General features: G+C 42.7%; 2 protein-coding genes across 3 annotated transcripts in view; both read right to left on the reverse strand.

Moving 5' to 3' along the window:
- Positions 1 to 16,962: 16,962 nt before the first annotated feature.
- Positions 16,963 to 49,785, reverse strand: PUM3 (pumilio RNA binding family member 3). 2 transcript variants are annotated; one of them, XM_015426008.1, is made up of 18 exons: positions 49,625 to 49,641; positions 45,349 to 45,448; positions 43,345 to 43,524; positions 38,986 to 39,121; positions 37,521 to 37,596; positions 36,532 to 36,625; positions 36,382 to 36,448; positions 33,249 to 33,423; positions 31,971 to 32,074; positions 31,343 to 31,421; positions 30,509 to 30,607; positions 29,410 to 29,463; positions 28,649 to 28,729; positions 25,583 to 25,725; positions 23,599 to 23,821; positions 21,835 to 21,922; positions 20,312 to 20,402; positions 16,963 to 17,198 (listed from the first exon to the last, which is right to left on the reverse strand). In XM_015426008.1, exons 2-18 carry the CDS (start codon positions 45,428 to 45,430, stop codon positions 17,066 to 17,068), a joined length of 1,905 nt encoding a protein of 634 aa, XP_015281494.1. In that variant the 5' UTR covers positions 45,431 to 45,448; positions 49,625 to 49,641; the 3' UTR covers positions 16,963 to 17,065. The 2 variants fall into 2 exon arrangements, with proteins under 2 accessions (XP_015281494.1, XP_015281486.1); XM_015426000.1 differs by having other exon boundaries at positions 16,964 to 17,198; positions 49,632 to 49,785.
- A 16,720-nt stretch (positions 49,786 to 66,505) lies between these two features.
- Positions 66,506 to 72,089, reverse strand: part of LOC107122836 (histone-arginine methyltransferase CARM1-like) — a 99,688-nt gene continuing 94,104 nt past the window's right edge. Inside the window, exons 11-12 of the mRNA XM_015425979.1 lie at positions 71,072 to 71,209; positions 66,506 to 66,599 (exon numbers count right to left, since the gene is read on the reverse strand). Of these exons, the coding sequence (XP_015281465.1) occupies positions 66,506 to 66,599; positions 71,072 to 71,209 (232 nt within the window). The remainder of the gene's footprint in view (positions 66,600 to 71,071; positions 71,210 to 72,089) is intronic.

Consider the following 72,089-nt stretch of genomic DNA (forward strand, 5'->3'; position numbering starts at 1 on the left):
CTACCCATTGCTTTTCATGGCCTTTGAAATCTGTTTACAAGACTTTTAAAAATATCACCGCATATATAACATCCCTGCTAACTGAAGATGATGCTTCACGCACCTGGACAAAGAGGCTGCAGCTCACAAAACCTTATGCCACATTACATCTGTTAGCTCTGGTGCCACAAGACTCCTTGCTGCTTTTGCAAGGGAAATTACGATGACAGGATGGAAACTGGTCCTGTCGCTCCCCCCAAACTGCCTCTATAGCAACTGAACAACAGTAGTATGGATTACTGATGTCACTTTCAGCATGTGTACATTTTACACTATACTGCACATACTGCAAATCTGGTACCCTCCTCTTTTCTACAGAGAGAAATGTTTGTACACTTTAATTGAATATACAGACAACTGTATGAAGTCACTTGAGAATCTGATGACTGAGAGCGGTTTAAGGAGACCTGGTTTATTAGGGCTGCCATATTCACATCCCCCAAAGCCAGGAAGTCTAATCTGAATATTTATGCAAATCTTTGCTAATTATGCAAATCGAGCATATTGTGTTACTTTGTATCTCCTGTTAACTATCAGCAAAAAGTTGGAAGAGGATAACAGCAAACACCTGTTTACCTGACTCTTAGCATATGCCAGGATCTTTTCAGGCTCTTAAGAAATGGTTCCCAGCCAGCCAGGCAACTGAGGGGGATATGGGGAGTGGTGCCAGCAACAGTGTGATGTCACTTCCAGGGAAAGCTCTAGGGATTGCTGGATTCCTAGAGAGGACTGACATCATTTCCAGGTTTTTCGACCTGATGGCCATTTTAAAAACAAAATCTGGCTAACACTCAGAGTGGTGGCAGAAAGAAAAGCTGACAACCCTACCCTTGAGACAGCAGCAAAACTTGTAAGGGAGAAAGAAAGGTGGAGCAATGCACCATGATCTCTGCTCTTCATGCACCAGTAGTACTTGGCTCTGTATCTGTTTGATTAATACACAAATTCCCACACAGAAGGTTCTTGTTGGTTTAGACTCAAGACTTGAACCCTTGACGGTTAGAAATATTGAAGGCGAAAACACCCCTTAGCTTGCAGCATTTAGCCTTCGTCAGTAGTAATGGAAAGTTCTTACAGTCACCTGCTGTTCTGTGCACACCTACCTCCTATTGATTGCGCTTCATTGGCTTCCATGAAATCAACTGCCACTGAAGTGTAAATAGCACCATAAGCTTAAAAGTCTAATTCTAATTTAGTCAGAAATAAATCTTATCCATTTAAATGTGACTAATTACCAAACAAGTGTGCCTCGTATTGCAGCCCTAAACATTTTAACTGTCTCCCAGCCAATACTATATTAAAGATAATAAAGCCAGCTGACTGTTTCGACCCCAAACAACTTGTGAACAGATTATATGAGAAAGTTGTAACACACCACAGGCTGGTCTAAACCACTCTGAGAAGATTGCTCTGTGGCAGGTGCTGGGGAATTCACAATATGTTGCTACCTAGTGAAAATAGCTGGCGAAAATGATAGCAATGTGGCTACTATGCAACCATGCATGGAACACGAAGTAAAAAGCTAGAAGCATCTTTGGAAAAGTACAAATACATTCTCTATACATAACATGTGTCCAGATGCAATTGGAGAGTCAACAGATACATACACCAATTAACAATTCACATGATGTGCTCCCAGATATTTGTATGGCGGAGTCACTCAGTAAGTGGCCTCCGCATGTTCTCTTAATGGGTGCACATACAATGTAATGTTATCACTTTCATATCCCTTCTGAGGAATTTAGGGCTACTTTGATGGGAATGTCTCATTTCATTCTTGTGACTTCCAGGTTAAAGCAGGAGGTCTGAACCTGAGGTCCCTGCATCCACCTGACCGTGGCTGCAATCCTAAGAACACTAACAAAGGCAGTAAATGCTACTGAGCTCAGTGGGACTTATCTCTGAGTAAACATTCTTAGGACTGTGTTGTAAAACAGCTAATTAGTATTCACAGTCACAAAATGATCAGAACTTACGGGTGACCAAATTTGCTCTCATTTGGTTAGCTTGGAAAAGTTATTTTAAAGACATGAAATTCTGTCTACCCTTTTTTGCTGTATGTGGGGCAGGCATAGGGCTGCCAGCTCTGAGTAGGGAAATACCTGGAGATTTGGGGGTTGGAGCCCGGGGAGGGAACTCAGCAAGGTACAATGCCAGAGAGTCCACCCTTTAAAGCTGCCATTTTCTCCAGGAGAAGTGATCTCTGTCGTCTCTGGAGATCAACTGTAACAGCAGGGGATCTCTGACCCTCACCTGGAGGTTGGCAACCCTAGGCAGACACCATTTGTGAGAAAGCTTGCTGATTAAATGTGAACATTCTTCCCTTTAAATACCAGGTCTCCCCATTGCTTCATACACACAGAGACCCCTGCCATTTGAAAAAGTGGTCCCGTGGTTAGGAATGTAGGCAAGGCAGATGGATGCTCTCCAGCTGACTGGGGAATGGCAGCAAGCAGCACGTTAACGAGCAGGCCAATGCGAGTGGGTGGAGGGTTTTCCTTGAGTCATCGTCTGGCTTAAGCAGCACTGGCTGTAATGGGAGAAGGCAGAGGTAAAAGTCTCCGAAGTGCTCCCCCATTGGTACCTCCCTAAAGTTTAGTCCTAAATACACACAGTAGGAAATACGACCCTTTGGATTCAGTAGGACTCATTTTGCAGCAAATGTTTCAAATTGTACTGCTTGGCTATAGTTTATGGAGAAACAAGCAGAAAAGACATTCTATAATATGAACGTAATGTGTTCTTATGCTACATATTACCAGATTAAAAATGTCAAAATATCCACTATCAAATGCTACAGGAGGACAAGCTTCATAGATCCCTTGGCAAAGAATCACATTGGGGAGGTGGAAAAAGAACACTAGGAATGCAAGTTAGCAAAACAATTGGGCCAGTAGTGATGCTGTTCTGTTATACAATAGCCAGCGTTGGTGTAGTGGTTAAGAGTTGCAGACTGTAATTTAGAGAACCTGGTTTAATTCCCCACTCCTCCTCCACATGAAGCCTGCTGGGTGGCCTTGGGCCAGTCACAGTTCTTTCAGCCCCACCTACCTCACAAGGTGACTGTGGAGGGAAAAGGAAGGGAAGGTGATTGTAAGCCGCTTTGAGACTTCTTACAGCGGAGAAAAGTGGGGTATAAAAACCAATAATTCTTCTTAATTTTCACTTGATTCTTGATCCATGCAGCCAGCTTTTTTTAAAGTCCTTAATGCTAATCATGCCCACATGTACATTCATTATATGTTGCTTACTTGAGAGCTGTCCACTCTGATGGATCTTCCATCACTGGTCACTGCTGGAGAAACATCCTCTGAATCATTTACAGAAAAGATCCAAGATCCTTCTACTGTGCAAATAAGGAAAATGTGTGCCATACCAGAATCTTGTTTGCACTATTCAATGGGAAAGAAATAATGTGGTAGCATGGAAATTTTCCCCATTAGCAGCTAAGATTTAATAAAATACCCAGGCTCTACAGAGATGGGAACATTTTTGCCACAGGATAGTTTTTACCATCTGTTGATCAGGCATCAAATCACTGCTAAATGGCAGTAGGGCATACAAAACCATCCTTTTGCTAATCCCTGCCCTCCCACCGATTGGCCTTGTACTGTAATAACCAGATCACTTGGAGGTAGGGCTGAGTCAAAATGACCTCTTCAACAATCTTTTCAAGGGTAACACTGAGATGCGGCAAAAGCATTCTACTCACCACTGCTCTGGCACTTAATTGACTTCATGTGTCAAATGTTACCATGTGCCAAATCAGACTGATTAGTGTTGTGACATCACTACACTTTTTAGTTCTATGAAAGAAGGAAAAGTCCTAAAAACAGTGTTACTTTAGTAGCTGAATAGAGAAGGTGGCCGTTCATAGCCATGAAAAGGTGCATCTAAGAGTCTGAGGAAACATTTTAGCCCCTTTGAAAGGGATTTTCAGCCCCAGCATCAAAATGAGTAAAAATTTGGCACATATACTGAATAATACCCTATAGTTTTTTTATTTTTTTTGGGGGGGAATGCACTACATTCACTTCCTTCTGTTCTTCCACAAACCCTCTAAAAAGAAATAAAAATACTTTGCCCAATAAACAGGGCCCTCAAACTACAATGCGTTGAAAGCTAAACTGCAACAGACTCAAGTGGCCATGGGCCATTCACCTCCCCCTCTCAAAATTACTGTTTTTATAAGGGGGAGGACAACAGTAGCAGTACTGAAGTGCATATCTGGCACTAAACCAATCTGTGGTACATTTATTTTAGAAGTCTGTCACCTCCTGACTTGGATGTCTTCAGTTGAGCCTCTAGGGATGGGATGGTGACATAGGAAGATGTTAAGAAAAATAAGTCTTGGGGCTGCCAATCTACACAAAGGACCTATGCCCAGGGACTGGGTCTGATGGTGGAAAATGTCAACTGTGTCCTTCTGGATCCATCAGGTAGAGCTAGCACCTCACAGAGCTTGACTAGGACTCTCATGCATACTAAACATGTGCCCACAGCACTATGCCTTTTCCCAGCAGCATTCCTGCCCTCTCTATATATAATAACACTGTTTTGGTCATGGACTCTCCCAAACATTCCACACGCTCCCAAATCAGTTGGCTCCTTGATCTGTCACTCAGAAGCTGTTCCAATCCACTGGCTGCATTGCCTGAATCTCACCTCCAACATTCTAAACAGTTTGCTGTTTCTTTCCCCCAATAGCCAGTCGGAACACAGAGGTCATTTGCATATGCGGCCTGATTGGGACTCTAATATTCTAAAGAGTTTGCTTTTGCTGTTGGGAGTCATTCAATGTGTCCTGAGGTAAAATACATATTCCAATCTTCTCTTAAACAGTCACTGGAGTTGCCAAAATATATATCCCAATCTTCCCTTAAATGGTCACTGGAGTTACCAATCTCCTTGTGGGGCCTGGAGATCTCCCATAAATCACCGGATTCCCCAGCCACAGCACATCATTTCCCCTACAGAAAATTTCCCAGCTATTACAATGGCTGCTTTGGGCAGTGGACTTTATGGCATTATACCCTGCTGAAATCCCTCTGCACCCTAAACCCTGTCCTCCCCAGGCTCTACCCCCCCAAATGTACAGGTCTAGCCCTCCCCTTACTATTGCCAGCCTCCAGGCAGCATCTGGAGAGCTCCAAGATCAGTTCTCCTGGAGAAAATGGCTGCTTTGAGCAATGGACTCTATGGCATTATACCCTCCTGAGGTCCCTCCGCACCCCAAACCCTGCCCTCCCCAGGCTCTACCCCTCAAATCTACAGGTATTTCCCAACCCAGAGTTGGCAAACCTGTAACTGGCTATGGAACTGCTTTCCAGACCCTTGGAACCCAGAAGACATGGCATAGGAGGAGGTGCTTTTTTACCTTAGCTGCCACTGCATAACCCCAAATCAACATAAGTTAGGGGTGGAGGGAACCATACATGTTACCATGAGGCTGTCCTCCCATACTACCCACTTGGGACAGCAAAATGACTTGAGACAGCCCTGCTTATAGCTAAGCAGAAGGAAATAAACATGGCTTGCCTCCTCTATTTTCCCCTTCCCTCTGCCGCCCCACCAGCCGCAGCCAGGACACTCATCTGGAGCTTCCTTCTGGAACTCATTGTATTTCTTCCCACAACGGGCCTTACGCCTAATCTATATACATGTAAGAAAGTCCCCTCACCGTAAAATCAACACCCAGGCCAAATCGTTGGACCTAGAAACACCAAATTCGGGGAGAGAGCTCCTACCATGGCGTAGATGCTCACTAAGAAGGGATTTTTAAAAATTCAACCTCTAAGGGGGTCAAAAGGGGTAAAATGTGCTTCCCCCATTGATTCCTATGTGGCTGCCAGGCTGCTGCCTCCTTGCACCCCCCCCCACTCTCTGATTGGTCAGCTACAGAGCTCAGTGTTCTGAGGTTAAAAAAACCAGTTGGACAAGCAGCTGCCTGTCAAGTGTAGGAGAGGAGGTGGGATGCTTACAGCTGCCCGGGGAGGTTTGCTCAGCAGGATTGCCTTAGCCCTGCTGCTGGCTCAGCCTCCCTGATGCCTTTAAACATAATCCCCCCCAACACCAGACGGGTGTCTGTCAGGTGTAGGAGCAGGACCAGGGTACTTTAATCCATCAGGGATGTTGCCCCAGCAGGATCACCTTAGCGATGCTGCTGGCCCAGCCTCTCTGATGGCTTCCAACACACTCCCCCCACCTTCTACACCTAACAGGCGGTTGTCTGTCAGGTGCAGCAGTGGTTGCAGGGTGCTTAAAGCCATGAGGGAGCCCGCCCCAGCAGTCTCCAGAGAGGTCCTTCAGTAGAGGGGGGAAATGTACATATGTCTCATTTCATTTCTTACGCTACAATCTTCTCCATTAGAATTCCTACAACAAATGTCACATTTCAAATTTCACATCATCAGTATTATAACTGGATTTATGGAAGTTAAATACCGTAACGAAGCACGAGTATCAGGCTAGTAGCATATAAAAGCCTGGCTTTGACACTAGGGCCAATGAAGGGTTTCAAATGCACCATGATGTGCCTCCCTCCAATGTATATAGTTAGAGGAATGCTCAGCAGCACATGAAGTGTGGATTCTAGTGTGCTGCATCTTACTATGAGGGAAGGTTGGAAAGAGGAACAATGCTGGAAATGAGCAGTGGACAGAGCTTTGCCTATGGCTGGAAAAGAGCAAGAGTGCTACACTCCTAAACACACTTCTATTAGAGAAAGTCTATTGAACCAAACAAAACTTATGAGTAAGGCCTTGGGCTCATACCCATAGATGCAGATATTGGGGAGTTGTTTTGGGAATACAGTGCTATATTAAGTCCTGAGTGGAACTCTATGAAAGGAATCCTTCTGCAATGGACACTTGGGTAGAAAAGACCCGAGATTAAAGACAGATAGAGGGGCACACTGTATCTCACTATGAAATGGTTGAGAACTTCCTCCAAAGCTCTCACAAGATGCTTAAATCTAAGTTAGCAACACTTCACAGGGGTGACAGAGAATATCTGAAATTTCTGTTGTCAAACAACAAACCTTAAGTCACAAAGGGTATTACTTACACATATACACAGCTTTACAATGATTTTTTGAGAGACCTGAAGAAAACAAAGGAGGTTTAATGTAGAAATGCAGCATAGATCTGCTATATAAGACCTTCTGAGTGAACATCAGTCTAAAGTGTCTGTAGGTCACCTAAGTTGCACTATGGAAAGGATACAGAATCATAACAGACAGCAACTTTATTTAATTTCTATATGCCTTCGAATTAAATAAAGGGTAGGCATTAGAGATGCACATATAAGTCATATGTTAAATGTAAGTCGGCATCTAAAACAACGAAAAGAATCAGGAAATCTTCTAGAGAACAAAGTCCCTTGCTAAACATTAATGAAACAAGAGTGCATACAAACTGACAGTTCATTCCACAATGCAGGAATGAAGCAAAGCCCTACTTTGTCCGGTTACAAAATCATAAAAGCACAGAACATTCAATTATATTCCTAGATCTCCTGGTTCCCCCAGTGGTGTCTGTAAACCTTCTCTGGGTAAAAACAAAGTTCACGCATAGATACACATACAGTGCTTTACTAGGTCAAAAGGAAACAATTACAACAGAAAACAGAGACAAGTTTTCTAAAAGCACAATAGCACTCATGATAAACCAGGAAAAGTTTATCTAGAATCTACTGAAAAGTCAGCAGGAGTCAGTCCTGGCCATTGCTTCTAATACTGACATATGAACTGCATTTCCAACCATGTCAAAATCCGGAGCTGAACAGGCCCACCTGGATAATTCCAGTTACAGGAGCTACAGGATGGAGTTTTAGCTACTCATGTAAGTTAAGAAAGTCAAGTAACAAGTATCCTTGCCAAGTTCACAACTGAAGTTCAGTTCTATAGACAGATCCATTTAGCTTATGAATATAGCTGTCATAGTGATGTTGACCAATCTTTGGATACTAAAATCCAGTGACTGTAGCTGTGAACAGGCAAGACAGATCTTTCTACAAATTCAAAAAGGGCCCTAGGTTTGCAGCAAAATGGGAAATCTGAAAAAAAAATACATTAGGGAGTTCAAAAATCCTAAAATGACAAAAGCAGCACCTGTAGCTTTAAGCAACAGATTCCCTCAGTGGCTGTTGCTGGGCAACCACAGCATTCCGGGATTCGTTTTGTCAGTAAAAGGTAGGTGGAGGGGACAGGGCCCTTTCCAGGCCTATTCTGGCTTTTGAAGGAGGACTCATCAGGGCAAGCCACCTGGAAGCAACCTCTGGTGAGTTTATATCACCTGACTTGCATGACTCAACTACACCTGGCTACCTGCTACAGTTCAACAGCAGCCACCCTATGAAAACCAGTGTGGTGTAGTAGTTAGCACTTCAGAGTAGGGTCTGAGAGACCCTGGTTCAAATTCCCATATCGCTTTGGAAGCTGGGTGGGTGGGTTTGGACCAGTCACATACTTTCAGCCTAACCTACCTCAGATTGTTGTACAGATAAAAATGAAAAGAGAAAATGTAAGCTGCTTTGGTCCCCACTGTGGAGAAAGGTGGGGTATAAATGAAGTAAATAATAAATATAGCTGAAGATGGGAGGCAGATAAAAGGTAGGTTGGTCAATGGCTGAGGAGAGAATGAGGCAGGGAAAGGTCAGAGGATACGGGGATTGCCTGTGGGGAGGGAAAGAAAAATAGTGTGTGGAGGGAGGTACAGGGGAAAGTGAAGTGCTACCCCACAAGTCCTTGCAAGTGGCCCTGGCCCTGTGGCCCACCACACAATTGGGACACAGTTTTCGTAGGTAGAGGCTGCCAGAGGAGGAAGCTTAAGAAACTGGGGCAGATAAAGATAGGGTTGCCAACTCCAGGTTAGGGAATTCATAGAGATTTGGGGCTGGAGACTAGGGAGTGTGGGGTTTGAGGAGAGAAGGGACCTCAAAGGGGTATAATGCCAAAACAGCCAATTCCTCCATGGGAAGCAGGGTTGCCAGCATCCAGGTGGGGCCGGGGGATCACCCAGAATTACTCCTCCTCTCCAGATAGCAGTACTCAGTTCTCCTGGAGAAAACTGCTGCTTTGAAGAGTGGGCTCAGTGGCATTATAGCCTGCTAAGGTAGCTTCTCTCCCCAAACCTCACCCTCCCAAGGCCCCCCCCCAAATCTTCAAGAATTTCCCAACCTGGAACTAGCAACCCTAATGGGGAACTGATCTCTAGAGTTGGGTGATCTGTTGTGATTCCATAATGTCTCCAGGTCCTACCTGGAGATTGGCAATATCAGAAGGTGATAAGGAAGCAGGCAAAGGGGAGAGGCTATGGGGGCTTTCAGGAAAAGGAAAGCAATAGTGGGGAAGAGGAAAATGAGATGCCTCCCACAAGTCCTTGCAGGTTCCCACTCGTCACCCTCATAATCATAAAATTATGATCTCACATTGATCAGTACAGCAGCAGTACAAGAAGACTCATCAATGGGAGGGGAGGGGGAGAGGAACTGAGAAGGGCAGGAAAACTCTCAATAACACAGGAAAATATGGAATTTTGTTTTTAAAAAACTGGGTTTAGTTAATTGGGACTAAAGGAAAAGCACATCATCAGTTCTTTCAGGGGACAGAATACATAACTTTTAAAGGATCCACAAAAGAAGCAAAGGAATATCCCTGAATCTAGTTACCACAAGAACTCTGCTACACAGTGCAGGGAAGGGAAGACAAACACAGCCCACACTGAGTGCTGTCCTTCTCCAGGTGTGACGACAGGTTAGTCACTCCATCCTAAAATCCTTTATTCCCCCAATTTGCCTGTGTCACCAAAATCCCAGGGTATCACCCAACTGACTCCACAGGGAGACAATCACATCCAAGGAAAGAGACAGAGATGCCCCCAAGTCTGACAGGTCTACTGGTACACAACCAGGGCAGAGGTACTTGTGAATGGCTTTCCCCTCAATTGGCCCATGAATTCCCCACCAGATTAGGTGAGCGTGTGAGAGATTAAGTGAATGGGATGGCATGGTGCCAGGTTTCAAATAATCCATAACAAGACCACCAGCCATCAGGCTTTGTCCCATCTGATTGTATTCAGTTTTCCTGTGCCCTTCTGATCCATCCATGCTGGTGGAAAAGAGAGGAAGAACAGAATAAGAGATTGGATTTAAACCCCGCCCTTCACTACCCAAAGGAGTCTCAGAGCGGCTTACTAACTCCTTTCCCTTCCCCTCCCCACAACAGACACCCTGTGAGGTAGGTGGGGCTGAGAGACCTCTTGACAGAAACTGCTCTTTTTCAAGAACAGCTGTGCCAGAACTACAGCTTGCCCAAGGTCATCCAGCAGGTGCAAGTGGAGGAGTGGGGAATCAAACCCGGTTCTCCCAGGTTAGAGTCTGCGCACTTAACCACTACACCAAACTCGTCTCTAAGGGCAGGCACTGCTATGAGATATTTAGGCTGTTAGGAAACAGGCCCTAGCTAGCTAGTTGATGTGTTTATTTTTGTTTCCTTTTTTTACCTTTTGTAAAAAAAAACTTTAAATTTTATTTTCCAAAAAAGAAAATAGGAAGGGGAAAACTATAAACTATGGGAGAAAGTAAAGATTACTACTAAAACCCCAAAAGGTGGTGGTCATATAATGCTTACATTAACATAGTTTAGATTTTTTTAAAAAGAGATATTTGGTTACATTAAAGGTGATCATTAACATCGCTTAAATGTTTCAAGTCCAGATATTCTGACTTATTAAAGAACACTACTGATACACGGTTATATATTAAAGGGGGGAAAAACGAGCTTCAGAAAAAGTTAGCATCTCATTTTTTGTTTCTTCTTTCCCTCAAACGATATCCTTGCTTGGGGGCTGCCGCCCCACAGTCCACACTGCTACCGCAAGAACTCACTGGCTTTCATAACAGAGTCAATTTTTTCCCTTTTGTCTTTAGATTTGAAAACTATGTCTTCAGGTATAATCCATTTGTAAGGGATGCTATTCTTTTATAGAAACAAAGCCAAGTCTCTGTATTTTTTCCTTTTCTTTCTTTTTTCAAATGGAATATCTTTCAAAACTCTTATCTCCTTGCCGTCAATTTTAAGGGTAGTTCCATTTGTTGCCTTTAATATCTGGTCCCTCGTCTTCTGGAGAATCTAATCACCACCTCGCCGGGCAGATTATTTTTCTTTATGTACTCTGAATATGACCTATAGATCACATCCATCTCACCTTGTACAAAATCCGCTTTTAAATCTGCAACCGGTCCCAAAGCATCAATCATGATCTGTTTCAGATTTTCCCCTTCAGACAGGAACTCCTAGGAATCTCAGAGTAAAGCTTGCCTTTTCCATTTGGAGCTGTAAAAGCTGGGCTTCATCCGTGTTTCTCTTCTTTTCCATCTCCTGCATTTGTTTTTTAAGCTTTTTAGTGCTGGCATCCACTTCTTTGAGATTCTCAGCTGTTTGCTCTGTTTTTTTAATATTCTCACTTAGTTGCTGTTGCTGTGTAGCAAAATTTTCGTTAAGCGTCTTCATTTGCTCCAGCAGGGGTTGCAAAGTGTCTGTTAACATCTTAGAGAAGTCTATGGTTACATCCAGTCGTGTGACTGCACTCGCTGGGCTGGCACTTTCTGAAGAAGACTTAGATTTTGGATGCTTATCTTTCTCCGTCTTCTTCAGCGACATCTTTGAGGATGTTTACTTTTAGAGTAAAATTGCCAAAAGTCTCTAAAGCCTGCAAATTGCCTGGAAGTCTCTTGTAAGTTCCTTAATATAGTTTCTTTTCACTTTTAGTTCCGCCCCCTTTCCTGCTTTAAGTCTGTTTTAATTTTCATGGGGGGGGGGCTCCTGCCCCCCCTCACTACCTTTAAGGGGGACTTTCAGCCAGTTCTCTGGTGTTCGCTTCAACCAAACTCACTTGTAATGTAGATTGCATAGATCTCGCCATCAATCGTGTACAGCGCTCGACCTCCACACGCTTGTCCCAGTGTGCGTATCTGGATCCAATACTGGAACACAGCGGTGAGACTGTCGGGGCATTGGAGTGCCTCAATCCACTGGCAGCGCGCTGGGGGAGAGGCAATCCTTAACACCCCATGGCCGAGAACCCTTCGCAAGGGCTCCGGGGGGGCGTACAATTGCGCCCCCTCTCAATCTGCTGGTTCACGTATCGCGCCCTTGGGAGCTTCCGAGCGGCGCGTCTGCCATTTAGATTGCCAAAACCAGAAGACCTTTTGTAAATTCTGTCTGAGTTCTTTTAAGTGTTCCTAATTAGATCTGTACTAATTCCAAATCCTCTCTGTCTTTGTATCAAAATAAACTTCTTTGCTTTTACTTGGATTAAGCCTTTGGTACTCTTGCTGAGCTAAAATGCACAACAAGCTTGAATGTATGTAGGAGAGCCTGAAAATCAGGATTGTTTTTCTGTGTTGCAGGCTACAACTCCTGTCTCCTCTTGAAACAATATTTCAATTTCTTTGTCACAACTACATTTTACTTTCTCACAAATGTTACTTTACATTTCCAAGCCAGTTGCTATATAGGACAAGACAGACTTTGGAGCCATTCTTGCTCGCCTTTAAATTCCTTATCTGATGCTAATCCAAGTTATCAGTTTCACTGTCACTAAAGTAAATCCTGTTAGTGCAAGCAATGAACTGCAATGGCCTGTCCAAGACCCTGCTTGAAATGGATGGGTGTTCACCAATGCAAACACCTTTTGTCACTGCCAGTTAGGTTTGTTTGAGATTAACCTTTAAGTGTTATATAGGTCAATAAAGCTTAAGTGGATTGTAGAAAGACTGAGCCAGAACCACACTGCCCCATCAGTAGACAGATTGCTCTCTCAGTGGCCAAAGTCCTTTTGGCTATGTTAACACATATGTGCCAAGTTTAATAAGCATATTTGCCTCGTAACAACTCTAAGCTTGTTCTGTGCAAACAGAACTCTGGCAAATCACAGTTTGCAGTAGGGATTTCACCCTCAGCATTAAGAGCCACCTGCTTAGTCCATTTTCAAAATCAAAATCAAATATAAAAAGCAGGGCACGAATTTATTTACAACATGCCAACCAAATCTGTGAAATGAAGTTACATTGTTAATTCTGAAGCTAATTTGTAAACATCTGATATTTTTCAGATACTGAATTTATTTGCTTGAACTATCAGGGTTACAGGGTGTAGTCAATGGTATGCCTTGAGCAAACACTGGCAAAGCAATTGGTACTTTGTACATGTTGCCCTCTTCTGCGTTACACCTTTTCCTTCATATTGCATGTGTGAAAATAACTGAGCAGCATATAGCCTAAAATGAAAAAAAATCTGAACAAGTTTGGGCATTTATGCCACACAGCTAATGTTTTTAGGAATCGACCACCTGTGAGCCACACTGTTCAAAAGAGGATATTTCCATGGAAACAGCTGCATTCTTCTATACAGAAAGAAAATACTTATTTTGCCCAAAATGTCAAGGTAGAATAGGAGAGCACATTTACACATGAAATACTTCCAAGGAGAGGTGAATCCTGCCCACTTTGGTGTTGGCCCAGGACAGATGTCACTCAGTCTGCAACTGGGACTGGGCTCACATGGATTTGAATCTCTGATTTAAGAGCAATGTATGGTTAAGGGAGCAGTGGCGCAGGGGATTTTTCCCTGCTTAACAATAACATCTGAACTGCCATGCTTAGCGATTCGAAAGCTTCGGCGAGTAGATAAATTGGGGACCACCCGTAACGGGATGGGGGCACACCCCTCCCTTCGGGAAGGTGTTAGCTGCCAAGGCAACTTCTGAGGCGCGGCGACCGGAAAAACGAAAGAACTGTGTCGGCTTCCCTGCAGTGAAGCGAGTCGGCCAGGCGGTGGCAGTGTGTGGCTGCACAACATCAAGAAGCCAGACGTCATCAGCCAGCCGACGAGATGCCGTAGGAACACGACTGACCCAGCCCGCAGATGAAGCCTGGCTAGCTGCAATGTGTGTGTAATTAATGCTGTATGTTTGTCTTCCCTATCCCCACAAATATCAATAAATTGAAAGCATCATCAGCATCATTATTATTAACAGTAAATATGGTTATGCCACTGCAAACATCACAGTAAACTACAGCCAGCATACCATCTTGCAGGGATTTCTACTACAAGGCTTATCGGGATACAGTCATTATATGCACTTTTGTTTTCCCGTCACACATTTTTGTGTGTGGAAAAAGCGGAATTCTTCATCATGTGCTAAGTCCTTCCCCAATTTCTCACATGGCTGAAAGGCTATCTGTACTAGTACCCCGTGACTACTGATACTGAATGGGAAGCATACACCTCCAATGTAATGAATTAGTTTGAGTCTCTTTGAAAGAAATATTTGCCTTGCCTGCCTTTTCTCCCTTCTGCTAAGTGTCCAGGTATTGTGAAAGATTTAAATCAGGGGTCCCCAACAGAGTGCCCCTGGTGCCTCCCTTTCTGGGTGCCCACCAAGTCTTTTTAGAAAGTGGATGGGGATAGACAGGGCTTTTGCCTGGCAGGGCTACTGAGTAGCCACTGGAGAGCTGACGGGATGTGCAGATGTTTTTAAAATGCTTAGGCAGCAGCTGCAACCATCCCACAAGGAACTTCACTGTGGTAACTGAAGGCAAACTCTATGCAAAAAACTTTTAAAACAATATATTTATTTTTAAAAGCACCATGTTAAACAGAGCTTCTGAGTGAAATGTTGAGGAGTTACTGTTGGAGCTATGCCTAACCTCCTTCCCTGACACTTTGTGGTTGGCTCTGTCACTAACCAAAACAGTAGCAGACTGCAGTGGAAGGCAAAAGGTACCAAGCAAGCAAACCATTATTTGGAGATTTCAGAGCACACTGCCTTAACCAACTCGATACCTCTTCTGCCAACAGGCTTCTCTAGGTTCACTTGCATTAGAATTGACTTAGAGATTTCTACTTTGTGTCACTAGGGCCAGGAGTGCACAGTCTGAATGTGGCCCACAACAGGCATGCCCTACGGTCCACCACTGCAACACCCAGACCCTTAAGCCAAACTTCACCACTGTCTTGGGTTTTATGATACCTTTGCTCCTCAAATATGATGGCTCCTGGGACATGACTTTAGTGCAGCCAAGCATATTCTTCAGCTTCCATGCAACTAGAATGTTACAACGGAGTATGTTTAATAATGATAGAGAGAGAAAGGCTTTGAACTAACATTGCGTCCAGCCTCAGAGTTCAGAGGGATACTCTAGGGAGTCTGAATTTACCAGCCAATTGTTCCCAAAATAAGCCACCATATAGTTCCTAAAAGTGCAAAGTATTCAACAAACAGATACACTGAACAGGCTGTAAGCCATGCGGCTATAAAGCCCATTATGTAGTAGCCCACATTAATCTTTAACTTGGTGCATTTCCTCTGCAGAGTTCTGCATGCTTGTCTTTAGGCAGCACACATGGAAAGCTGGATCAGATCCACTGGGGGAACGGGTTGATAGAACAACTGACATCTCATATGATTATTCCATTCAACTGACAGCGTTGCTGTTCTTTGACAGACTTCCTCTCCCCACATGCCACATGGTGCCCCTGCCTCCAGCCTCATGCTCCAGTCAGCCTTTCTTCCAAGCTCACTGAGCCTACACCCAGTGTTCCCTCTAAGCTGAGTTAGTGTGAGCTAGCTCACAGTTTTTTTGCCTCCGGCTCACACATTTTTGTCTTAGCTCAGGAAGGATGGCTCCAGAGCAAACTAATTTATGATGCAGCCAAATTGTTCGCTCACAACTTTAGTGCCAGTAGCTCACAGAGTAGAATTTTTGCTCACAAGACTCCCAGCTTAGAGGGAACACTGCCTACACCCCATGCTATTCAAAGGCCCCGGTCACACGGGCCGGATATTGCGGGGGGGAGGTGTGGCTAATTGCCCCGGCGCAGTTTGATCTGCGATTACGCGATCCGACGCGCCGGCAGCACACCACGGTTCCTTCCCTCAGAGCCAGTAGGTAAATGAGGGTGGCAATCACATGACAATCCTGCAGCGCGGCAAAGAAGCGGCATGGCGCAATCACACAAGCAATGGCTAGGCGCCGCTGTCATGACAAGCGGGGTAATTTTTTTTAATGCCGAAATGGCACTTTCGCTTTCCTCTTTGTGCGCATGCGCTGTTGGGTGCTTGTGCGCATCTTGTGGAGACTTGGGGAAAAAACCCGTTTGCGAAGGGACATGGGCGGGCGCTGGATGCCACCACTGGAAACGCGATCAGACGCCAGCCCTTGCCCCGCGGTTTCCAGAAACTAGTCCCTCGGAGGTTCTAGTTTTTAACTCCGCATCTTCGGTGGGAAGCCTCGGGTTCGCCACGGGAGCTTTACGCTTCCCAGATGTTGCGGTGTGATCGCGCCCGGAAAATCCGCCTATCTTCCGTCTCTGTAGGGTGGCTAATGCTCCGTGTGACCACAGCCAAAGAATGATTTCCACCATCTCCTGCTCACTCTTTTCCACCTCTTCTCTAGAAATGTGTATTGTGAACTCATTCAGAAAGGAAAAGCATGGGAGTGATGGCATCAACCAACAAGAGCAATGGACAGTAAGTTAAAAGAAAGGCAGATTGAACCAATAAATGGGGAGGGAGTGACGGGAAGAGCAGCACTTTGGTAGGGAGTGTTGAGTGCTGACAAGGGATAAAAAGAAGGTTCAAAATAAGCAGATGGGATGAATCCTGGAAAGCGGTTCTGCTGAGGGCCGCTCTCCTGAGTGATGTCAGGAATTTTCACCTGATGGAAGAGAACAGGCTCCTTATCCCATGGGAAGGTATCACCATTAGTGGAACAGAGTTGCGGAATTTAACAGTTCATGTACTCCCAATTACAATCTCATTAAATGATCTTGGTCTCCAGAGATGATTAACCTAATCCCCCAAACCACCAAAAATGATAACCCAATATCTGAAAGAGTTTAATTTATCGAACGTTTTTTTAAAAATTACAGGTTGTTGCAAAAAAGCTAGCCCAATGATTCATTTTTTTGCCATTGAAAAATGAGATATTTGCTTATGTGTCCATTTCGTAACTCTTTAAATTAAGATGATAGTTTCTCTAGCAGTACTTTCACTGCTCCTTTGGCATCTTTAGTCTTTTTCAATTTTGGAATGAGGCTTTTTAGTCCATCTTTGACTTGATTTGCCACTTCTTGGTTGGAGCTCTGAAGAAGGCTGTAAAGGGAGAAAAATGTCAAAAGTCAAATTTTAAAATAAAATGCTGACATGTAGATAAATAATATTTTGAGGATACATCTACCTTTGCCAAATTAGCAAACCGGGGTCCATTGTTATGGGTTAGATCCAGCTGAAGAGTTCTCCCTGAAAGTCCTCTTAGAGAGTCAGGAGAGCCTTGTACACGGCTCTGCATGCATATGGCACTGCACCATTAAGGAGGTATTGAGGGAGTCACTTCCTTCTCCCACTGGCCATGTGCATCGGCAAAGGAGCAAAGAGGAGGCAACTTTACCTTATTCTCCCCTCCTGGCCATTGCGGCATCTAGTACTGTTTGCGTTGTGGTTGAGAGGCTCTCCTGATGTTCAGAAAGGATTTTCAGAGCAAACAGAGGCTGCTGGAAGAAAGGGGGGGGGAGGTCTCCTGGGCCAACTGCTTCTAAGAAATTTTCTGCTGGATTCAACCCAGTGGCTCAGTTCAGACATAACAGGGAATTATGGTTTATGATTTAATTAAACAAACTATGGCTGCTTTTAAATGGAGGTTCTTTCTCTGCCTTGGTTTCCAAACTGAAGTGGGGTGCTTTTTTTGGGGGGGGGCATGGAACATCTATATATCTATTCATTCCCGAAAGAAGAATAGTATCGAAACGATAGAGCATTCCGGAGACTATCGTCAACACATCATTTATTGTCTTGTATATTTATATAATTTTCTGCACACATTTTTGTATAATTTTGTGATTATTATTGAAATATTATCTAGCGCAAATGGACTGTTGCTTATTTGGACAAAGCAACTGGGAGACTTTTCAATATTCAGAGAAGGTTTCTTATTATTAGTGTCACCTTAGGGCCACATTAAACACAAACCTATGTAACGTCCAGTTATGCAACAGTTTCCCCGTTACAGATTACAGAAAAGTATGAGCAGGAACATGAATGAATCACACAAAAATACCAGATGTGAACAAGACCAATGATCAGTAGTACTGCCAACCAAAACCATTAGTTTGACTGATAGTGCACTTGAAATTGTCTGTGTGCCAAAATAATTTTTAAAAGAGATCTACATTTGCAGAAACCAGGAGGCAAGAATGGATCAATATTCATTCCATTTCTCTTTACAGGGGGAAAAAAACCCCAACACTTTGCTGTATTTGCCAGAGCAGCTCTTCCCAAATCTTTACTCAATGTCTGTGTGCATGATTAGGGATTTTAAAAGGAATTAAGCATTCTTGTCAAATGCAAGGGATCTGTTGTGAAAAGTTGTGAAAACAATACAGATCTATATTGGAAAGCTGGCAGATTGGCATTAAAGTCCACGATGACAATCCTTTGAAAGGTTGCTTGATTTAAGCCTAATGTTTTTGTAGTGACCTATACTCAGGGATATTATTTTGCTCTTTGCCAGAAGTACTGGAGATTTAAAGAATTAGAGATGGGATATTAGGAAGTGCAAAAAGACTGACCTATTGCAGACAGAAAATACAGATCCCAAGAAAGTAAAATCTATCAGGTCAGAGTGCCAGGTGACTATTGCTGAGGGAGCAGACCAACTGAAGCTTCAGACTGCTTGAGCTACCCTAGTTTGCTTTCATTAGATGTATTCCTTGCCCTTAAAGCATCTCTTTGCTTGGCCCTGGTCACTGCTTCAAGCGACATGTGTCAGGCTAATAACAGAGAACTGGAGAATTAAGGACCCTGCTTTTGATAGGTGGGAGGGACACTAGAGGACATTTAGATTTCTTCTATCTCTACATTTCCGATTCTCTAACTGTACTCATTGACAGCTCACTTCTCATTTAATAGTACCTGTTACCATAGTGATCCCAAGATTAACAACCAGTCTGCTAATATCCTCAAGGCGGAAACTAAAAATAAACTTTGCCACATCTTTAGGGGTTTCAAAGCAAGGGCTTTAACCATCTACACAATCAGACATTCAAAACTAACACAAAAACATTTTTATTATTCATGTGTAGCATCTAATATAATTAAGTGCTGTTATAAATAAAATAAACAATTGTTACCCAGCACTCATGAGGAATGGGGGCTGCCGTTAATCAAATGTGCTGGATTACTGAGCTTATCACTCTGCCCGACACCCTAGCCAGAGGAATCCACTGCGACCAAACCTCACGCCACTGGGAACACCACATGGTGACAGCACACCAAGCTGTGGGCACGCGGGGCTCTTCCATGAAGCCATCCTAGGCAGCAGACAGACAAGTGGACCAAGTGCCTAGGAGCCCCCCAGCAGAGCTGGCTCCCAACACCTCGAGGCAGGCTGAGGGGGGAAGGTGGCACCTGAGGAGGACATCAGCTGGCGGTGCAAGCAGTCAGAAGCCCAGCAACGGCTGGAGGCATTAAGCTGTCCAGCTGGAGAAGCAGGGAGAGGGGCACGTGTGCACCTGAAGATGCAGGGGCATGGTGCCTGGGAGGGTGGAGCCAGCCCTCTAGGCTGTGCCAGTTAACGGAGCATTCTGGATAACCAAGTACAAGATAACAGAGCTTTTACTGTACTTCAGTTTAAGTTGACTGTTAAATAAGCTATTACCAAGTGTCAGGTACCGTTCCTTTCTAGGCTACTCAGCTCCAGATCTGTGTCAATGACCACAAGAGAACTGCTCCAGAGTAAGAGGCTATACAAAAATGACATCGTTCACAGGGGAATCCTTATGGTGTGGTCAAAGTGAAGTTAATGGGTTACTATAGTACAGAAATAGGAACTGGGTGCTCCTTTAGGCTTTGAAAACCAAACCCGTAGACTGTAAGACATTACCTCCAGTATCACCAGATAATACCTTGAAACACTGCACAATTGGAGAAGAGAATTCCTTGTAAGGCCTTCAGTCAAGTGAAGTGAAAGCAAAATTATTTCAATGGAACACAGCAACATCTCCCTTAGTAACAAACTATGCAAAGCAACAAGGTTACTGGCTGCCTGAAATTAAGAAGCTTTATAATTCAGAGAATGCTTAGAAACAGCATTAGTGACTCAAGGAAGACATAAAAGTACATTACAATAAAGTATTTTGTTATTAAAAAAAAAAGGTAAATGGCACTCAGTGGATATTCTCTAATCAGAGGCAAAAAAGGGTCCTACATACCGACAAAGAACAATTGCACCTCGATTGACATCTGCCCAGTGCTTCAAACGGTCAACACCCACATGCTCCACTAACGTCCTTGCAAAACAACCTGTAAAGGGCAGAAATCAGACTTGATTGCACATACCTATGAAACTCTTTGCAAATGTTTTAAAGACCTCCAACTACTATTTACACAGCCATACTTGCTCTTTATACTATATCATACATCCATATATGTATCACTAATTGCTACTTTGGTTCAACTTTTTAACATTGCTAAACAAAGTCCTGTATGTAAAATTCAGTGGCCAGGACCCAAAGCAGGAACATCAAAATGCCCAAAGCCATTAGCAAAAACTGCTCTGGAAAGTGATATACTGTGTGGATTGCAAAGCTGCTTATCGAGATGCTGAAGTCTGAAGCTGCCTCGGGGATGTAGAATTGAGTTGCAAAGCTCTGTGGATCTCAATTAACAGAAGTACAGCTGACATGACTAGTTTAATGTGGAGGTCCAGAAGTCCAATGACTACTTGTAAAATCACAAAGAGCATCAATATGTTTGGGAAGGTCAGGATAATTCATCTATCTATTCAAATGGAATAAACCCATAGGAAGAACCATGTTTAACTTGGAAATGTGGAATCAGCTATCTGCACCAAAGGCAATCCAGGTTGTATGTTTCGCGTGGTGTTGGTTTGAATTGTTTTGAGTACGCTCGCGCCTTGACTTTGCTCCCGTATTCCAGTACATTTCCCCCATTCCTGAACTCGTTAAAGGATACCTTTTAGATTGCATTGCGTCACAAAAGGGTTTTACAAAACAATCAGTCCTGTAACTTTCTTGCCCACTCTCAAACTTCTGCAGAGTTAGCTCTGCTCAAAACCAAACACATGCAGGCTTGATTTAGACATGCCAACAAACAGTGATTTGCCATTCTGTGAACCAGCCTGGAGGATTCCTGGGTTGGCCAGCTAATTCAAAATTTCAATTTTTACAGCAAGTTAAAGCTTATTGTTACACCTGGCCACTCAGACTACGGTTTGCACTTCTCTTACAAACCATTACTCCAAACTGTGACTTAACTCTGGTATGGACACCTGCTTTGTACGGCAAGCACAAGCCACAGCTCAACAGGTTGGACATAACAGCAAACTGATTTGCAGCAGAAGTGGCAACCTCTTATCAGCAAGCCAGGAACAAGGGGAGGGGTGAACACTTGAGTCCCACGATAACCTAGGCTCATTCAACACAGCAGCAAGCCATGGTGTGCAGTTATGTCTGAACCCAGCCCAAATGTCTGATGAGAACTGCTCTTATATCTTGACTGATAAAAACATTAAAACACTGAACACAGTGCAGTTCTGAGGATGGCTGAAGTTCACACAAATAGTTAAGTGGATTAGGGCAAGTGTCCACTGCAAGGTGCTTGAAGTCAAGGATGCAGCCAAGCCCTTAGAAGATGGCCCTTTCCCTCTCTCCACCCCCCATTTAGACACACCTTGGCCTGTGATGCATGGGTGCTCACTGATTTTCCAACGTACCTTCTCTGCCATGTTCTTTCATCTTTTCATCCTGTTCAAGCAGCCACTTCAGAACCAGATGACCTGCTGGATGTTCTGCAATATGAAGCTTTAAAAGAGAACAGTCAAGTCCTCAAAATGCTTTCTACTCCTCATTATACTACACTTTGCACCATTAGAACAAGACGAAGGCCAAACTGTACTGAAAGTGCTCCAGGAACACAGAATATCTGTTGTCCCCTAGTATACATAAATGAGTCACACTACATAATCAGCGATAAGCAAACAGCACATAATTCAGATTAAAGACAAAGATTTGGATACCTGCTCAGCCATCAAATCCAGTGTGGTGGTGGAAAGGGCCATGAAGTCACAGCCAACATGGCAACCCCGTAGGATTTTCAAGGCAAAACACTGAGAGGTGGCTTGCCATGGCCCGCCTCTGTAGAGCGACCATGGACTTCCTGGGTGGTCTCCCATCCAAATACTAACCACGGCTGACCCTGCTTAGCTTCCGAGATCTGACAAGATCAGGCTAGCCTGGACCAACTGCGTCAGGGTAAATCCAATTTAGGCCACTCATTTTCACTTCTTATTAATTAGCATCTTTCTACCATTCTGTATTTTGCATCTCTTGAGTGGGTTTAGAGACGAAGTCACCAGATTTAGGATTTTACTACCACCAGACATGCTTAACATTACCAAAGATGTGAACACTTTTCACTCCTCATAATAGTAACAATCTGCATTGTTAGAACTAGATGAAGGCTAAAGTATATTGAAGGTGCTCCATAAACATCCTTTAGATCTTGGCCCATGGCTTACAGCCTGGGACTTCAACTGAGCCAGCCACTGAATGTCTGATTGTCCCAGAACTGAAATGTAGTTGCATTCTTTGTTTACGGATTTATTTGTGTTGTGTGTTTTCCCTGTTTAAGACCAGAGTGTGAATTATATATATCTTCACATAAAGGAATCTGCTGCTCTTTTCCCAATTAATGATGGACAACCAAGGTATATTTAAAATGCCACTATATCTTTTGGGGCACTGGAGATTGTGGAAACATCCCATTGTACCAACTGCATTTAGCCCCAAAGACATTTTGCACACAATGAAATGCAGGAAGACATTACACCTTTTTTTTTTTTTTGCCGCCACAGGAATAAAATTTATTCCTATCATCCTTCAGAGTTCTATTCTCTCTCTTTTTAAAAAATGTTTATTAGGGTCAAGTATAACTTATAACATGTACAATAACTGCAAAACAGTATACAAAAGTCCTGAGAGTCCAAAATTACAAACCAGCCAGTTAATCACCCAGACATTGCACTTTTGATGTTCTCTAAATACCGTACATGCACACATTCAGCAGCTCTCACACCTACAGAATCACAGACTACAGAAGAGTAGCAAGCTAATTCAAGTACAAGAAGTGCTGTGCCCCAGCTTTCAAGAGATGGATAAAAAAATTACTTCAGGGTCTTCGCACTCCTCTCATCTTCTACTTCACCACATTTACATTAAATATGGAGTTCTTCAAAACATAGTCCTTCAGTTCCCAAGCCTGAGAATCCCTGTGTCTTCCATTCCAAACTGATCTCATCAGCTAGCTCTCACTACTGCATCTAAGAATTTCCCAAAAGACACAAGACACTTTCCATATTAAGCAGGCTCCTAATTTAGCCTGGTCAAACAACAAAACCACAGCAGATCTCACTGAAAGAACAGCTGACGAAAACTGATAATGAGAACTCCACTGCTTGCCCTCTGTCAGTCATAATTACCTGCTCATCTTCACCTCCTGGAATCATCTCTTTTGCAGCCAGACTAGCAATAGTGTTCAAAGCAGGTTGGATGTCCCCGACGGAGGCCTTGAGGATACTAGTCACCATAATGCAGGTAGCTTTGTCCATTGCCATTTCTTCAGCATGTAGGTTCACGTAGTTCAATAAAGATGGGGACACAGCTTCCAAGAGCTCACGACGTCGAACATCTACATCTTTTTTACTAGTGGAATAACATGAAGACAAAAACCAGCATAACTACAGAAAACTGTATAAAATCCAAGCTTGATGGCAGCCTTTCATTTTCTTCCTGGAACCACTTATATTTAAACATTTATATATTTTTTAAGTAACCTGAACAAAATCTGTCATGATATTTTTACACTACAATCATACATAGGCAGTGCAGAGAGGCTGCTCTTTTAAAAGAAGGGGGCAGGTCAACATGCCTAAGGAAAACACCTTCCACTGAAATGGACAAGGAAATCTATGCACATTTGCAAGATCCATGACCTTGTGTGATCTTCCACAATCATAATGAATTGCCAGTTCTGATAATTATCTTTCTACTTGAAGACATAAGAACACCATACTATTGGTCTAGAGCCATCCATGTAAGTGCATTGAGAGAGTCTGTGGGCTTGGGCTTCACCTCCCAACATTGGGAGGAGGGCTACATTTGTAGGTGTTCCTCCACACACACCTTTCTGACCCTGGGTTTCAATTCTAAGTCTACACAGGCCCAAGGGTGTACCGGGGGGGGGGGCTTCTTCGTTAACTAGATCAATATTTATTAGATACGACAGTGGACAGAGAAATGCAAGAAAGAGGCAGGTTTCAAAATGCAACATAAGAAATCAAAAGGCAGTGCAGACAATTTTAAAGCAAATGCAATCTGACAATTCCTAGTAAAAGCAATTGTGTTACCTGGATGCAATCCACCCACAGCTACCTCGCAGGAAAATGCAGTTAAGAAACAGGCAGTCTCACCATAAGCTGCCTTGAAGTCATTGTAATATGGAAAGAGCAGCTTCTAACAGCAAGTATGGCCAAGGTAGTAAACAGAGATAATATACATATATACATATACATACACACACACACACACACACACACAAACCACACTGAAAATGTAAAGCCCTGCTGCTGTCAAAACAAACAGATACATTGTCAGGAGATTTATAGGGAGAAGATTCTGTTTCACTCATCTCTTTAAAAACAATTATGATGCAAAACCACTGAGAGCTTTCTTCAGAGGAAAGTGCCACAGGCCTCATTCACTCAAGTGTGTGAAGGTACCATATACTGAATCAGACCACTGGTCCACAAGAGTCAGCACTGTCTACTCTCATGGGCAGGGGCTCTCCAGGATTTCCGGTTGTAATCTACTACTTGATGCTTTCAAGTGGAGATGCCAGGGATTGAACCCGGGACCTTCTTCATGTGAAGCTTTTTACTTTTATGTGAAAGACATGGATCACATCTTGCTCTCACAACCTCCCTGTTGTCCTCCCTTCCTGTCATGCAAAAAGTGCAGCTGAAGCCTTCCTAATTTGCTGTGATATCTGAAGTCTGCATTCTACAAACTAGCATATAAACTAGGATTTAGCTGTGGTTTAGCATCCTAGTTTGAGGGGAGGAAACGAACTCCAGTTTGTGGAGTTTGCCTGAAGGCTCTGCTCTGTGTGTGTGTGGGGGGGGGGGGGGACAAGCAGGAGACAAGCCGTGTTTGTGCCCATCATATGCAAACAGGACTTTGTTGTGAGGTTTGAATGCAGCCACTGCCTTTTTTGTTTTTAAGCTAATGAACATTTTACCCATACCTGCACAAGAGCAGGGCTATTTTCTCATGTGACTCCTTTTTATCCCAATGGCATTTACAGGGGATGAATTACTCAGGCAAGGAATTAGGAGGCGTGATATGATGCAAGCTTGCCAATGTGAGAGAAACTGCACCTCTGTATTATCTGTAGGCGTTTCCTACCTGTAGGCATTTCCATCACCCTGTTGCAGGATTTTGATTATTGCTGGTGAGAAATACGTAGGATCCCTTGGACTTAACAGATACAGTAGGACCTTTCTTCCATATTTATTTTGTATAATGCTGGCTAAGGAATCACTCATTTCCTGAAAAAGGAAGAAGCAGAGGTAGAGAGATAAACTTTATTAGGAGAGGGAAAATTGCTTAACATTTTCATTTTTAACTAATTGAACACTGGTCGTAAGCAGAGTTAGAAGAAAAATTTACCTGAACAAATTAGCAAAAGCACAATTAATACAAACTTGCAAGTGACTCATAAGAACCCTGCTGGAGCCAGAATGAGTGGCATGCCAGATTACAATGGGAGTTACAATCTCCACCTTTCCATGAAGGACAGATGGTGACCTTAGGTTAGTCACCCATAAGCCACCCCTAATCTCCTTGGAAAAAGGGAAACAAATATTTTTTTGAAAGATCCAATTTTGTCCACAACCTATCTTGTATCCTATTTAGAAGAATTACCTTGCATATATGATGAACATATAACCAGGTATCTAATTTTTAATTCTCTCACACACTTCTCCCATCAATCTTCAGCAGGTTACTAACCATACCTTACATTCTTTTTCTGTGAAACAGGGACTACTAGTCTAAATAATGGGATGTTGAATTAAATGACAAATGATCTTTGTAGAAGTGTTATTACAGAAATAATTAAACCATCAGTGGGTTTACAAGTTTGTGCTAGATGCCAGTTTACCTTCTTGCTTCATGAGGTTACTTTAGGCCAAGTGCTGCTTTGTGCTATTTTTTTAACAAGAAAAATAACTTCACCATGCACTTCTGGCAAAGAGACATGATCTTGTGAACATGCCAAGATGTAACAACATTGCCACCTGCCACAGCAATGGCAAAATCCACTTTGAAAGGCGGGAGGGAAATCCCCAGAGAACACGATCCAGTCATCCTCACAGTCTGCTACCCTCTGTAGCCTCCTCTGCCTTTTGGTGGGGGAGCCTTCAGAGTTTGCAACATGCAGCTAAGAAAGGAAGGGGCAGAATGGGGTAGGATATATTCAGATGTCAAACTCATTCCAGTTGGGTTAGCTACAAAGGTGAACAGGGAGTTCTTATGTTTACATACTCCCCCAAACAGACACCTGCAATGTGGCTTTTTAAGTGTCCAGCTAAGTTATTTGGGACTCTGTCCATGGCTGCTGCTTACACAACTTGGGAAAAAGTGTTCAGAGAAAATTACAATTACCAATATTACAGGCTTCTATGGGAGGGTTTGATATGTCAATACAAAATCATTACAACAATTTCTGTGATACAATACAAAACAGCTACTAAAGGCCTACATGCATAATATAACTATTGTTCAAGCTATCTCCAGGACTGTGCAAAATAACTGCTGATGAAAAACACAGCAAGCACTGTGACACCTTTACCTTAAACTGTCTCGTTGATGGTTGTTAAAGATCTTTTGGGAGATGCCATGATTAAAGGTATTCAAAGAGTTTTATAATTATCAATATTAACATTCTTCCTACATCAGTTATACAAAGGGTTTCTTGGGGGGACTGGGCAGCAATATTTGTTACAGGCCTTTTTTTGCAAGTGACTTGTGAACATCAACTTCTTGAGACTTTTTTATTTATTTCTCTCTTGTAGATAGCTACTGTAGGTTATTTAGGACTGTGAAATACAAGTATTATTAAACAGATTTTTAGGGATTGGGCATTTCAATAGACATTGATAGTTCCTGGAACCTAGCTACATGAAGGTCTTCTGGGACAATGAAAAGAAAGATCAGTAATTATTAAAGAGTGCATGGAGCAAGGGCCACCAAAAATAAACTAGAACCACGAAATGTATGTGAAACGACAGAGTAACTAGTGAAAAGACAGTCAATACAGTGTAGTGAACAGAGTGTCAGACTAAGACCTGGGAGAGCCAGGTTCATATTCTAACCTCTGCGGCAAAGCTTGCTAAGTAATCTTTAGCTAATCACATTTTCCTCCTAAACTGCCTCACAGGGTTGTTGTACAGATAAAATGCAGAAGGGAGAACCAAGGATGCCACCCTGAGCAGCTTGGAAGAAGGGCAGGATGAAAATGTATTAGACAGAACATTAGCAATCTATAACTGAATGGTAAGAATGGCTGCGTACGCATGAATAGACACTGTATACCAAGGATGGCACACAAGCTCAAATAGTGACATTATACATTTAGCATGCATGGCAATGGGGAAAAATGCAATACGCTGCACATATGGCGAAGCAGCTCATACAGTCCTCAAGATTCTACGTTAAATAGCAGCAAAGAAAAATGACAGCAGTTGAAACTGCAGCCTTGAGCAAAACTCAGTATTTGTTCCACTATAAAATATAGTTCTATACTTCTGGGATGACAGCTCTGCACCTTCTTGCTGCCTTGACAGCAACCACTTCATTCCCCCGAATGGGATTATAAGTGAGTACCTTGGCCAATCAAAGGCTGAGGGGGCTGGACTAGGATATGGGATTCCCTGTAAACAGCCGAGAGCACACAGAATGCTTGGGTCACCAAGAGAAAGACAGAGCTTATACCCAGATTCCTCTGCACCTGGAGACTGGCCTCCATCACCTCTGGTACACACTTGATACACATTTACTGATACTACTTGAACAAACTGGATCTTGATTTAAATATATCCTGACACAATATAAACAAAATGCTGCTCTTCAAAGGAAAAGGATCATCTTTCCCCAGCAGAGGTACCAAATATACCTTAATCCAACATATTACCTAGTGGCTAGCTGATCAACTCAGTATAATTACAGAGTCTAGTTTTAGCATGCTGAAGAATGGTGCTATGGATAAAGAAACAGATCTTCACTCAAGTGTTTTAAGTTAAAAAAAAAAATTACAAGGACAACTTAGAAATAAATTGATCTTTTAAAAGCACAGAACTAAACAGCTTCAAAACCAGGCCTGGAAACACTGAAGAGTTTCAACCTGGTTTATATCTTCCTGTTAACTGAACTGCAAGCATCTAAAGGAAAAAAAATTAAGAAGCTACTTACAGATATAATTAGCTGTTTCACAAGCTTGGTATCATCAATGCAGTCAAAAGCCGCCAGCAAAACCAAATGTGAGAATTCACCCTGAAATATGAACCAGAAATGAAGAATGCTGTAATTCACAAACAACCTTGACTGTTCAAATGGGCTGGCTCCCGATGCATATCAGTTCATTTGGTAAGTAACTGCTTATTTCAATCATGAAGGTCCAAATTGTGATTTATTCTCTATGTTTTTTGTTTAAAGTAGACCACATCTCAGTAACATAGAAAACACACAGACAATATTCCTCTAAGGTTCCATGCTACGCACTTTTACCAGGAAACCAACCCCATGGAATGCAGTGTAATTTATATGAGAATAAATACTCTTAGGATTGCTGTTAAACTGTTGCATGGGATGCTGTATTAGAGGAAACTACTTGTCATTTTAAAGTTGGTTATGTAAAACAAATCAATTGCAGATTCAGACTTGCTTTATAAAAGGTTTTATTGATTCTATAGCTTAGCTGGCTATCAAGTATCAACATAACGAAAAGCTATTTTAGGTAACCTATCTCCACAAACATGTTTACACATACCTGAGATGCACAATACTGGCTAGTACCGATGAATATTTCTTAAACTAGGTTATAACCTTTATGTTCAACATTTCTTTTAAACATCTACAATCATGTATTCAATTTGTTTTGCATAGTAGAACCAAAATCATAGCAGCAAAAACATTTCTGATTACTTAGTTCACAGCACTTTTAAAATACTCACAGTAGCTACTTTTTCAACATAGGTCTTCATGGTTTTCACAATGACTTTTCTGTCCTAACAAGATAGACAAAGAAATATCAATGAACCCATCATGCCAATTAGCTTCACTACATTTGACCAAGTTGGGTTTTCTGATTAAGGTATCTGAAGAAGGAAATCAAAACTTTTGGGTCCAAGGATGATAGGAGAAAGACTCATGTGCCCTGCTTCCATGTGAAGGATGGCAAGCAATCCTGTTGAGCATCCTTAAAGCCAGGTCTGCGGTTCTACAAAACATCTTTCCGCCCATCTCACTTCTTTGCATTTTCAAGTGTTCTGTATCCACTAGGAGCTACCAAGAAAGCAGGTCACATAGGAGTAGCAGATTGAAACATTATATCATACATCTAGTAAAATTCAACAACGAAATTGAACAACTCTATGCTGCACACAAAAGCTTATACCCAGATTTAACTTTTGTTGGTCTTAAAAGTGCCACTGGACTCAAACATTGGTCTATTTTGTGTGTGTGTGTGTGTGTGTGTGTGTGTGTGTGTGTGAGAGAGAGAGAGAGAGAGAGAGAGAGAGAGAGAGAGAGAGAGAGAGAGAGAGAGAGAGAGACAGAGAGAAAGAGAGACAGAGACAGAGACAGAGAGAGAGAGAAAGAAAGAGATTTCCTTTACAGAATCAGAGGAATTCCTACAGACAGACATGGGGCAGTCTGCAGTCAGCCTAAGGACATTCTGTCTACAAGCCTGCCAAACAGCAACTAATATAACAAGAAAATAGCTTTGTCTCCCATGAAATCCTGGAGAAATCCCAACACAGACATCCTGGCAGTAATGCAAATCATTTTGTTCTCAGTTCATCACTCTAAAGCAAGATGAAAGTTGCTATCATATTTGCAACTCATCCAGTTTAAAAGCTTCTTCAGTATCCCTTAAATAACAATCTATACCAAAATGGATAGGTCCTTGCCAAAATCAGACATATTTGAATAACTGGTAACCATGTTAGGGGGAAACTCTCTAGTGCAACAGTTTAAACAGTCCTGCACTGCAAGACACATTCATCCAAGGTATGGTGCTCTCACACAAACAAGCCACTTCACACAATATACCTTGGGGGTCCCGTGCCACAGGCAATGCATGGCTACTCTGGCTCCATCATGTGTGTGCGCTAAGTAGATTACAGCTTCTCTGACTGCTTCAGTCATTTCCTAGACACAAAGAACCATAATTTTAATTAATTTGTTTTGCTCTAAGAGATTGACAGATTTTATTCTTTACATTAATTCAGAATCCAGGCATCAAATTTTTAACACCCAAGGCCACTGAAACAATCTATTGCCTTGCCTAAAGCCATTTACATCAGGAAGAGAGTACTGTGTTCACTTTGGTAATGAACACACCGATCGCAGTGTGCCATAAGAATGACTTTTTCAGGTATTCAACTACAACAGACTGCAAATGACACTGTAGACTCAAATACCACTGAAAGCACTGTGAAGCAGACCGATTGCATCCAAAATCTGATGCACACTCAGCTACTGATCTGACCAGTGAAGCCTGTATGGTAGCCCGCTTATGCTCATGTTACTTCCTTAGCCGGGGCATGTTTTTGCACCAATGGCCTAACAAGATGGTAGCAAATACTGGGCTCACAATTCTACAATTTTATTCTATAATATTCTATAATAATGGGTCAGATCGGTGTAACCATTCAGAACCCCAATTTGTGGTAGACCTCATCTGTTGAGGCTGTGGTTAGAAAATAGGAATTATTATTATTGTTGTTTGTATTTTATCTGACGTACTTAATTGTTTTTAACGGTTTGTATATTATGTATGGTGGAACCTGCCCTGAGCCTGCTATGCAGAGAGGGCGGGAGGATACAAATCTAATAAAATAAATAAAGCAGGCAAACAATAATACACAGTATGCTGATACTTACAGATCTCTGTTTAGGGGTGGCGTGAGTGAAAAAGTCCAAAAATACTTTATGTACTAATGAATGTTTTATTACAGCTTCTCTGTAGGACAAGAAGGGAGGGGGGGAGAGAAACAAATCTGTATGTACATCATTGTAGAATAATGCCTAGAGTCAGTAAAGTGCAACTAAGTTATGACTACAGCAGCTAGGAATTCCTATCATATGCACACATGCAGACAGGACTCTTGTGTCTTAACAGCTTCACAGCTCTCCCTAACTACCACTTTAATAGGTGAACATTGTTCCTCTTTAAAAAAAAAAATAGAAGGGAAAGCAGATGGTGGAAAGTGGAACAATTGAGGGTATTTCTGAGCAGTCTTTGGTATTATCTGGAACTTCAGACAAATGCTGCCTATGTATTTGATATATCACCTTTGGTAACATTACTGCACTTCCACCAATTTAAATATCGTTACTTCAAATTCTTACCCTCACACCTGAAAGAGGGATTGGGAACACACATCTGCCAGAGATCTACCATCAAAAATAAAACTGTAAGCCAGCTCTCCTTGTTACACACACACGCACTCGATGTGTCACACCCACTCACAACGTGGCAGATAAATGTGGTGTAAGTTGTCACTCTTACTTCTGAGCCATTGGAGTAAGGATCTGCTTCATTTCATCCATAATGGTCTCCCGCTTTTCAGGATGTGCCTCTAACACTTTGTCAAGGGTTGGGTGTTCCGATGACTAAAACAAAGAACCAGTGTTGTGGTGAAGTTTAAGTAATCAAAATTACAGGAGCCAAAGGACAAGAGAGGGATCTGATCAAACTACAAAGCGAGTTTCCAATCTTAAATCGGTCACCAGGATCTAAGTTCAGTCCACAGTTTCAGAGCCTGTACAGGGGCTCTCATGTGCATACCTAAGGGCTTTCCAATTCAAAGTAACACTGGCAAAAGCTCCATGCGCACATCGTCAGTCACACAAGGGGAGCAGCCCCAGAAATTGCACCGGATGGAGCAATTTCTGCACTAGTGGCCTACAGAGACACACCTGAATGGAGTGGAATTAAACCTATGCCCTTCAGAGCCGGCTTCTATGCAAGTTTATTTAGGATCACAACTGGACTTGCATAAGAAGAGGTGAAGAAGAGCTGTATATAGTCAGTTAACTCAGATACAATTTTTAAAAGGGGGTTCTAGCAATCCTATAAAAATATACATATTAATTGCTACTGTTTCAAAGGAGTACATGGTTTCCAATCAGAGAGCTAAGCAGAAACTCCTTGTTAATTGGTCTCCACCACAGAAAGCCACAAAGAACGCTTTCTACCTCTTGAATATGACATTGCACATAACAAAAATAAAACTTAAGTGATAGCATATTAGTAATCATAAGTTTTATAGCTTTTGGATGAGCTTCACTAAACTTTGACATTATTCTGACCTCTTGTGTTTCACGGCCTGCTTGCAAAACTTTTTTCTCTATACCCATTTATGCACATATGTATCAACTCAATGCATCTCAGTGAACCTGATTTGGTGCAGTGCGGTGTCCCCTCTAAGCTGAGTTAGTGTGAGCTAGCTCACAATTTTTTAGCTTCTGGCTCACATATTTTTGTCTTAGCTCAGGAAGGATGACAGTAGCCAAATCGCTCACTAACGACTTTAATGCCAGTAGCTCACAAAGTAGAATTTTTGCTCACAAGACGCCACAGCTTAGAGGGAGCATTGGTGGGGTGGGTTATGGTGATCATATGCACAGGACACAAGCCAGTCCCTCAGGCCATTAAACTACTAAGCTGTTAAATCTTCTATTAACACTGGTTTTCATAATTTGCTGTATTGTTTTAAGATGTCACTGGGTATTGAAAGCTGCAAAAAAAATCTGCAAAAGAAGGGGAAGTGTGTCAATACATCACCTTGTAGACTTGGAATATATTCCCATAGAGTTCTTGTGTCAACATGTTTCTCTGCTCCAAAATGGCTTTGTCATTATATGCAAACTCCACCACTGCAGATGCCTCAGCATGACGTAGCATCTTTCTCACTTTGCCTTTAAAGCTTTTGATTATTTCTGCAACTTGTGGTTTTGTTCTGTCCCAGAAATACAGATATCAGACAGCAAATAAATATAAAAGGAGGAAATAGACCACTTACGTTTAAGTGATCGAATATTAACTGAATACTCCTGTTCAGAAAAGATGACTATCCAGATCAACAAGTCTAAACTGGGGCTTATCACAGAGTTAGATATTCTGTTCTAGCTAGAAAGTAATGTAACAGTGCAACTCTGTGCAGAGTTAGTCCAATCTAGTCTAGGGCCACCGAAATTCACAGGTTTAGACAAGACTAACTCTGCAAAGAACTGTACCACTAGAGACAGCAAACAGCTTTTGGGCTGTGCCTAGCGGCCAGCCATTTCCTTCAGATACCACTGACCTGACCTAAGCCTCCGGCACCAACACAAAACACTGGGGGAATGGGAGAAAGAGTCAGCCTTTAACACTGTGCTAAGCTTTAGAAGAAGATCGGAACAGTGAAGGCAACAGAGAGCACGCACGTAAATAGAGGCTGTCGGAAACAACTGACAAAAGAGTGTCACACTGAGTTTACTTGCATTATTTTGATACCTAAGAGACAGCCAAACCCCCCCCCCCCCAGAACTACTTTAGAATTATGAAACCAATAGTGTTATCATACATACCTGCATTTTTCAGACTTGGGGCAGACACCTCTAAAGGCCAGACTCCAGTAGGAGATAACCAACCACTGTTACCCATTAGAGAATAAGTCTATGAACAGAAAAGGCTCAGGAGTTCTCCAAAGTGTGGTCACACGTCACTATAACCACTGAAGAGGCCTGATCCATTTCATTTTCTTATGCCACCTTTCCTTCAAGAAGCTAGTTTATATATACAGGGGTTACCTATTCATCTTCTCAATATTCTCGTGACATTGTAGAGCAAAATTTGCCCAAGGCTATTTAATGAGCTTCAGTGGTAGAGCAAGGACTTGAATGCAGGCATTCCAGGTACAAGGCCAGCAATCTACCCATAGTGCAGTGTAACCGCTACTGCAATGCTGGTTATGTCTTCAGCTAGAATTGAAGTAAATACGGATAAAGGGCACAGAAACCAAGGAGAGAAGTGCCAGAGAAACCATGAGCAGAAGCCAGGTAGGTACATCCAGTGAGGTTTCTAGACTTCTGTGAATGGATGGAGCAAGAGGGTAAGATCCGGCAAATTAGAGAGTCAACATGCGGTAGCTATCAGGGTACTGGTTTGAGATCAGGAAAACTCACATTCTAGACTTCACTGAGCCATGAAGCTCACTGGGAGACCTTGAGCCCGGCCCGGTCATTCTCCCTCAGCCTAGTCTATCTTACAAGATGTGAGGATAAAATAAAGATGAAGAACAATGTACATGATCTCAGGTTCCTTAGCCAAAAGGCAGGATAAAAATACAAGAAAATATTGAGAAAGGGGTACAGTTACGTAATTTATTAAAGTACTTTATATCCCACCTTTCTTTGTGGCTCAAGGAGGCTAACAATACTAGTCAAAAACATTTTCCGTTTTAAAAAATAGCAAATCCCAAACCTCTCCCTCCCCTTTAAAAGATGCCTGCCATTCAAACCCCCTAAAAAGCCCTGACAAGCAAGCTGCCCTTGCAGCACGTCCTGAAGATCTCCAAATAGGCCCCTGCATACCTCTTCAGGGAGCCCATTCCAAAGACCTGGAGCCACAATGAAAAAGGCCTAGGTTCTGTTCGATGCCGGATGGGCCACCCTAAGTGGTGGGGACAGCCAACAGATGGCTGCCTGATGACCATAGTTGGTGCCCAGGGACATAGGGAAGAAGATAGTTCCTCAAATAAAGTTTAAGGGACAAAGGGACAGCTTCTATTTATTATCTGATTTATACACACCCTCCCAGCCAGGGCCATCTCACAGAAAGAGTAAAACACACAATAGACAATAATCCTAAATCCATATAAAACATTCTAACAAAAGGTGTTAACATTGATGATACTGATAAATAAGAAAATTTTAAAGATTTTAAAAGATGGCAGCCAACCTTCAGTATACCGTCCTAGTGGTCAGCCCGTAGATCTAACCTTATGCAGCTGGCACAGGCTGTTCTGAAGGCTTCAGGGGACAGAGTTCTCTATCGGGGCGGCTCCTCCTAACTGAAGGCCTGGCAGAAGAGCTCCGTCTTGCAGGCCCTGCAGAACTGCATAAGGTCCCACAGGGCCCTGGTCTCTTCTGGGAGCTCATTCCACCAGAGAGGAGCCGCCACCAAGAAAGCCCTGGCCTTGGTTATTGCTAGCCTAGTGTCCTTGGGTTGGGGGAGGCTCAGTCAGTTTTGGAACCCTGATCGCAGTGCTCTCAGGGGAACATGTGGAGAAAGGCGGTCCCTCAGGTATGTAGATCCCTGACCATAAAGGGCTTTAAAGGTAAGAACCAGCACCTTGAAGCGAATTCGGTATGCTATTGGTAGCCAGTGCAATGCCTTCAGCACAGGCTGGATGTGCTCCTAAGTAGGGAGTTCCCATCAACAGCCTGGCCGCGGCATTTTACACCAGTTACAGCTTCCAAATTTGAGACAAGGGCAGCCCCATGTAGAGAGCATTACAATAGTTCAATCTCGAGGTGACCATCGTGTGGATCACTGTTGCCAAGTCGTTGCATTCAAGGAAGGGAACCAACTGCTTGATCAGCTGAAGATGGTAAAAGGCAGACTTGGCAGTGGCTGCTACCTGGGCCTCCATAGTTAAGGAGGCATCCAAGAGCACTCCCAAACTCCTAACCTCCAGCGCTGGCACCAGCTGAGCCCCATCGAAGGTTGGAAGTGGGATCCCTACCCTCGGTCCACCCCGGCTTAGGCACAAGACCTCCATCTTCGTCGGATTCAATTTCAGTCGACTCAGGCTAAGCCATCCAGCCACAACTTGTAACGCCCGGCCCAGATCTTCTAGTTTGGAGCCAGACCAGCTGCCCAACAACACTCTAGATACACAAGAATGAAGTATACAGATCAGCAATATACCTACCCATACATAAGAAGTTTCTTCACAATATTTCTGGAATACTTAGATTTGCTTAGTTCAGTAAAGCTCTCTGTGGGATAAGAAAACACACTGAGAAGCCATAACAATGAAACATTTACGCACAAAAGGCTGTATATGTATGAAAAAATATACCTTTTAATTCTTCAAATACTTCTTGCCTTTGCTTTTCATTGCCAAACCGAATGTAACACTGGATGACACGAGTAGAGTCATGAGCAAACGCCATCTGGGGAGATAAATGAATTTGTTACTCTAAATCATTTGGGTAGCATTACATTCCTTATATTTATCTTTATAGCCAGCTGTTACAGAGCTGCTCAAAAGAAGGCTATGAGGAAATAACAGGAAAAGAACAGTAGGAGTACTCTGGAGCAGTAAGGTCTTAGGCAAGAAACAAATAAAATGGAAGGAAATGGCTTTTGTTTACAGTCTTCAAGTATCTAGTATTTCATGTACTAGCTACAACCAGTATGAGTAAGGGGAACATCCATTATAAACAGTGCAACGTAGCACTTAAAGTGCTGAAGTAGGACCTGTGAAACCCAGATCTGAATCCCCACTGTGTCACAGAAGTGTGCTGGGTGGCCTTAAGACAGCCACACACTCTCAGCATAGCCTACCTTACGGGACTGTGGTTGTGAGGGTTAAAATAGAAGGGGGAGGATGATGATGTAAGCTCTTTGGGTCTCCACCGGGGAGAAAAGCAGGACATAAATATCTAAATAAATAAACAAATCACATCTTTCCCCCAAATTTCAACATTCAAAATTTTAAATTCTAAAAATATGCCTAAATGCAAAGTTATAAGATCCATTTTATGTTGTAACAGAAGTGACAGAAGTTTAGGTTTGATAGAAGCAAGTACTGTATATATTTCAAGTAAAAATACAGAAAAGAAAGTTCTTTCCATGGCTTCAAAATTTCCAAAAATGTTACACTGTAACTTACAGCCAAGTACAGAACAACACAATATCGTAATGGCAAGGCCGATATCACCACCTGCGTACTACTCACAGACATGGCCCTTTTTGTGAATTGTGAAACTGTGTGTGTTGGGTTGCACTGCTCTTGCCTTTCAGCAGTTTGTCACATTAAAAAAAGGTTTTTGCTATATTTCTTACACTTTTTATTTTCCCATGAAGCAGCTCCTGAAGTTCACTTAACAGTTTCTTGCGCTTCTCAAGGTCACATTTTTTCCTACAAAAGAAGTACAGAATGACTAAACTGTTAATTACTGTTCCTTGAAAGCTAATAAAAATACCATTATAAAAATAAATGGAAAATAATCTAGACAAGTCAGTCAGCATCTAATGCTAGAGATCTAAATTCAAGTTTCTAAACTGCTATCCAGAACGAGTTAAGGTTAGTGGGCTAGATCAGTAGGTTGCAATTTGCCCCAATGTCAGCTAAGGGTTGCAATTTGCCCCAATGTCAGCAATAGAATCGATCCAACCCATTTTTTTCCAATCAATGAAAAAAGCCCCAATTACAGCATTTCATAACGTGCTTATTGTGAACACCTGCATACAAGAGCCATTGGGTCATCACCACAAATGCCAGGACTGAATAACCGAACAGTAGTGAAAGTATGAAACCCTTTACTTTCACTCTAACACTAAAAGCAAAGTGCTCTTGAGATTACAGTGAAGCCCTCGGAGTCACTAATTACAAAAATAGGTCTTGGTTATTGTTAACATTTATCTCTCCTTCCCTAGTGAGTTCAGGGTAGTGAAAACAGGGCTACCATTTTATCCACAGTCACAATGTGAGGTAGGTCAAGTGGACTTTCCCGAAATCATCTAATAAGCTTTAAGACTGAATCTGAAGCCAGGTTTCTTGCAACTCAGCCAAACACCTAGCAGTTCTGTCAGATGATGAATTCAGGAGGGCTCAACCCCGTTGGGAGCTGCGGTGGCTCAAGTGGTTAAGACGCTGAACTGCAGGCTGTGGAAGGTCAGTAGTTCAGCGGTTCAAGACCCGGGTGCCGCAAGACAGGGTGAGCTCCTGTCTCTAGTTCCAGTTCCTGCCAACCTAGCAGTTCGAAAGCAAGAAATTGCAAGTAGATAAATAGGTACCACTTCGGTGGGAAGGTAACAGCGTTCCGTGTGCCTTGGTGTTTAGTCATGCCAGCTACATGACCACGGAAACATCTTCGGACAGCGCTGGCTCTTCTGCTTTGAAACGGAGATGAGCACCGCAACCCTAGAGTCGGATTCGACTGGCTTTCGAGCAAGGGAACCTTTACCTTTACCTTTTACAACCCCATTACCCAAGATTTCTCCTTGCAGAACGCAGCCCTTAAAGAATAGCCAGCACGGATGACATCAGTTATTAACAAAAGGCAAACATTCATAAATCTACATCCTCAAATATATACACCGAACAAAGGAGTAACACAAGTCACATGCATGCCTATGCTGAATAAAGATTTCAGCATAGGATTATCACCTCAAGGCCAAACTAGACATTATGGTGGCCATGGATCAGACCTGTGACCATCGCAATGTCTAGTTTGCCCATCATCTTGTGGGGAAAAACTAAAGCACAGTGTTTTACTAAAGAAAACATAGCCAAAGTTGTCATTACTGTCTCAAAGCTTCCCAAATCTGCTTCGCCTTAAACACTGCATCATAGTTGGATTTGTCATTCAGCTGTCTGCTTTGCCTGAGCTCCTTCTTCTTCTTCTTGAAGTCATCCCACTTAGGCTTCTTTGGCTGCAGTCCTGATAAATATACATAAAGACACACAGTTTTAGGATGGAACACTAAGAGGCAGCACATGATGCTGATAAAATGCAAATTGGTGCAAACTGTGCTGTTCATGGGATCTCTCCAAATACCAAGCCTTGTCTAATCCGCAATAATTCTGACTCTGCTCACAATTCCAAGCGTCACCATTCAGACAAAATTACAGACTCAGGGTCTCATAAAGGCATGGGTACAAACTAGCACATGAAGTGAAATTTGTGCCGAACTCTGGCCAGTCCAGGAAGCACACCCTTCCTAAACACTGCCCAAACTTTGAGGGCAGTTTGGGAAATGGAAAAGCCAGTGTCAATTCCCAGTCAATAGCGGGGGTGGAATTCTCTCCAGTCTTGGAAACACCAATAGGGACCCTCCAAAGCTTGACAGGCACTGCTGGCTACCAATTACAGAGCTCCCATTAGTCTCTATGGGATCTGAAAGCTATATAAAGCCGAAACTGAAGTCCAGCTCTCCTTTGTTGGGTTTTGTAGCGAGTTGGAGAGGATCGGAATAACAGAGATAGGAGGAAGTTCATCAGGTTTGCTGGGTGGGGAATTACCATTTGCACCCAGTCCTTCTGCTCACATTGAGTGGTGGGGCTTTGCAACTGGGTTCCTCTGAAGAAAGCCTACATTTCTACACACACCCCTTTTTTGGTTAACTCTCTGGGCTGGGGTGTGTTTGCTGGGCCAGGGCTCTGTGTGCCAGTGCCACCCAGACTGGAGTTTTGCTTTGCTTCTGGTGTGGGTTTCTATCCTCTACCCACCCCACCCCTCCTTTTTTTGGTTAACTCTCTGAGTTGGTGTGTGTTTGCTGGGCTAATCCTCTGTGCGCCACCCAGCCTGGGGCTTTGATTTGCTTTTGCTGCTGGTTTCTATTCTCTAACCTCAACCCTCTTTTTTTGGCTCTTCTGGCTCTCTGCTGGGGGCTTTGGGTGTTTGTGGGTTCAGCACCATGAGAATAAGAGCAGGTGGAAGGGGTGGTCCTCATGGGGAAAAGAAGCCTTCATCCTCCTGTGTACCAGAGGACCCTGTCCCTGGGCACCAAACACAGCCCCCCCCCCTTGGAGAATGTCCCCAGCATGTCATCAGCATGGGTCTCGGAGCCTCCTTCTGCTCCGTCCATGGGACTCCCACAGGACATGAGTTTTTGGCACAGCCCCAACAGTAAAAGTTCATCATATTGTTTGGAATGGAGGACTCTGACTGCAGTAATTCAGAGTGGGTGGAGGTGAAGCCCCTTCCACATCCCAACTCCCTGCTACTCCTGTCGCCGCTAGTGGTAGGTCTCCCTCCGGCGCTTCCTAGCCCAGAGCCAGAAAGGAGCAGTGCCTCCCACCTGCTCCAACCATGGCCGTGGGGGTCATATTTCCACTCCACCATGTAGAAACACTTCCACACCGTCCTTAGTGACCCCTGTATGGTTGCTGCTTGAGACCTGCTAGTGCCTCGCTCCCCACTTCTCACAAAGCATCAAATCCACACATTTACTTCATGAGAGGCTGATCTGGCACATGGCCACCTGCTGGAAATCCACCTATGCCACGATAGCGTGTTTGGTGGCGCAGAAGAGCCTGGTGCAGGATGTCCTCTCCTCTGCACGGGGAAGGGGAGCTCAGCATCGGTTCACTTTGTCTGAGGCCATTTTAGTTCAGTTCAGGATTTGGTTCATGGGTCCACAATATGTGCCCACTAATTCTTGGATCCCTGTTCATGCCCATCCCTCATATCATGTTGAGGCTTTACCTAGCCACATCAATAAAGAGCCTTTTTCTAAAATGGAGGGATTAGGGATTGAATTTGAGACTTTCCACATATAAAAAGGATACACTTTAGCAATGAGTGAATGGTTCTTGACTTAAAAATGGGTCAAGACACCAGCAGGTACACAGTGAGATTGGAAAGGAGGTCCAATGGCAAACTTGTCTTTGCATAGCATTCAAACTGGACATCAAATACATCTTGCCACTTAATGGGATTACACACACACAAATTCTCAATGGTCTCCTCTGCGTGCGGATACTTATTTCTGCAAATAGAGGGTGCCCTCTCCCCCAACAGGTGTTTCTACAGACTCAGGGGCTCTTTGGGTTGCCAGTGCCAGGCTGGTGTAGTGGTTAAGTGTGCAGACTCTAATCTGGGAGAACCGGGTTTGATTCCCCACTCCTCCACTTGCACCTGCTGATGTGACCTTGGGTGAGTCACAAGCTCTGGCACAGCTGTCCTTGAAAAAGAGCAGTTTGTGTCAGAGTTCTCTCAGCCCCACCCACCTCACAGGGTGTCTGTTGTGGGGAGGGAGGGGAAGGGAAAGGAGTTTGTAAGCCGCTCTGAGACTCCAAGTGAAGGGCGGGGTATAAATCCAATCTCCTCTTCTTCTTCTTCAGGCTGGGGAATTCCTAGAGATTTTGTGGTGGATTCTAAGGAGGACTGAGTTTGGGGAAGGGAGAGGGGTCAGCTGGAAATAATGCCACGGAGTCCAGCCTCCAAAGCAGCCACTTTCTCCAGGGAGACAGATCTATGCTGTCTAGAGTTCAGTTGTAATTCTGGGGGGTCTCCAGGCCCCAATCAGTGGGTGGCAACACTAGGCTTGGCAGCAACTTGACGCCATCTCACTTTCAGTACTCAAGTAGGCCCAGCTGCTTGCTACTGTTCATCAGCAGCCACCCTATGAAAGTCAGTGTGATGTAACAGAGAACCTGCAAGAGCCAGGTTCAAATCCCCATCTTGCAGTGGAAGCTGATTGGTGATTTTGGACCCGTCACATACTTTCAGCCTAACCAACCTCACAGGGTTGTCATGCAGATAAAAAGGAGGAGAGAATAATGTAAGCTGCTTTGGTCCCCCGCTGTGCAGAAAGACTGTAATTTTCCTAGGTAGAGGCTGTGGGGGAGGAGGGTGGAGACGAAAAGCTGAAGACAAGAGAGGAAGATAAAGGTAGGTTGGCTGTTGGGTGGGAAGGAAATAGGGTTGCCAACTCCAGGTTGGGGAATTCCTGGACATTTGAGGGAAGGGTGGGGTTTGAGGAGGGGAGGAACTTCAGACCAGTATAATGCCATGTATCCACCCTCCAAAACAGTAATTTCCTCCATGAGAACTACCACTGCCAGCCTCCAGATGAGGGCTGGAGTTTACCCAGAACTGCAACTATTGTCCAGGTGATAGAGATCAGTTCCCCTGGATAAAATGGCTGCTTTGAGGAGTTGAGTCTATGGCGTTATACCCGGCTGAGGCTGCTTGCCTCCCCAAGCCTCACTGTCCCAAGGCTCCCCACCCAAATCTCCAGGAATTTCCCAACCTGGAGCTGGCAGCCCTAAGGTGAGTTGATCTCTGTAGCTGGGAGATCCATTGTGATTCCCAGAGTGCTGCCACTGCTTCTGTGGGGGGGAGAGGAAGCAGGTGGGTGGCTGGGAGCACCGCCACCGCTGCTGCTGTGTGGGGTGGGGAAGGAAGCAGGCAGGAGGCTGGGAGAGTGATGGGGGCAGAAAGAGAGAGTGATGGGGTGGGGGCAGAAAGAGAGAAAGAGTGATGAGGTGGGAAGGCAGAAAAACAAAGAGAATTATGAGGGAACAAAAAGAGGAAGTAATATGCATGGAGGGGAGAGAGTAAGAAAAGGGGGGGCAGAAGGAAGAAAGAGTGTGAGAGAGGTAGGGGGAGAGGGGAGGAAACAAAGGTGTGAGGAATGGTATAACCATCCTGCAAGTTTCTTGCAGGTCTCCACGTGTGTGTGTGTGTGTGTGTATAGATATAGATATATAATTGAAGTGATATTTCTGTATTTTGTGCTGGAGAGGGAGGAAATAGCATAGATTTACTTTAGAATGTGATCCAGAAAACCACAGTAAGATTAGATACAGTCTAGTAAGTTTAGAAGTGGTTACTGCTTCCCAGCACTTCAAGACTATATGACCTCTTTTTACTAGAATAGCTATTTGAGATAGTTCAGTTATTCCCAGGATTTACCCAAAACCAGTGAATGAACTGAGATCTGAACGTGAGACTCATGATCTATGCTCCTACCACTAAGAAACACTACCCGTTCCCAATGAATAAGTTGTGGATTCAGAAGAATCCATAACTCATAGCATCTTCATGCATCAGATTTTAAATAAATGCATCCCCCCCCAAATCACTGCACATTTACCATAACACAAGGGCATATTTTCATCAATCAACATATTTCAAAGAGAAAAAAACATTCTAACCTTCATTGCCATCTTGGAGTTTTCGTTTCCGCCACAATTTGTCCGGTAATTGTTTGCCCTTGATTTGTTTTACACCAGTTTTACCAGGCTTTGCGTTTCCTTTCTCAAACTTCTTAGATTTAAATTTTGGCTTGCCGTCCTTCCCATCTTTTCTATCAAATTTCTTTGGAAGACCAGCATCTATATACAATGTTAGAAATTGAATAGTTTTTAGAATTGGTTTAAAATTTCTATATACTTTTCCAAAAGGATTGTATTTTGTCACACCTCCACCAAATGTGGAGGTATGATCCTATATTCCTGCCGCATCTCCAGCAAATATTTGATGCTTTCGGGAAGCATTTCACAACTTTAACAGGGGGCCAATGCCACCTGAAAAACATTTTATATATGTTTTCTTTATATGCCGTTGCACTCATACAAAATACAATCCTTTTGGGAAAAGATCTACAAATTTTTTTTAGAGATATTTAAAATTAATATCCCATTAACACCAGAAACGTACTTGCTAAATATGATTCCGGACACAATAAAAGACCACAAACATATAATAGTTTATTTATTAACAGCGGCAAGAATTTTGATAGCTAAGCGTTGGAAGTCGAAAGCCATACCATCTATAAGAGAACTTAAAATCAAAATTCTGAAAATAGCAGAAATGGACAAGCTGAGTATAGCTTTGAGGAACAAACCAGAGGACCTTTTTTTGGGAAAGATGGGAAATAATCTACATCTGGCTGAAACTGAAGAAGACATAACAGAGCTGAGATTATGCTAGTTTAAGATATTAGATGAAAAAAGAAAAGAAAAGAGGAACTTCATATTAACAATTGTATAAGTACTAAATGGATATTTGTATATATTTTTGTGAAATGAAAACTGAAAATAAAATTTTAAAAAATTTCTATATACTTTTTAAAACCAAGATCCTGTATTGTAACGCAAGTTACTTCTCTTACTAATTTTTCTATAAATTAACTAGCCGGTTAAGTACAATACCCAAAAGTACAATAGCCAAAAGCCACATGGAAAATGATACATTGATTTTAACATGAAACCAAAAAAATCTTTACAAGAGACACAATGAATGTAAATTATAACATGTGGTAAATATACACAGTATATATAACCCTACTTGCACATTTACAAGCAATTAATTTTAAGCTGAACAGCATTTGAGCATTAAGTAGTGGGATTAAAGAAACCCCTAATTCCTGCCCTTATTTGGTAATATGAAATAATTGCTAATGTTGCACCAGCCTGGAGCATAGAAAACAGGGCAGGAAAAATATCCTACACTCTCTTCTATCCTACAGGCTGATGCAGTTAAGACACCCATTATATAGCCTATAGTACAGAGACAGACAGCGAGTAGTTTTTTTATCCAACAGTACACTGTTTCTACAACCAAGAACCTAACCTATTATAAATAGACTAGAGATTATTAGATTGAAGACTGACAGTCTTCAAATATGCTAGGTACCATTTAGCAATTGTTATCTACTCTTCAAGCTTTACCTCACCTACATAGAAACAAGTTCCAAATACATCAGGAGTTACTTCCATATAAATGCATTCAGGCGCGTAACATGCCCATGAACTGCAAAGAAAATCTGGCTGTACTTCTACCAGGACAAAGAACAGTAAAGATTCCTCTTTTGGGTGAGGCAGCAGATGTCAAATATCATCTGGCCCCGCCTGTTGCCATCTATATTATGGTCTTCAATTTCTGAGGACACAGAATGATAGCCACCTTGGTCTACCCAAGGTAGGGTATCCATAATCTGGAATTTCTTTTTGGATCCAGTCCTTCTGTTTTTATTATCTAACACCAGGGCACCACTGAAATAGCTGTGATGTAGCTTGTTTGTCATCGTCTAAGAGTTAAGTTTAGAGTTTTATCTGATGTTAATGTTTTATCCTAATGTTGTAATCCGCCTTGATCCCACTTGTGGGAAGGGCAGGATAGAAATTGAATAAAAATAAATAGTACACCAGCCTTACCTCTATTTTGCTTAAACTTCTTTTTTCCAGGTCCTGATTTTCCACCTTTGCCTATGAATTTTCTTTTACCTTTGGCTTCCATAAGGTCAGGTCTGTGAATCTGAGAAATGGAGGGTTACAGATAGGTACCCAATTCAGACAGTTGTAGTTGAGTGGCACAAAGATACTAATATTTCAGTTCTATCAATTGATATATTTTGTTCCCTTCCTTTACCGGTAAGGATCTGGCCTCTTAACTATAAACAGAGAAGTGGGGGGAAACCATGCAATCATCATGTAATACCTTGCACTGATCATCATATAGTACTACAAAGAATCTAAAAATGTCAGTACGATGAAGCAACTAAAGACAGCAAAAGTATTAACTACAAACATAAACTGAAAACTGACACTTCATATATACATACACGCACACATACACACATATATCTCCTAAAGGAGGAGAAAACATTAATGCAAAGGAGGAGTAATATTGTTTGGAAATCATTTTCAAACGATGGACATTTAGTTATTCTGGAATACAATTGCAGGATTAGTTGTTTTGTATAAGTATTCTGACAGATTCATACATAATTGACTGGATCCACCAGCACTCATCTAACAGTGTAACAGCACTTTGATTGGTGGAGGAAGAGATGATTTCACCAATTCCCCTCCCCCTTCCAATGCAGACTGCCACAAAACTGCCCATGCTGAGGGTCCCACAATCCCAAGAACAGAATTTCAGGGGGTGCTGCAGAAGGGGGAAGACAGGAATGTCCCATTAAAAAATATTAATTCTGTTTGTAGCACTAAAATATAGTAGCAATAAAATATACTGTAGTCCCAATATATTCTGTACTTGTATTCTTGTTACATGGTTAGCACATCAGACAATGGACACATCAAATATTGCATTTGCAGCCTGTTTTCCTTTTTCTGATTCAATTAGAGCAGTAAGATCTATAACTACTTGACCTGTGTTGCTGCTGCCTGATACCAGATATAAATTATGGTGTAACACATGGTGGGATAAGGACCCGTGATCCTTTATGACTGAATAAACTGGCTTCTGTATGTGCTTCTACTGAGATTGGGGTGAGTCTTCCTGTGTGTTTATATTATGTATCTATGCAATTTATACATATTGTCTGATTGTTTATCCTCATTTGTGCATGTCTTGAATTTGTATTTAGTCCCACTGTAGCCTATAGGTTTGGAAAAAGAATTATTCAAAATGCGGCAGCGTGCATCCAAACTACGTGCCTCTATGGTTCATGGATTTCAAGATTATATGGATTTTCCAGGAACAATATGAGTCCACTCTATGATGAATGTATGTCAAGTTGGACAATGGAATTACAATACAACAGGAGTGAGACACATTGAAATTTTTGGGACTCTATTTTTCTGTTTTACTGTTGTTTCTTGTAAGAACACCTTGGTTTTATATAGTTATATGACTGTATTACTGAACATGGCATTAAATATTATTTTTATACATTTTTGTTTATTTTTAGCCAGGGTTTTTTTTTTGTGCTTTGTACCATTTCATGTATGCTGGTTCCCCTTCTTTTTTTGTTTTCTTATACTGAAACAGAGCATCAGTCCATCAGGGTCAGTACTGGTTAGAAGAGATTGGATTTATACCCTATCCTTCACTCAGAGTGGTTTACAAACTCCTTTCCCTTCCCCTCCCCACAACAGATACCCTGTGAATTAGGCAGGGCTGAGAGGTCTTTCCAGAACTGTCCTTGAAAGAACAGCTCTGACAGAACTATGGCTTGCCCAAGGTCATCCAGCAGCTGCAAGTGGAGGAGTGGGGAATCAAACCCAGTTCTCCCAGATTAGAGTTCACACACTTAACCACTACACCAAATTGGCTCTCATCCTAGTTACTCAGAATGACATAGGCTCTCAGGTTAAGGTCTTTCATATCATCTACTGTCCGATCCTTTCAACTGAAGATGCCAAGGATTGAACCTTGGACCTTCTGCATGCAAAGCAGAGGCTTTTCTTCTAAGCCACAGCCCCTCCCCAAAACCAGGAAAGTCATTGTGTAGTTGGGAGATTACTTTTCCATTTCATAATGATGAAGTTTATTAGCAAGGGCAAGACAGGGCTGTTTGCCCCATAGTCCTGCAGCAGTTGGGTAAACTGAGCAACCAAGTTTCTGCAGGGATCTCAAATGAGAAAAAACTGGCCTGCTACCTATGTAGAATAGTTGCCTCTAAAACTGACTTTTGTTACTTAAATTATTACTTTGCTTCATTCTGTTTTCATTTCATTTTCTTAAGCTATAGGCTGCTCCTTGAATGTCAGGATATTGAATCATCCTATTTCCTAAATCTCTACTTAATGTTATAATTATTATAACTTTAACATTGCTTTACGTTAACTAACATGCTTTTATAATTACCTTAACTGCACTGTTGCCCAATAATAGTTAAATATCAAATCTGTTGACATTAACTTTATTAGAACATAACATTGATAAACACATTTCACAAATATTTGACAAGTCAATTAAATAAAGTTTGACTGATCAAACAGATCTTCTTGCCTTGTTATTCTGCTGTCTTTTTAAAAACGTGCTATAAATACACACACACACACATCTCACTAATCTGAACAACTCAGTAGCCAACAAAAACAGTCACACTCACCATCCCTCTCTCTTATAAATGGGCTCTTCAGCCTTGCAAATAAACACACAAGACGTTTACAGATTATTCACAGCTTGGACAAAGAACAGAACCAACTTTCTTTAGGAACTAATAAGATAACTGCTGCAAGATTTTATTTACCACTGGCTATCAGGCAAATACTATCTATAAAATTGGGGTACTTGCACTTCAACAGATGACAGTCTGTGCAGCCTCTACAATGCAATCCACTTTGAAACTACATGCCTACCTCACTGTAAAAGGATAAGAGGCTACAAAATACTAACTCACTCCAGCTTTTATAGATAGATATCTAGAAGCACCCCTTCCCTGTCCCCCCAAAACAGGGAGCCCCGGAACACTGTCAGGAAAACTAACTAAAATGTTCAGTACCACAGTATTTACTCCTGCACCTTTATGCAGAGAATCACTTCAGGCTGACTGCAGAGAAAGAAACACAAGATGTAGCTCCATCCATCATTATCACAGCAAAAATAAGACTGGTTTGGTCCGAACTCCTCAATGAAGCAAAAGGCATTTGGGTAGCTCTGTCCCAGAACATTTTGTTGTGAAGTGCAGCAGTGACAAAATACCAGTTTGGTGTAGTGGTTAAGTGTGCGGACTCTAATCTGGGAGAACCGGGTTTGATTCCCCACTCCTCCACTTGCACCTGCTGATGTGACCTTGGGTCAGTCACAAGCTCTGGCACAGCTGTCCTTGAAAAAGAGCAGTTTGTGTCAGAGCTCTCTCAGCCCCACCCACCTCACAGGGTGTCTGTTGTGGGGAGGGGAAGGGAGAGGAGTTTGTAAGCCGCTCTGAGACACCTTTGGGTAGTGAAGGGCGGGGTATAAATCCAATCTCATCATCTCATCATCATCACTTCAGGATTAACAGGAGTTTGGGGCACAGAACCATTTCCACTACTGAAACATGCTTGTATCTTACAAGGACCAACTATACAACTATATGTGAAGAGCTATAAAAGGACTATATTAATTCCATTACCAGCAAGAATCCGACTTGGTCTGTAGCCAATCTGTACTATTAAGCTGTTGCTTTTAATAACACAAACTGGGAAGGAGAGTAGATTCAGATTGAATAGTCATGTTGGTCTGAAGCAGCAGTAGAACAAAAATTGAGTCCAGTGGCACCTTTAAGAACAACGAAGTTTTATTCAAGGTGTGAGCTTTCGTGTTGCATGCACACTTCCCCAGATACAAGGAGGGTGTTCTGAGACAGAAACGGCAGCTGCTTCCGCCTCTGAATGTTTCATATTCAAAAGCCAAATCAGCAACACATGAAGCTACCTTATACTGAGTGAGACGACCACTGTTCTATCAAGATCAGCCTTCCCTACTCTGACTAACAGAGATCTTCTACTATTTTTTAGCTGGTGGTACTGAGAACTGAAACGAGGACGTTTTACGCGCAAAACAGATGCTCTACCGCAGACAGTCTCTAATACAAGAAGCACCTCTACCGGGGGGGGGGGGATAGTCCCAGGCGATGTCCTGCAGCCACCATGTAGTGTGGATGTGGAAAAAGTGAACAGCAGAGCAAGGGAACTAACTACAAATACGCCAGGAACTTCACAACCAGGCGGCTAATAGAAAACCACGCAGAGCCCTTACCACGTACCGATCCAGATACGGAGATTTTTACACCCACTTGCTACGCCAGGAGTTCACGAGCCGAGTTCACGGAGCAAGTCCAGCCACCATCCAAGATAAGCCCCTCAAGTGCACGGAGGATCCCAGTCCTCACCACTCACTTCACACGTGCACTCTCCCCGTCAGCCCCCTCCCAAACACTTCCGCTCCCTCCTTATTACTTCCGGAGGATCTTTCAGGTCCTTAACTGGTTGGCGCGGAGCTTCAGAGTGTTGTACAGCGAGGTGCCGTAAAGCAAACCGCCGCAATACGGCAAAGAGTCACAGAATTCACGAAACTATAGTAACACTTCCGGTTTCCAGTTGAATGTGTATAGCCAATGGCATCTTCCCGCTTTTAATCTTTGTGGAAAACCCTATGCAAGGTCATCAGCCAATGACAAAGCGGCTCCATAATTCTCTTTTGCGCTCTCCGTCCCGCATGTCGTAGAATTAGAATGGAAACCGGAACTGAAAGTTAAGCGTAACTGTGACGTCTCTGGTTAACCTGGATGGGCGGTTACATCGTTTGTTTTGGTGTAAAGACGACACCTCGTAGCCACAGAGCTAGAAAGATCATACTCGCGGACGCCCTCCGACTTCCGGTTTGATTTGGAGTCGCCATTTAAGACGAAGTCGAGTGGGGAAGACACAACGTGTCTGTATGCGAGGGGGGCGCTGTAAGCATGCCTGCGTTCAGTTCAACGCTGATTTGGGGCTGAAGGAGGTCTAGTTAAATTGTCCATTTCGCTGCAGGTTGAGATCTTTGTGGGGATGTGGAGTTTCTTACTTCTCTGTTTTTAGCATGAGGATTCCAGGGCATCACAAGGATTATTTATTTAAAATGTGTATTACCTGCCTTTCCACTTGCAACAGAAATAATACAATAAAAACCCCGAAAAATTAAATCCACAATTTAAGACTACCACCAAATTAATCAAATGCTATCCTAAGTAAAATCACCTTCAGCTGCCTCCTAAAGATTGAAAGTTAAGGGGCCAGGTACACTCCCAGGGGAGGTTGGTTCACAACCAGCGTGCTGCCACCGAAAAGGCCCTCTCTTGTGTACCTACCAAATGAGATTCTTTGATGGGACAATACAGTGGACATCTCCTATGATCTTATTTCCAAGGCAGCAACCAATGAGAGAAGATGGTCCTTCAAATACCCAGATCCTGAGCCATGTAGGGCTTTAAAGGACAAAACTAACACCTTGAATTAGGCTCAGGAGTGGATCACTAGCAAGTAGGCATGGGCACCAACCAGCTCAGAAACTAAAGTTCATCACAAATTTTGGCTGGTTTGTGGTTCACAAAGTGATGCAAACTGAAGAGCAGCCACAAATTTTGATGCATTCTGAGTTCATGAAGAGCAGATGAGTTTAAATGGCTCAGAGCCATTTAAATCCCTGCTTTCTGCTCTTTAGGAAAAACAGCTGAGTGGCAGAGAGGTCCTCCACCACTCAGCTGTTTGGTTTAAATGGCTCAGCCATTTAAACCACTACTTTCAGCTCCGCAAAAAGATGCGGGAAGCAAAAAGCAGGGGTTTAAATGACTCTGAGCCATTTCACCCCTGGCTTTCTGCTTGCTGTGGCTTTTGGTGGCAAGCAAAAAGCAGGAGGTGAAATGGCTGTGAGGCATTTCACCCCCTGCTTTCTTCTGGCCACAGCTTTTTGCAGCAAGCAGAAAGCAGTGGATGAAATAGCTGGGAGACATTTCATCCCCTGCTTTTTGTTCGCCGCCTTCTGCTCTCCGCTGCTTTTTGCGGGGAGCAGAAAGCAGGGGTTTCAACTTTAAACATCTCACGTACCAATACGAACCAGTTCGGTTTGTGAACTGCTCTATTGCAGTTTGTGCCCATCCCTAGTAGTCAGTATAATTGTTGTAATATCAGGGTTACAGGATAGTTAGCAAAACCAGTTGAACTGAAATATCTATTTATGCTATTATTATTTTACTGCCTGTTTAGATATCATTTGAAATAGATAATACTGTAGTGGAGATCAAGGTGTAACATTGTACATTACCAATAAATATTTTAAAGACTATCAATGTTATGAGTTGTCAGGCTTAGTCCCCTCACCATCCCAGCTGAAATGTGGACAGTATAATGGGTGGAAATCTTCTCTCTCCCTTCTGTTTTGCAATGAGATAATACTAACAAAATGACCTCCCTCCTTCAGCGCAACCCTCTCTCATATAGTATGAGCATCATCTTTCTTCCCCCTACCTCTAGGCGATAATATTTTTCCAAATTGCCTTACAAATGTTTCCAGACTTAGAAAGAGTGAAATAAGCTATTACATTTGTCTACAAAGGACATCCCAATTTTAAAAGAACATAAACTTCTTTGTCAAATAGTGGTCTTTGTCAATTTATCCCTGAAGCAATTCAGTGCTGCCAAAATCTCTGCAAAAGTCTAGATTTCTCCATGTATCCCCTATGTAACAACAGTTACCTTCACCAGTCTAACAACACATGGTACTGATGTCGAAAGTAACCAAGAAATCCAGCCTGCTGTTAGAAGAATTGATGGAGGCCACACAAAAGGTTCTTCCCACAACAAATCTGGTCGTTTTTAAAATGCCAGAAGACTCCTTTAGTTTTTGCCACCACACTGGATTTTTTCTTATGTCTGTGCTCTCATTCCTGCATATCTTATCACGTACAGTTGTGCATGTCAGGCCGTGACTGAGGGGGATTTGCTTTTGGCAAGGCAATCATAGCCAGAGAGCTCCTGTACATTTACCGTGGTTGTGGCCACAGCAGCCAATATGACCAGTTTGGGGTAAGAAGGAAGATGATACTTAGTCCTAAATTTTAACAACTTCCTATTGCAAATGATCACATTTCCCCCTAATTTCCCTGGAACTGAAGGTAGCTCTGCTAAGGCAGGTTGGGAAGGATCTAAAGACAGTTTTTGTTCCGAGAGACATTTTCTGAGAAGTATTCCCGAAGGTACCACAAATAATTTCAGGGCTGGTAAACGAGGAGAAAGATCATGAGAACCAGTGCAGTGTAGTGGTTGGAATGTCAGACTAGGATCTGGGTGACATAGGTTTGAATCCCCGCTCTGAATGGAAACTCACTAGGTGACCTTGGTCCACTTACACAATATCAGCCTAACCTACCTTGCATACTTATTATGAGGATAAAATGGAGGAGAAGAATGTAAGCTGCTTTGGGTCCCCTTTAGCAAGAAAGGTGGGATATAAATGAAGTAAATAAGGCTTGTTCTGTCATCCATCTCGGGGGGGGGGGAATCATGGGGCAGAAAAAGCAGAGTTTCTATGGGCTTTGGTGGTCGAATCAAGGGGTGTTACTTTTTCTTACAGAATGACCTAAAATGTTCTCATTTCTGACTGTTAAGCTAGTCAAGGCACAGAATCCCTGCTTAGCCATCACTGTGGTGCTAAACTGCCACATTTATGCAGGAAATAATGAAGGGGAAGGGATGCCTCGTTCTCTTGTTGCCCAAGACAAGGCTAGTATAGCAGCAGAAACAGCCACCTTTCAATTTCAGTAATTTTCTGTTAATCAAGGGGGTGGGGAAATGCCTGTCAAAGCTGCCTACTTCAGGGTAGCCATTCTTATGCACAAATCAGCACAAACCTGCCAGCTTTGCCTGATACTGGAATGTTCTTAGACCTCCCCCCCCCACCCCCCGTTGTAGTTACTGTCACAAACGCATAACTGCTGGGACCTAAGGAAACAATATTTCTGAGCATGTACAGAATGCTTTTGGGTTGTGACAGCAGTCACTTTGTCTAGATGGATATCAATAACAAATGGTGGGGAAGAAAAACAATGTATTATGGGTATATATTTGTAGATTGCTATTGATGTGATCAACAATAAATATGTATATAATTGCAATATATGTATTGACACAATAGATCTATTTCATATCAAAAGCCACATTGTACATTCCTTGTTTGGTCTGAGCTAAAAGGATTAAGTGGTGCCATATAATTTGAGGACATTTTAAAATTCTTTTTCTAGTATTAAACAGGGTTGCTTCTGTGTTAAATATGTCATTTTTCAGTATGTTTCATTATGACTTTGTCAACAAAACTCACTTAGTTCAGAGAAATATATGCTTGAGATATTAAGATTATGCATTATTTTTGTAAAGTCTGGCTAATTGATCATCAGTTAATTGGTTAGCCCAAATCTACTTGTCAATTCTTTATCCTTATGAATAAATGGCATACAGTTTATCCTTTTAGTTATACCGGTTTGAACAAGCTGGGTGACACATGGAAGGAAACAGAGCAAAAATGTAAATGTGTACAATTCCCTGCTCCCCCACCAGCCCAGATTTCATCTCTTCAGTTTTATGTACAGTGAGGAATACGCTTACCACCAGATGGCGGTGGCATCTCAAACACTGGGTGCAAATAAGGAGCTGGGCCTTTAGATAGGGCAATGGAGTTAGTCCATTATTAAGGCTTTGTTTTGCCTGCAGAGGGTGATCTGTCAGCTTTTACAATGGATTCAGATAAGGGAAAATGCTGTTTTGTACCAGTCAATCATGGCCGGATTCCCACAGCTGTCATGCATAGCCAGGCATACTCTGGAACACTCACGTGAATGGCTAGAACAGGGAGGGAGAGTAGGAAAGTTTGGAAGGCTCACCGTTCCTAATTTTTTAAAAAATCTGTTTTGTGGGGAGCTGCTCATCCAGAGCCCTATGGGGAGGGCCCTGCCCTTAGTGAGGAGGCTCCCCTACCACGGCCCCTCCTCAAATAGGTGATGTAATAGTGAAAAATAAACAACACTGTACAAAAAGGAATGAAAAGGAAAGAGGCCACAGAAGTATGAAGGCGAGGCATATTTCTTGTATCATCTTTCTTCTGGGGTACAATCTCTTCAGAAATTTATCAACATCCAAAGAACCACACAGCTCATAACAAGTAGTACCCAGGGGCCTTCAGACTCCCTTGAAGAGCAGGCTTCCATGCCACTTTCTGTAACATTTTCCTTTTGTTGATTCCAAGATTGGGGTCTTACTTAGGCTTCCAAGCCCCAGCAGAACTTTTGATAGGGTGGCAGCACTCAGCTGGGACAGGGAAGCTTTCCACATATGGCAAATAGATCATAACGTCATAATAACTTAATTGCAAACAAGAGGATTCTCATAGGTTCTTCAGTCTAGTATACAAGCACACTGTCAAGCATGTGCCATGGCCTCAGACTGGGAGCAGGACCTTTAAGCTGGGCCTAACCTCCCAGGGTGTCCTCCCCTTTGGTGCGGTGCTTCCCTAGCTTGTCAGCCCCATCAGTGCTGCCCTCAGACCTATGTCCTCAGGGCTGTTGCCCTAGGGTTGCCAACCTCCAGGTGAGTCCTAGAGATGTGCAACTGCAACATCCCCAGATGACAAAGATCACTTCCCCTCAAGAAAATTGCTGCTTTGGAGAGTGGGTTCTACTGTGAACCTTGCCAAGTACCCTCTTCTCCCAAAATCCTACCCTGCCCAGGCTCTACCCCCAAAAAAATCTCCAGGAATTTAGCAACTCAGAGTTGGCAACCCTATGTCGCCCTCTCTTGCCTTCTCTTTCCATGCTGGGCTCTAGCAGCCCCACTGACGGCTGCCTCAATCCCTGGTCTTTCCTGGAGACTGCCTGATGGTGCCACCTTCTTGTCCGCAGCTAAGGGACACCTCACAATCCCCCAGTTTCTCTGCTGATCCTGGTCTCCGCCAGCCAGACACCTGATTTTGCATCCTCCACCCCACCCCACCCCTACTATTGGCTATTGGCTTTCTGCCTCCTTTTAAATGTGTGGGGTCCTGGAATGGGTCCCACCTCCTGCCCCCAGCAGCATAACAATCTTTTATTCTGGTTGGGCTGCCTGGAGTGTTGTCATGCCTCTGGGACCTCACGGGCCTGCCCAGGCAGCTACGCACACATTTATTACCAAAGAAAAAAAACTAAATTAAAAAAAAACCCTACCTGTCACACTTTTGACACTAGATATAAAAGCTAGTTGTAATGGAACAGGAGCCTACAAATTCAAATATGGGGAGGGGAGAATCCTACTGGGTGTTCTGAAGCCCTTGTTAAGAGCTGCTCTTTGGGTTCTTGCTTTTGCTTCTGTCATAATAAATCCATTTTGAGCTAATTTATACCATACTGTCTCTTCAGTTCTGTAGCTGACTTTAGGATAGCCAAAGCCAACTGTTAAAATCCTTAGTTTCTTAGCTAATAACTTTAAAATTAACCCTGGGATTAAATTTTTAATCTTCTGAAACTCTCCTTCTGCACTGTCCTCAACAATGGAAAGAGAAAAGAGGATTAATGGATTGCTCACTTTGCTATGTTTACGTGCAATTCCCATTTCATATAGTAAAATGCCTCAGTGTTAATGAAAGCGCAAACAACGGCTGTGCATGCCGCACATCTATATCAGGTTTAATGGAGCTGTGCACATACGCGCACGCGCACACCAGACCCAGACTTCAGGGGTCTAACCCTTTTAAACACTACAGGAAATTTTAACTCTAGAATAAAGACAGCAGATACCAATTATAACTAGGGTTTATTAAGCATTTCTGGACGGTGCTTATAATGAATGTCCTCAACCCCCTTTTTAGCTTGGGATCATTAAAGGGGTGCCCACTGGAGCTTTCCAGTTTTTGGGCAATCCCACCCAGTTTCAAAGCTTAACTTGGTTGCTTGTCCATGCCTTGCTCCTCCTTGTTCCCACCAAAAATTGCAGAGATTCTGCCCACCAACCCCACACTACACTGTCAAGTGTTAGCAGGGTTCAGGTGATAATACAGAGCAGGGCTTTTTTTGTAGAAAAAGCCCAGCAGGAACTCATTAGCATAATAGGGCACACCCAACAGCAGACACCCATTAGCATATTAGGCCACACCCTTGACAACACAGCTCATTAGCATATTAGGCCCCACACCCCCATGTTACCAGAAGTGTGGTCATCCAGCCACACCCACCTTTTTTGCTTCTTATTCTGTTTACCTTGTTGTCAAAACCCAGGACTTTTTTTGTAGCAGGAACTCCTTTGCATGTTAAGCCACACACCCCTAATGTAGCCAATTCTAATGAGTTTCTGCTGTTGGGTGTGACCTATTATGCTAATGAGTTCCTGCTGGGTGTGGCCAACTCAGGAGCCAGCTGGAACTCTGTTCCTGTGCGTTCCTGCCCAAAAATAGCCCTGATACAGAGAAACCCGTTGTACCATTCAGCCAACAGCAATTGGTTGAGGTGTCTCCTCCTCCCATCCTTGGCTGCCTCATTACCCGTCAATCTAACTTAATAACAAGAACATCCTGCACTAGTCCTATCACCAGAGGGAGCTAACACACTTCGCTCCCTTCACCCCAACTCCCAGTTGTGAAATGCTGCAAGCCTTTGGTGCAGCTCAGTTAACAAGAGATGATTCCTTTTAGGGACAAATTCAACCATCCTCCCTGAAAAAGTGTGAAAGTGAAAATGCCATGTCAGAATGAGAAATGGAGGTCCCCCCTTCTGACAATGCAGCCCAGAGTAAATTCCAGTTTACCTTATGCCTTGCCACATAAATTTTATGGCTTAATAGCCTCATCCTAAACCTTCCTCTGTAGAAGCTCAGACAGGAGGATGTAGATTCCTGGGCACCACTTTGTAACAACCTCTTCAGGTCCTGGTGGCTGGATGACGAGCCTGAGGTCTTCCCTAAATAGTTCTCTCTAAAACAGGCAACGAGTACTAGCAGGGCAGGCCAGATATAAAACAAAAGATTAGAGAAGGCAACAGGCCCCCTGAGTGAAAGACTCTGCTCCTGTGGAGTGAATACCCGACTCATTTCAGCATATACTGCTTCACTGTTCTCGGTATGACAATCCCTGTAAGGAACTATTTCCAAAGCTCTCCTTACCCCCTATTTGACTAATTTTTCTTTTTGTCAGCATTTATTGAGTGACACTAAGTGGGAGACTACTGAGGCTGTAGCCAATTTTTTGGCGGATATTCTTAAATCCAAACCTGATTAAGTATGACTGTATGTATTTATTTATTGGATTTATACTCCGTCCTCCCCGCCGTATTTACTTGATTATGTATGTTATGCCATTAAAGGTTGGAACTTAAGCTGAAGGCAACAGGTGACTTCAAAGCACTCCACATTTTCCCTACCAGCTGATGTTGTCCAGGGCCCCAAGGTTCAGCTGGGTACCAATGTGGAAGCAATTGGCCCTTCTCTTGGCACAAAACACTACGTTATGGTCCCCAACAAGAACCTCCCCTAGGTACTAATTGCTAAGGATGATCAAAGGGTTCTGCCATTAGAGCCAGATCTTGCTGGGACCAGTTTTCCAGAGCCACTGCTCCTTTGTGGAAGAATATAAACCTCTTTGCCCCCAAAAAACTTGGCACCAGGCAAGCCTCTGTAGGGAAAGTTCTACATTACAGAACCACTACTGAGAAGCCCATGTCTCTTGTACGCACCTTCCTTCAATATATGGGGGCACTCAGGTAAGCCCTGCCCAATGGACCTTAAAAAGGGGGGGGGGAAACAAACCAGCAGTCAGTACAGAGCTTCCCAAACTGGCAGGATATATTTTCACAGTGAGCTTAATGGTTCCAATACTTCTCTAACAACAACATGGTGCCACATTGTTAGCAGCAAAACCCCTTAGATGCCTGCCATTTTGATGGTCCTTATTTGCTGCTTATTTTCAGCTAATTGTATTTTGAGATTACTGCCTTTATTTACAGCCACACCCATCAGGAACTCATTAGCATAATAGGCCACACCCAGTGGCAGGAACTCATCAGGACTGGCTACATTCGGGGTGTGTGGCCTAACAAGCAAAGGAGTTCCTGCTCCAAAAAAAGCCCTGGGTTTTGACAATAAACAAGGTAAACAGAATAAGAAGAAAAAGGTGGGTGTGGCTGGATGACCACACTTCTGGTAACATGGGGTGTGTAGCCTAATATGCTAATGAGCTGTGCTGTCATGGGTGTGGCCTAATATGCTAATGAGTTCCTGCTGGGCTTTTTCTACAAAAAAAGCCCTGGTTAGTTCTAGCAGCACTACACAACCTTCTTCTCTTAGTCTCCATCTGGCATTAAAGGACACTTCCATCGTTTCGATTTGCTCCTAATCTGGCTGTTAACTGGCAGCTCAAGGAATGCAAATGAATTCACTTCCTAGCAGGCCACAATCAACATCCTTCAATGCTGCTTCTTCATTAGAGGTGAGAGTCTGGAAATTTGCTGGATTAAGCAGCACGGTAATTTAAAAAGAGCAGGAAGAGACTTGGACTTCATTTTCCATAGTCAATTCATTGCTCATTGTTTGTGCACTTCTCTTTTTGTGTTGCTGAGTAGTGTTGTTATGAATCACTGGCAAAACCCTACCGAGAGACTGCAGCATCAAACAGAGCTTCAGGGCTAAAGCTCACATCTCTGTTTGCTAGTTCCCTTTTCATGTGAATGATTAAAATGACAACCCAGAAAAACAGATTAAGGGTACTGAAAGCCACACATGGGTGTGTGCGTATGTGTATGAGAATGATAACTATGTCTAATTCATCTTTAAGAGGTCACTTTTCTAAAAGAAACAGGACTCTGTACTATAAAACTGAGTATAGTATATATTTTCTGTATGCTGTATAATTTATCCTGCTCCCACTGTATTGTTTACTACTTAAGTCATACCATTTCCTGCACTCTTAACATATCATGTCTAATACTTTATGGTTTGTTTCAAACCGCTCTAACCCTAGTCCTGTTACATTGCTTATTAGATGTCTCATCCAATTGATTGCCCTGATTTACACTGTGTTCTGCCTTGAACCTCAGTGAGAAAGGTTTACCTAAAATAAAATACAAATTACTTCCCACAATAGCCTCATTTAGAAATGTAGACCACAATCACATCGCATTTTATATTTAAATTTTATTGTAAAGAGTAAATATACAGTTACAGTTGTATTTATCTACAGCATGTATGAAATGTACAGAAATATGGACGTAGAGAAATTATTCCACTAATTGAGTTTATGAAGCCAAGCCTGTCAACCAATGTGAACAGTCTCGGTTCATTCAACCATTAAATAACTTAGGTGAGGAACATTTGCCAGGGCTTAGTGCCATCGTTCTGTGAGATGGTGACTTTTAATACTGGCCAGCTGAGGATAAACTGCAAGTATTTAAACATATCTTGCAAAATACTGAAACAGAATATAATCATAGTTCACATTACATCTTATATATGTATAGAAGCATGAGGTAGGCTTTGTTAAGAATATTCCTCAGGGGAAGAAAAAGCAAAGAGTCTTGGAAGGCAAACGAAATCTCCTACCCATATGATCTTGATCACTCATTGTTGCCCTTGTGATGCAGGAGGTAGGGTACCAGAGCCTGGGAGCCCTGGTTTGAGGCCACAGTCCCCATGTTGCTTTATACCTCCTCAGCAATCTGCCAAGCCAGTTTGCAATTTAAAAAATTCCCAAAAGAATAGTCATTGTTTGGGTCAAGAGACAGACCATGGCACAATTCTGAGCAACTGGAACAAAGAAACAAAATAATTCGGATTTGAAAATGTGAGGCTGTGGCACTCTATTCCTATACACATTTTACACATTTACTCAGTCCCAGTGTTTTCAGTGAAAGAGATTCCAAAGTAAATGTATCACTAGGCAAGTAACATTGAACACAAAAGGAAATACTTGGCAAATAGATATGTTTAAGATCTGGCTGCTAGTTTGAAAAGGTGGAACTCCACAGATACCTCCTTATTATACAGTTTGCATAAAATATTTCCTTTCAGATATGTACAGTTAGATTTCACAGAAGAAGCAGCATGTTCTGTATTCATACTTTTGACTTTAGAGGCTTCTTGGTTTGGTTGTAAATCCCAGTTTTTCTTCCAGCAGGAAAATACAAGCATAATCTAAGCATACCTATGGACAAAGTATCAGAACAATACAAATTGAATAACTGTGCAGTTTAACTATACAGAAAATGAAACATTGGACTTACCTGACGGTTTCTCTTCAGTGAGGCGAAGTCATCCAAGCTGGTGAGGTCATGCCTCCTCTTGCTCCAGGCAGGACTATGCAATTTTTGTATGACTCTCCTGGGCCAGAGTGAGGCTGTCCTTACAGTTATCACATAGTCCAGTTCCATATCTACATCTTATTTCCTTGTTTGTTGATCGCATTCCCCCACCTTTTTGTTGTTGTTATTGGGAAGTGGATGACTTCACCCCACTGAAGAGACAAAACCTTCAGGTAAGTCCAGTGTTTCATTCTCCTTCAGTGGGGGAAGTCATCCAAACTGGTTATATACCCAAGCTAGATGAACGGGTGGGAAGTCTATAATTGAGCGCAATATATTCATGTCCTCAATCCACCATTTGCTATAGGACTCTTCTCCCAAAGGCTGTCTCAACAGAGTCCAACTGGTCAAGAATGCCTGGAGAAGATGTTGAACTTGGCAAATATCGTTAAACTTATAGTATTGCTTAGGGAAAAGATAATTACTTATTAGAATTGCATGAAAAAGATAAAGGATGGTGTGTGGTTTTTCTGAACATGAAATTCACTTAAGTGATATTAAGCAAGGAAAATTCTGTAACCAAAATTATGTTTGTTGTAGAGAAAACCAGAAGCCTTTTATGTACCCCTTCCTCCCCCCCTTCCCTCTGTTTTTGTTCTTTATGTTTGTATGGTTTCAATCTCTTTTCTGTGTGTTTCCCAGTTTTATTTATTTAATAAAATTTAAATTTCTCACAAAAAATGACAACATCCTTATAGGATGGCTTTAACAGGTCTATATTTTTATTATGGGCCCATTTCCTGAATGCAGAAAAGGTATATATATATATATATAGTTGCTGGTCTCTTCGCCTGTACCATAATATCCACTATTTACTTCGAAAAACCAGATCTCTCTAAATCTGCCTGCTCAACCTCCAAGCCAATAGTTGGAGCCAGGCTGGGTCCAGGAGAAGGATAGGCCCCTGAGCCAGTAGATCCCCTTTGGCAGGAAGTCACCATGGGTCAGCCATTGACATTTTTATTAGCTCTGAAAACCATGGCTGTCTTGACTAGACGGGTGCAATGAATATCACCTCTGCCCCCTCTCCTCTTACTTTGTTGAGGACCTTGCTGATCAGAGGAGTCAGAGGGAAGGCATACAACAGTCTCCACAGCCACTAGTGTACTACAGCGTCCTCGCCCTCTGCTCAGGGTTTGAAAAATCTCAACAGGAACCTGGTTGTTGCTCGACAATGCTAATAAATCCATTACCGGCATCCCAAAATGAACTGTGACTTCCCAAAAGGTGTCGTGGTTCAGAGTCCATTCCCCTGGATTGAAGTCCTTTCTGCTCAGCCAATCCACTTGAGTATTTGATAGACCTTGAACACGCTGTGCCTTCAGGCCTGTTAGATGCGGTTCCACCCACTGGAATAGGAGCTTTGTTTCCTTGTAGAGAGGAGTTGCCTTGGTGCCCCCTTGACGGTTGATGTGAGCCTTTGCCATAGTTTGTCAGTCCTCAGTAATACTTTCTTGCCTCAAAGGAGGTCAAGGAAGACCAACAGAGCTAGCCTGATTGCCCATAGTTCCAGCCAGTTTATGCTGTGTACCTTTTCCATAGGACTCCACCTGCCTTGAGCTACTTACAGTAACTGTCTGGCAGACTGGTAAATGTGGATGTGTAGATAAGCTTCCCTGAGGTCCAGGAATGCTAGATAATTGTTCTACTGTATAATTTGAAGGATAGAGTGAAGAGATTCCGCACAGAACCTGCATTTCTTTACCCACAGTTTAAGGTCTCTCAAACTGAGAATTGCTCTCCAATTGCCTGATCTTTTGGAAACTACAAAGAGGCTTGAGTAGACTTCCTGAAATCACTGATGAGAGGAAACAGGCAAAATTGCTCCATTGAAGGTGCTGGACTGCTTCCAACAGTAAGTGATGCTTTTGTTCTGCCTTGGGAACTGGAGATGGAATGAACCAATGGTGGGGGGGAGAGAGAGAGAAAACTTTATCTTGTAGCCATGTTTGATGATCAAAAGAACCCACTGGTTGGATGTAGAATTTTCCCAGATATGAGCAAAGTTCTGGAGCCGACATCCTATCAAGTAGTCAGGCAGTAGGTCTCTTGCCCGAAACATCCCTATCCTGCTTGTTAGATGGGAACTGTCTGTGTTGGAATCCGGGACGGTATTCAAAGGCACAGTTACTCCTGAAATCCCTGGCCTCTTGCAGGGGTTCTGTAGTTATGAAAGGAGCAGAAGGTTTTACCTTTGGTGTCTTTGTCCTTAGAAAAGAGGCAGACGACATTGCTTTCTTTTTCTCTTTAGTCTCCATCAACACCTTGTCTAGTGCTCCTTCTCTGAAGAGTAACCTGCCCAAGCATTTCTCTGCAGACAAATTGGATTTAGACAGAGGATCTACCTTCCAGTGCTTTAGCTACAAATTTATTCTGCATGGTGTCTTGGGATGCATCTGCTGCAAACTCTGCCACTCTCTTATTTTAAAGAGTGACCTTCTATACGTCAGGGGATCAGTCTCCATATCCTGAAAAAGACTGTCAGCCCAGATCATTATAGCTCTGGTAAAATTTGAAAGAACAGCCGAGGTCCTGATAGTGAGGGAAGAAACTTCATGAGATTTTTTTAAAGAGCTGTTTCATTCAAACCTTTTAGGACATTGTCTCCATCTTTAGAAAGAATGGCCCTTGAATGAAGGGCAACCACAGGGGTGTCAACCAAGGGAACCTTACAATCTTCCTTGGTCTCCTCTGGTACAGTGTAAAAATTTTTTGGCAATGCCTGTTAAGGAAGTACCACTGCCCAGAACAGACTACTCAGCCCTCAAGACTTCATAAAAAAAATCTGGGAATGGACAGACCCGAGACCCTTTAGATGGTCTCTTAAATCTCCTTCCATCTAGCTTGGCAGAGGCTAATGAACTGGTCTTTTCCAGAATATCTTCTTGATAATTCAGGGTAGATATGACCTTTTAAAGGAGCCTTTGGTAATGCTCAGGTTGTAATAACCTAGATGAACTGGCCTGTGAATTATTTTGAGTCCTCCCCGACCATTCTCCCTCCTCCTTGTCAGAGCTTGCTGCCACAGAAGCCTTGGCTGAATGGATCTCCTCCACCTCAGATTCTGAACCTGAGCCTGCTGTGTTTTGGGCTTGGTGAGGCCTTTTTCAGTCAGATCAAATGATCCATCTCATAGACCCAATGATGAAACATGAGGATCCATCCTCTTCATTAACAGCCTCCCTATGTTGGGTACTTGAGTGCTTTTTACTTGCTGTCATTTTGGGACATTTGGATCTAGGTGAGTGAGGCATCCTCTGAGGAAAAAGATCTGGGAGAGGGAGAGCTTCTTCTATGATCTCTTTGTCACCTGTGCCCCTGGCCACCAGACTCCTGTATGCCTCCAGCCCTGGTCCCAGGAATGCCTGTAGGTGGCAACAATGATTGGAGTGGGGACATCCATCCCAATCTCCAGGCCTGCATAGTCCAGTCTGCTGAAGCCAGGTTGAAAAGGGTGGGCAAAAATGGTGCACCCCCCCATTTCGGGGCTTCCCACGGTTGCCAGACAACCAAGAAAAGACAGAAAGGCTTGTGGGAATGGAGACTGTCCCACCACATTGTCCCTCGTCCTGGTGTCCAACCTGCCAAAATCATGTCCCTGTCACTCGTGGGGTGGGGAATCTTACCTCCGACTTCATTTTGAGCATTCCCTGTAGACCCAGAAGCTTCTGAGCCAAGATGGGAATCTTCAGCTGCGAACAGATCCATGTGGCCTGCAAGGGCCTGAAGGGGTCTCTCTGTGGAGTTTTCAGAACTGGTGATAGAGAGGCTAAGGAGAGACCTGAAGCTTTGGGACTTCCTGCCTTGCCCATGGCAGTGATGGCTGGGTCCTTAGTCTGCCATTCTCTTGTGCCTGAAGCTTCAGACAGGAGAGACTTGTCCTTAAGGATGTCTTTTTTTCTTTTTAGATCCTGATCCAGGCATCTTCTTGGAAAGTTTGTCCTCCTCCATGCCAGTAAGATCCAAGAGGTACGATTTTTAAAAATTATTATTATTCAGAAGAAGCGGAGCTAGGCTCAAGCATCCCGCTGGAGTTGCAGGGCTATCGAAATTGGAAGGGCAGCCTCTCTCTGGCCCAGGAGAGTCTTCCAAAATTTGCATAACCATGCCTAAAGCAAGAGGAAGTGTGACCTAACCAGCTTGGATGACTTCCCACACTGAAGGAGTACTACAATAGGAAATTTTGACCATAACCGTACAGGTGAAGAACGCATGTGTTGGAAAGACCATGAAGAGGAACACAGTTAAATCACATGAGATTATATGTATAAATGTGTGTCTCTGTGTAAACAGACGTGGATGAATATAAAAAGGCTCACCTAACTAGCTAAGAACTGCACTTCAGTCAGTACCACTGATTCCATGTGACTGACCACATAATTATCCTTGGACTCTACTGATGTACCAACATCAACCATGGCCAGCTGTATCAAACCTGTCCAGCATCCAGCTGTTGCAACTGAGAAAGAGACCAAGCTTTGGATCTACTGCCACCCATCATGTCACTTTGCACCCATTAAGCTTTCACCCTCTTCTTCCAGAGTAGCTTCCTGTCGATCACTGTTTAAATGTGGAACAGGAGAAGTATGCCCTCTGAAGCAAACATGAATTGCTACATCTTTCTAACCACCTCATCCCAAATACTGAAACAAATGCCAGTACAAATTTCCATTCTGAGGAACAGTATCTTGACAAATTGTACCTTAAAATGATTCAGCTGGTAATCCTGCCATCATGATAGTCTGTCTTGACATACATTTAATGACATTTGTGCAAGGAATTATGTGGCCAACTGTCTATGACCTCTGTGTTTTCTGCTCTGCCTTTAGTGTCTAATTCTTCTTCAATATGTCAGTCTCAGTTCAGTCAGCAGACCATAATGCTGTCATTAAATCTTTCATTTCACATCTACAGTTGAACAGTAAACTTATCCTACGTATTGCGAATAGTAGTCATTCAAGAGAATAAAGAGTAAAGATTGGGAAATTCTCTATAATAATAAAAACAATTCTAAAGTTATTTTTGCACCTGTGGCTCTCTATGGTAACCCTCTTGATGTTGTGTGTTTCAGATGCATTGCTTCAACTAGTTTACAGTGGGTTGGATCTAAGGACTTCATTCCATTAAGTTAGAACTCTCTCTCTGATGGAGAAAGACAGCTCGCTTAGCAAAAGGGAATCCTTGGATACAATTCAGTGTACACACATTTCCTTCTCTCACATGCGATGGATGGGGCTAGAGAAGACAAACTTATTCCTGTTATACCAAACAAGTACACAGCATTCTCTTGTGAGAAACTGACAGGTTTGCAATAGCTATGCAAATCCAAAAATATGAATAATAATTAAAAAGATGTCTGTGAGACTGCAGAATACTCAGATCATTGCAACATATAAAATTTAAAAAGCATTTCTTTTAGCTAAGATTGGTGAGAAGGCAAGAATTAATTCATTTTTTATAAAGTGTCAGATTTTATTGATTTAAAATACCTATAAAACCTGCTTATCTCCCAGAAATCTGAAGGCTGGTACCCAAGGCTGGTAACAACACAACACACAATTAAAACCTTGAAGCAGCCAAATCAGCAATTCATAAATCCAGTCTGTCATTAAAATTACCACTTGGCTGCCCTTCTATGACTTCTTGAATGTCCTTCTAAAACTTCCATCTTACACCCTTTCCTGAAGGCCTTCAAATAAAGAGGTCTTCTTAGAAACACACTCACAGAGGTTGTTCCATGCAGTGGAGACTACTAAATATATTTGCCAAAGATGAATTTTAGTTAAGAGCCTTTCTTACCTAAAAAATGGATTCTTTAAATCAAGGACATTGCCTGACTTAAAGCCAGTCTCATCCACTACAGCAACAATCTGGATGTCGTAACTCTGCCTGTATCATAAATCAGAAAAAAACTTTTTAAAAATGGCAATTATTTCTTTAATAACTTTTTATCAGGTATCCAGGTTGTCAGAGTAACTGGTGCTCTATTTGTTTGTGTTTCGATGCATACAAGTTAGGATTAAACATACTAATTTGTAACATTGGCTAACTTAATCAGAATCCCGTTAATCAATTGAGTCAATTAATCAGAACTATCCTTGTGAAAGTTTTTTGTTTGTGTGTGTGTGTGTGTGTATAAATAAACTTTATTGGGGGTTTTTTAGGGGGAGGGATATTTAAGTATTCAAGTGATATTTGGGATTCTCACGAATACCAGATACCAATTCCTCAGAAATTCTGGATATATTTGTGAATATCTGAAAATGTTTGAGGTGGGCATTTTAAGGCTCCCAGCCCTGTTTTTCTTCAATTTTAGAAGTTTTCCAGGCCAGTAAGAGCTATCCAGTCTGTTGGACATGTTACATTGGCCCTGGGTTCTGCTGGGGTTTCCTGGTTTGACATTAGTTGCGTTGGGCTTGCAACAGTGTCCCTTGCTTAAACAGGTCCTGCTGGGATTCGCCAACTGGACTTTGATTGTGTGGGGCTTGCAAGTGTCCCTCACTTAAGTTGGTTCTGCTGAAATGTTCTGCTTTGATACTGATTGTGTTGGGCTTACCATGTTGATTGTTAGTCTGCTGGTATTCACTTGTTTGATATTGGTTTTGTTGGGCTCGTTTGCATTTGAAGGCTTCTGGCCAGAGGTTGTTCTATGTTTGGCTATTGGCTTCTTTGAATTTCCCCCCATAGACTACAATGAAGACAAGTAAGACGGCTGGAGGTACGTTAGTCAGGGGCTCATAGAACTGGTCCCCTTGATCCAATTTGCTTGAAATTTGGGCAGTCTTCAGTAGAAAGGCAGTACTAGGGTCCCTGAAATTTGGTTGAAAAGCAGCAACTCCAGTACCCTGTCCCAAAGCCCTCCAACAGGGAGTAATGGGAGCCAATAATTCTGGGACGCTCCCCCCAAATTCTTTAAACTATACTTGGGGACCCAAACGCCCCCACCCCTAATACTGGTATTTAGGCCTTTCACAAAATCTGAATACCACTGTTTTGGGGGGTTTTTTAGGGGCACATCCATAACCTTCAAGTCAGGCTGAAATTCTTCCAAAGTTTGAGGCCCAATTTGGAATTGGCATATCCTATCACTAGCATTTCCCGGCAGCTCTATCATTGCCCCCTTCCCTCTCCCAGTCATAGCTTACCCGGCAGTGATGGGGGGGCTGAAAAATGGAGCCTCCATAGTGTCCTGACCACTGCCGCAAATAACTGAGATGCTATTGTGTAACATAGCTGCAAGGTCTTCAGAATCCTTAACTAGGGTTTTCCAGACCTATAGGAGCTACATCTTAGGTTTCCTGGTGCCTGGGTTGCTTGCAAAAGCACCTTGTGTCACTAGAGCACAACTGAAAGTATAACAGAGGCTGTTGGAATGCCTCTCCATCATGAGGTTTTTAGCCATTTTTTAATTTATTATCTGCAGTTGGAAAATTCTACTCCTCCCCAAAAATCTTTTAAAAATGTACTCAAGCTGTGGCCAAGCATGATTTTTATCCTCCTTGCCCATGGTCAGAGGGGAGGGCTATGACAGAGCTGTCATGATTGGGCAGGCAATTCTAGTGCTTCCCCTAACATGTGATCCCATTTCCCTAGGAGAACTGCTTCCTTCCCCCTCCCTTCGGTTTCTCAGGAAACCTGTAAAATGGAGGGGGGGGGGAACAGGCCTGGGATCTTTAAAATGCCTGCCCTGGATATTCCTGAATATTTCTGGAAATATTTGGGACTTGGATACCAGTCTTCCTGAGAACCCCCAATACCACTCTGGTACCCAAATATATCTGCCCAAAATATGAATAAGATATTTTTTAATGCTTATATTTGGGCTATAAGTATCCAAATGCACATCCGTATGCACAATAAAATGATATCACTTTTGGCATCTAGCCTTTTCCATCATAGCTCCCATCCTATGGAGTGGGCTCCCTTAGTTGGTGGGGGGAGGGGTGCCACCTCAAGTTGTGTTCAGGAGAGACTGAAAGGTTACTGTATTTGCTAGGGTGTTTAATGGGGTGTAGACTGCAGAATATATATATTTTTTAATCTAAACCACCAAACCAGATGTACAAAGTATTTCCTGTCAGGGCTACTCCATTATACCTCTGCTACGGTTATCATGGCAGTTAGATCCAGCTGCCTTTCTTGGCCTCAGCCTTCAAGGACCAGAGTAAGAAGAGGCTTTTGGCAAGCTTCTGAGCAGTTGCTTTAGCTTTGAAATCCTGCCTATTCCTCATCCTACTTGCCTTGGACTACTTTACTAGACTTTGACCTCTGCCATATTCCAGTTCCAGATCCTTATTTCCCCCTGCTGATCAGTTGGTTTTGGATCAATCAGATTGTACTTTTACCCTGCTGAGATTCAGTTCCTAACCAATTCTGGATTCTGTGGGATACTACTTTAGTTAGTTCTTCAAGGGCTGAACTACATGTTTCATTTGACACATGACTATAGTGGGGACTTCCATAGGTCAGCTGTGAGCACCTTGTGGGAACTAAGTTCTCAATCATGTGGACCCCTGATTCAGATTGGGACCATTGCATGCAGGCAGAAGGAACTCCTGCCTCTCCTCCCCATGACATTTTCCTGCCCCTGGGGGCACATCATTCATTGACAGCTGCATGTATAGCCCCATAATCACACAGCCAGTTGCCAGTGGGACAAATATTGCCCTACCAGAGATGTTTGGGGTTGAGACAAAAGGGCACAGAGGGTGCGGCATGCATTTAAGAAATGCATTCCAACAAGGAACTCATAGCTGACAGCTGACTTAAGTCTTTGTGGCAGTCCCACTTCAAGCATAACACGGAGTTCAGCCCTAAAACTGAAAGGAACACCAAGTTCAGACTAGTACATAACAATCTTAATTTCAAAGTCTTAGCCAGGTGCTGATCTTTAGAAATCCATTAACAATAATGTGTGCAGCTAGCATTGTTCTGTCCTAATGTGTCCATGCTGGAGTTCCATGAGAGTAATTGTAATATCCCAGTACATTTTCTTACAGCGCAGAGATTACTTTTTTGTCTCAGTTTGGTCATCTAAACTTACTCCTGCTGATCTTGTCAATTCTGAAGTGTCATGATATAACCTTAAGTATCCCAGTAGGGATAATTAAACTGTTCATACACCATGAAGGGCAGTACAGAAAACCTGGCACAGGGAAATTTTGGACAGGTGGTGCTTAGCTCTGTGGATGAAAGTGTGAATTTCTTTTACTCTTCCAACACAATGACCAGATTTATTTTGTTATATATTTCAGCAAAATTCCATGCTATCTGCTGATTACCATGCACACAGAATTTGACCATATGTACTATGAGAGATCTGTCATAGCAATTTAAGATTTGAGCAAGCCCGTAAGACCTTCGGTTCACATCCCATTTTGAAAGGATTTTTATACGAGTAATATGTAAAAATAAACAGAAGAAGAAAAAATGGTCCTGCATGCTCTAATCCTGCTAGACATACTAGAAAATCTTTAAAAGGATTCATACCAGCTAGCAAACAGAAGTACACATTGTTCTCTTCTCTATATTACGAGAAACCAAAATCAAAGAATGTAAGTAACTTTAAAGGCACACTAGGTTACCTACTGTAATGAATTCTTATTAGTTCTCTAAACTCATTAAATTATAGCACCTTTAAAGAAAAGAAAATGCTCTTCTTGCCCACTGTATTTTCCACAACAAAAACTGATATTGTTATGCAAAATTTAGCATAAGTATATAAAGAGATGCACAACAGCAGGGAAACCTAAAGTAAATTCACTTGTCACAAGTGTAAAACTTGCTGGTTTTTCCCCCTAATCATCTTTTTGATACATGGACATACACAAGGGTAGATTTCTACCCCATAAATTTAGATTTAAAGTATATTTTATCTTTTTATTGCCATTTCTGTTCATTTCCACTAGGGATGGGTTTGAACTGGCTGACAAACTGAAGTTCATAATGAATTTTGACCAGTTCGTGGTTCATGAAGAGATTTTCACAAACTGAAGAACCAGCATGAACTTCCACAAACTGTGATGCAGTTTGTGGTGGTTCATGAAGAGGAGAAACTCCTGCTTTCTGCTCCTCACAAAAAACAGCTGAGCACTCAGCTATTTGGAAATGCCTGCTTTTCACTCCCTGCAAAAAGCTGCGGGGAGAAGAAAGCAGCATTTTAAATGGCTCATGAAAAAATATGAACCAGTTCAGATTGCAAATCGGCATATTGGTTCATTGTTTGGTTCATGGTTCAAACACAAACCAAACCGCAAAAATGTGGTTCATGCCCATCCCTAATTTCCACAACCTTGCAAATGCCTCGTGTACTTAGCCTTTTTTCTTGGCAAGGAAAGGACTGTCAAAGTTTGGCTACTTACCGCTTATTTGCTACAAACAGGACTTTCCCTGAAAGAGTTTCTCCTTCTTTGGCAAAGAGAGGTGTTTGAAGAAGGCAGCGTACTTGATACCAATGAGTCAGAGGTTCTGTTGGAGCAGTTGATAGCCAAACTGTTACCCTTAAAGCAACAAATTAAATAAATATGCATATATCAAAAAGTGAAGACAAAAAACTAATACATACTTATTCGGAAAATGAATGTCATTGGACTACTACACCAGGAAGCCTAAGCAAGCAGCAATCCCACATAACTAAAGTCAGTGCAGCTCTCCTGGAACAACTACTTTGGGGATCAAAAGAATGCCAAGTGGCAACTCCCTTGTTTGCTTCTTCATCAAGAAGAAGAGGAGATTGGATTTATACCCCGCCCTTCACTACCCAAAGGAGTCTCAGAGCAGCTTACAAACTCTTCCCTTCCCCTCGCCACAACAGACACCCTGTGAGGTAGGTGGGGCTGAGAGAGCTCTGACAGAAACTGCCTTTTTTCAAGAACAGCTGTGCCAGAACTATGGCTTGCCCAAGGTCATCCAGCAGGTGCAAGTGGAGGAGTGGGGAATCAAACCTGGTTCTCCCAGATTAGAGTCTGTGCACTTAACCACTACACCAAGGCACTACACCACTACACCAAGGCATGCAAATTAAAGCACACACTAAACATCAAAGATGGAATCCAACACTCATCCATCTCATGTATGGAGAATTTGAGCTAGTCAAGCAACCTCACACTTCCCAGGATGGAGTTTCCTTGTACCAAGTCACTGGCAGACACTTGCAACCATGTGAAATTTTACTACATGGAGCTGAGTTGTGTATTTGAGTTGTAGTGAACAAGTTAGGTATGCTAATCCCTATGCAAATACAATGTCTAGATCAGCTCTTGTTTTGTATCTGAGGTGGTACATCATATCTTACCACATCATATTCACACCAATTTAGCCACCTCAAAACTAAATCCAATAATCGGGATTAATCGTCTGTACACTAGGCAGTTGACAAAC

The sequence above is a fragment of the Gekko japonicus genome, unplaced genomic scaffold (genome assembly GCF_001447785.1).
Source record: "Gekko japonicus isolate JY-2015 unplaced genomic scaffold, Gekko_japonicus_V1.1 scaffold31, whole genome shotgun sequence".
NCBI lineage: Eukaryota > Metazoa > Chordata > Lepidosauria > Squamata > Gekkonidae > Gekko > Gekko japonicus.

What these genes read in the sequence shown, in the direction of transcription:
- PUM3 (XM_015426008.1), bottom strand. Translation starts at nt 45,430, where the DNA reads ATGGAAGCCAAAGGTAAAAGAAAATTCATAGGCAAAGGTGGAAAATCA. An exon ending in AGTATTTGAAGAATTAAAAG is followed by an intron (nt 36,449 to 36,531) that starts GTATATTTTTTC and finishes CTTATCCCACAG; the next exon opens with AGAGCTTTACTGAACTAAGC. An exon ending in TGTGGCACGGGACCCCCAAG is followed by an intron (nt 29,464 to 30,508) that starts GTATATTGTGTG and finishes CTATCTTGTTAG; the next exon opens with GACAGAAAAGTCATTGTGAA.